This window comes from Muscardinus avellanarius (genome assembly GCF_963383645.1).
Source record: "Muscardinus avellanarius genome assembly, chromosome: 10".
NCBI lineage: Eukaryota > Metazoa > Chordata > Mammalia > Rodentia > Gliridae > Muscardinus > Muscardinus avellanarius.
This window is the reverse complement of record NC_137796.1, coordinates 68,943,614-69,005,068: the sequence shown is the minus strand read 5'-3', so window position 1 is coordinate 69,005,068 and position 61,455 is coordinate 68,943,614. Positions and strand designations below refer to the sequence as shown.

Below are 61,455 nucleotides of genomic sequence, written 5' to 3'. Positions count from 1 at the left end.
CTCTGAAATCCACTAGGCAGTCCCTGGGACCCACTTCAGCAGTTTCTGAGACCCACTAGGCAGCCTCAGAATCTGCTAGGCAGTCCCCAGCTGGGGCCCACTAGGCAGCCCCCCAAAGCAGTTACTCTCAAACACCGGTTCCACAGTTTCAGAGATAAACCTTAACAGCAACAGAACAAGAACGACAGACAAGACGAACAAGACAGCTCGAGCATATCTTAACCTCCGAAGTCTGCGTGTGGGATTCGGGGGAGTGCGGCTGAGCTTCCCGGCCAACACACCAAATGTTGGACCTGTCGGCCCCCAGGAAGCACGCACCCCTTCCAGAAATCACTCACAGGCAGAAGTCGATGCAATTTGCAAGAGGTTTTATTATGTCCAGCGCTGGGGTCGCCTCTCAAGTTGAGGAATCGACCCTTAGCAACAGATATGGGCAGTTTTTATACACTTTAATTACAGAGGCGCGGTTACCATTAGGTGTTTTATTATCATTGGTTCTTATTTTTAACCTGTCTCAGGATTGGGTGGTTTGGCCAGAGATATCATTTTTTAGCTCTAATGACAGTTTGTGGTAACCAAGGTCCTGTTATTCTGGTGAGTGGAAAGTCCCTGAATTGTTACTTTTGTCTTCTAACAACGGTTGATGGGGAGTTAGTTCCTGGAACACAGGGAAGTAAAGTCCTAGTAACAGCAAGTCCCAGTACCTGCAAACAGGGGCACTGGGGCAGAAAGTTCTGAATGCCGAGGTGGTTGGGGTACCGGGGTCCTACAATTACAAGCGTGCACCACCACACCTGGCTCTATTTTATTTTTATTTTTAAATCTGGAAACAGGGTCTCGATAAGTTGCTGACAGCCTAAGTTGCTGAGGCTACCTTTGAACTTGTGATCCTCTTGCCTCAGCCTTCCAAGTACTGGGATTACAGGCATGTGCCACCACCTACAGCATCCGGCCATATACATATATTTAATATAAGTATGTGTGTGTGTGTGTGTGTGTGTGTGTGTGTGTGTGTGTGTGTGTGTTGTGTCTGGTACTGGTAATTGAACCCAGGGACCTTCTATCTCTGAGCTACACCCATAGCCCTATTTATTTATTTTGAAACAAGTCTTGCTAAATGCATATGCTAGCCTGGAACCTGGGCTCCTTCTGTCTCAGCCTCCCAAATACTGGGACTAGAAACATGTGCCACTATAGTTAGCATAAATTTTTTTCAATAAAATATATCTACAATATAAGTATGTGCCAGAATAGGGTTGCCAGATTTAGCAAGTAAAATTACAGGAAAATGCCTTGTTAAATTTGAGTTTCAGTATGTAGTATATAGTATTGGAATATATTTATATTGAATTTTAAATACTTTAAAATACTTATGGTATATATTAAGTACATTCCAATAGTGCATTTGGAACATATACTATGTATGTGTGAACTGGAGATTGAATGGAGGGGCATTCTTTCTAGCTCTGAACTAAATCCCTAGCACTATTTTTTTGTGTGTATGTGGTACTGGAGGTGGAACCCAGAGGCTTTCTACCTCCAGGCTATACTCCCAGACCTATTTTATACTTTATTTGGAAACAGGGTCTCACTATGTTGCTGAGAGCCTCACTAAGTAGCTGAGCCTGGCTTCGAACCTGTGCGATCCTCCTGTCTCAGCCTCCCAAGCGCGGGGATTACAAGCGTGCGCCACCACGCCCAGCTCCCTAGCACTATTTTATTTTTATTTTGAAACAGGGTCTTGCTAAATTTCTGAGGCTGGACTTGAACCTGCAAACCTCCTGTCTCAGTTTCCCAATTACTACTGGAGCTGAGACAGGAGAATTGCTTTCATCGACTTAATGAAACCCTGTTTCAAAAATATTAAATATAGGTATGGAGGTGTATCTCTAAGATATAACTCCCCTGGGTTCATTCCCTAGTATAAAAAATAATAAAATATAATTTAGATGGGGGCTGAGTAAATGATCCAAGAGCCTCCATCCATGGCTCTGAGACTGCACTTAAGATTTTTTTTTTTTTTTTTTTTGGGTGGTTCCTGGAAACCCTTCTGGTCTACACTCCCAGACATATTTTTTTTCATATTTTTATTTGGAAACAGGGTCTCTTAAGCCAGAGTGGCTGGTTTCGAACCTGCGCAATCCTCCTGTCTCCGACTCCCAAGGGCAGGGATTACAAGTGTGCGCCACCATGTTTTGAGCTGCCCACTGTGGAGAAGAGGAAGCAGGAGGTGTGAATTAGGGAGGGAGCTGAGGGCACCACCTACAGGGGCTGGGACTGAACACCACGCAGCCACTGGGCAGTGGTTGGTGACTGCCCATGCATCGCAGGCACCGTGGGCACTGAGAGAGAGCACACCAGTGAGTGGACTGACCCAGTTCTGACCCTTGTGAGCTGCAGTGCAGCAGGACCCATGAGTGAACAGAGAAGTCATTTGCAGGGAGTGTAAACACCTACTTTCTATTCCATGGGCCTGGAGGTAGAAAGTCCCTGGAGAGCAGAAGCGGCTCTCTTTTGGGGCGGTCAGGACAGTGCCCCGTGTCACCTCTTGCTGCTCCCTGGAGGGTGGCATTTGAGCGTTCCCTGCCAGAGCCGCAGGTGGGAAAGCAAAGTGAGGTGTGTGGGCTTGTTATTCTTCCTGTAAACCAGCACTTGTAATGGCAGGGCCCCCTGGTTCGATATTTTTTTGTATTTAAAATTGCCTTGGGCCTTCAGGACAGTGATGGCTCATTTGTTCATTTATAACTCTGTTACCTACTTGGGAAATCTCCCTTGAGACCACATCGACTTCACTTCGGCTGTCTCTAGAGTTGGACTGATGACACCAACTGTCAACAGTTGTCAGTGTTGAGGCCACCTGAACTCTAGATCCATTGGGAATCAGCCTGGAGCCAGGCAGAGGTTTCCAAACTTTTTGTAAGCAGCAGAAAACTTTGTCCCAAAGTAGATAAAGATCTAATTAAAAACTTCAGGCTGGTTTTGTGTGTGTGTGTGTGTGTGTGTGTGTGTGTGTGTGTGTGTGTGAGTGTGTGTGTGTATGTGTTATTGGGGATGTAACCCAGGGGCATTCTACCTCCAAGCTACACTCTTAGCCCTATTTTTTTATTCTTTATTTTTTTAAACAAGGTCTCACTAAGTTGCAGAGGGCCTAAGTAGCTAAGGCTGTCTGTGAACTTAGATCCTCCTGTCTCCTCCTCCCTAGTACTGTGATAACAAGTATGTGCCACCCCGCTCAGCTTAAAATTTCAATTTTAGCTGGGTTAGGTGGCTCGTGTTTGTCATCCCAGTACTTGGAAGGCTGAGACTAGAGGATTTCAGGTTCAAGGCCATCCTCAGCAACAGAGCAAGAGGCTCAGCAACCAAATGAGACCCTGTTTCAAAACAAAACTAAAAAGAGCCGGGAGTGTAGCTCAGGTAGAATGCCCTGCGTTCAATCCCAATACCACAAAACAAAACAAAACAAAAAAAACAACAACCCAGTTTCAAAGTGAATCAGCAAGCTGGGTGTGGTGGTGCACACATGTAATCTCAGTACTAGGGAGGCTGAGACATGAGTATCACAAGTTTGAGACCAGCCTCAGCAACTTAACAAAACTATCAGCAACCTAGTGAGATCCTGTTTCAAAATAAAAGAATGAAAAGGGCTGAGGATGTATCTCAGAGGTAGAATGTTCCTAAATTCGATCCCCAGTACCAAAGTAAGTAAATAAATCAGCAAGTTGAGCATGGTGGTGTACACCTGTGATCGTGGTACTTGGGAGGCTGAGGCATGAGGATCATAGGTGGTGTGTGTGTGTGTGTGTGTGTGTGTGTGTGTGTGTGTGTGTGTGTGACACTAAGGATTGAACCAGAGACATTCTACCTGTGAGCTACACCCAACAGCCCTACTTTTTTTTTGTGTGTGTGTGGTACTGGGGATGAAGTCCAGAGGCTTTCTACCTCTGAGCTACACTCCTAGGTCTATTTTTTAAAAATATATTTTATTTGGAAACAGGGTCTCACTAAGTTGCTGAGAGCCTCACTAAGTAGCTGAGACTGTCTTCGAACCTGTGCGATCCATCCTGTCTCAGTCTCCCAAGTACTGGGATTACATGCATGCACCACCACACCTAGCTATTTTTTGTTATTTTGAAACAGGGTCTCTCTAAGTCGCAGAGGGCCTCACTAAGTAGCTAAGGCTGGCCACAAACCTGTGATCCTTCTGTCTCAGCCTCCCAGTACCAGGATTACAGGCTTGAGCCACCATGTCCGGCTAGGATTACAGTTTTAAAGCCAGCCTCAGCAACTTAGTGAGACCTTGTTTCAAAATAAAAATAAGCCGGGCGTGGTGGCGCACACTTGTAATCCCCGCACTTGGGAGGCAGAGACAGGAGGATCGCGCAGGTTCGAAGCCAGCCGCGTGCGCTGGCTTAGGAGACCCTGTTTCCAAATAAAAATGTAAAAATAGGTCTGGGAGTGTAGCCCAGAGGTAGAAGGGCTTCCAGGAACCCCAGTACCACACAAAAAATAAAATAAAATAAAATAAAATAAATAAAAATAAAATAATAAAGCCAAGCATGGTGGCGCATGCCTGTAATCCCACTTCTTGGGAAGCTGAGATAGGAGGATATGTGTATTATTATTTTTGTGTGTGTGTGGGTCTGGGGGATGGAACCAAGGGGCTTTTGACCTCTGAGCTATACCCCCTGTTCTGTTTTTTTAGTCTTTTTTTTTTTTTTTGAAATGAGGCTTCACTAAGTTTTAGGAGGCCTCACTAAGTTGCTGGGACTGTCTGTGAACCGTGATCCTCTGGTCTCAGTCTCCTGAATGCTGGGATTACAAGTGTGCGTCATCACGCCCAGCGAGGATATGTGTATTATATTCAACAAAAAGCAGAACTGTAGTTTTCTGGGTCTGGGAGGACAAGAAGTGAGTGGGGTTCTGTTGGGGGTGATGAGTTTGTTCTGGAATTGTGGTGATAGCGGGAACATACTAAAAACTACATAACTGGTAAGAAACAGCTGCAGCAGTCCCGAATCCATGCTCAGATGAGTGGATTCTAGCCAGCAGGATCTTTGGAACTGCAGAAGCTAGAAACCTGGGTTCCCTAATGCTGTGGTTCTCATTCGGGGCCAATACTCTTCCTCCCCCCATGGAACATTTGGTGCTGTCTGCAGATGTTTTTCATTGTCACAAAATGTTTGGAGATGTTTTTAGTTGGAGATAGGCATTGCCCCGTTTCAAGAGGCCAAGGATCCTACTAGACATGCTAGAGTGCACCAAACAGCCCATGACAACAAAGAAATTTCTGGTGCAAAATGTCAACAGTACCAAGGTCAGCATACCCTGCTCTCTCATGTCACATTTCTCAATTGTAAACAATAATCCTATGGCCACAGCAAGTACCTCTGTGGGTCCCATTTGCTACATCTGGGGTGGACAGCTCCGTTGTCCTCACATACTAATGAAGGGGCCAGAGGAATGGGCAAAGAGACGCTTAGCAAGCCCCATAGGCACTTCCCTGGTGGCCGGCTCTAGCTGAGGCCATTTTTCTAGTGATGTTTTCTCCAAAATGATAAGCTTTCCTTTTTCAGTCTGATTCGTCTCCTCTCTCTATAGACATAGGTATACTAGGAATTGAACCCAAGGCTTTCTGCCTCAGAAATACTCTCCCAACCATTTTATTTTATTTTATTTTATTTTATTTTTAAAACAGAGTTAAAGCCGGGCGTGGTGGCGCACGCCTGTAATCCCCGCGCTTGGGAGGCAGAGACAGGAGGATCGCGCAGGTTCGAAGCCAGCCGCGCGCACTGGCTTAGGAGACCCCGTTTCCACATAAAAAAGTATAAAGTAGGTCTGGGAGTGTAGCCCGGAGGTAGAAGGGCTTCCAGGAGCCCCAGTACCACCCAAATAAATGAATAAATAAATAAATAAATAAATAAAACAGTTAAAACAGAGTTTAATTTTAAAACAGAGTTAAAACAGTGACCCTCACTGAGTTGCTGAGGGTCTCTCTAATTTGCTGAGGCCAGCCACGAACCAGTGATCCTCCTGTCTCAGCCTCCCAAGTACTGGAATTACAGGTGTGCACCACCCCACACAGCTGTATTGGCTTTACTGAGACATAATTCACTTATTATTCTTTTGTATTGTAAAATATACACAGATCTTTAATTTTTTTTAACAACTTGAAAAATTTCTCAAAGATGGACTCCATAGTCTAGAAATAATGAAGAAATCAAGAAAAAGGTAAACTATGTCATGAATGTAATATATATATATATATATATATATATATATATATATATATATATATATATAAAAATCGGGTGTGGCTGCAGATACCTGTAATCCAAGTACTTAGGAGACTGGGATAGTAGGATCACATGTTCAAAGGCAGCTTCACAAATGTGCACCCATAATGTGCATCCTCAGCACACTTACTCTCTTTTTGTAAAGAAAAATTGTAAAAATTATAGCCTAATTCTAGGAGGTGTAGGAGGTGTAAAGAGTATCTACCTCAATGTGTGTGTATGTGTATGTCTGTGTATGTGTGTGTGTTTCTGGTACTGGAGACTGAATTTAGGGCTGCTTTACCACTGCACAACATCCCCAGCCCTTTTAAGACAGGGTCTCACTAACTTACCATGCACTGTTTTTTTTTTTTGTTGTTTTGTTTTTTTGGTGGTACTGGTTCCTGGAAACCTTTCTACCTCTGGGCTACACTCCCAGACCTATTTATTTATTTATTTATTTATTTATTTATTTATTTATTTATTTATTTATTTAATTTTTTAAGGTGTGCACTCTATTGAACTGGTCTCAAGTCATTGTAACAGGTAAGCCCTGGCTGCCTCCACACCTCAGCCCACTCCCAGGGAGACCAAAAGCCTTCATACATCTCAAGTTGGGGGGCAAAATATTGGGGGGCCTTGATGTCTGACCATTCAAAATAAAACAAAATAAAAAAGTATTAAGGTGAAGATTTAAAAATTTTTCATTACATAATTTACACAAAAGCAATGCTGTCACCTCCCCTGTGTGGACTCAGGTGAGGACTGGGCCATCTTCCTTGAAGAGGAGTGGGGCGGCTTTGGGGAGGGCGAGGGACTTCCTGTAACAATGCATCTCAGTATTATTTGGAATGACTATTAAAAAAAAGAAGAATGTACAAAGTCCTGGGCCACATTGTTGAACTTTGGGGATGTTCGTTCCAACCGACTGCTGTCACCTTTACTGTTCCAGTTTTTAAATCCTGAGTCAAAAGCGCCAAAACAAAACAAAACAAAACAAAAAAGGAAACAAATAAAGCCATGCCAATCTGATCTCGTTTTTCTGCGCATTAGGTTTTGTCAAGAAAGGGTGTAACACAGCTAAGTAACAGTCCGCCTAGAAGCATTTGCGGTGGACGATGGAGGGGCCGGATTCGTCGTACTCTTGCTTGCTGATCCACATCTGCTGGAAGGTGGACAGCGAGGCCAGGATGGAGCCGCCGATCCACACAGAGTACTTGCGCTCAGGGGGAGCGATGATCTTGATCTTCATCGTGCTGGGGGCCAGGGCTGGGATCTCCTCCTGCATCCGGTCGGCGATACCTGGGTACATGGTGGTACCACCAGACAGCACTGTGTTGGCACAGAGGTCCTTGTGGATGTCAACATCACACTTCATGATGTAATTGAAGGTAGTCTCATGGATGCCACAGGATTCCATGCCCAGGAAAGAAGGCTGGAAGAGTGCTTTGGGGCAGCGGAATTGCTCATTGCCAATGGTGATCACCTGGCTGTCAGGCAGCTCGTAGCTCTTCTCCAGGGAGGAGCTGGAGGCTGCGGTGGCCATCTCATGCTTGAAGTCCAGGGCAACATAGCACAGCTTCTCCTTCATGTCACGTACAATTTCCCTCTCCGCTGTGGTGGTGAAGCTGTAGCCTCGCCCAGTCAGAATCTTCATGAGGTAGTCTGTCAGGTCCCGGCCAGCCAGGTCCAGATGCAGATTGGCATGGGGAAGGGAGAACCCACGTAGATGGGCACAGTGTGGGTGACCCCGTCACCGGAGTCCATCACAATGCCAGTGGTACGGCCAGAGGCGTACAGGGACAGCATAGCCTGGATGGCCACATACATGGCTGGAGTGTTAAAGGTCTCAAACATGATCTGGGTCATCTTTTCATGGTTGGCCTTGGGGTTCAGTGGAGCCTCAGTCAGCAGCACCGGGTGCTCCTCAGGGGCCACACGCAGCTCGTTGTAGAAGGTGTGATGCCAGATCTTCTCCATGTCGTCCCAGTTGGTGACAATGCCGTGCTCGATGGGGTACTTGAGCGTCAGGATGCCTCTCCTGCTCTGGGCCTCGTCACCCACATAGGAGCCCTTCTGGATCATGCCCACCATCACACCCTAGTGCCGTGGGTGCCCCACGATGGACGGGAAGACGGCCCGGGGGGCATCGTCACCGGCGAAGCCGGCCTTGCACATGCCGGAGCCGTTGTCAACGAGGAGTGCAGCGATATCATCATCCATGGTGAGCTGGGTGGCGGGCGTGGACCGGCAGCGGAGGAGCGGTAAGGGGACTGTGCTCCCGGGGTGGACGCGATCTCGGTAGTCTTGATATATTTTTTTTTATTTGGAAACAGGGTCTCAAGCCAGCGCGGCTGGCTTCGAACCTGCGTGATCCTCCTGTCTCTGCCTCCCAAGCATGGGATTACAAGCGTGCGCCACCACCACGCCTGGCCACGCAAAGGTTTTAAATTTGAAATCCTCTTTTCTCTTTCTCCGATGCATTAGGATTACAGGATGTGTCATCACACCTGGCTTACTTTTTTATTTTGAAACACTAAATTGCCATGGGTCTTGCTAAGTTGCTGAGATTGGTCTTGAACTCATGATTCCCCTGTCTCGGCCTCCCAGGTACTGGGACTACAGGCATGTGCCATTGACCTTGACTCATTGCTTTAATTTGCATGTCCTTCATGGCTAAGGATGTTGAGCATCATTCCTTTTTGCACACATCTGCAGCCACCTCTTGTGGTGTTATGGGCACTGCCTTTCCTGCTCTGTGCTGGGGAGTCACTCACATCACAGCCTCCCTGGACCTGGCCTCACTGTCTCAGCCTGGGCTGCTGGCTGTGACTGAACATGCCTTGTCCCTGCCTGTGACCTTTTGCTTGGTGACCTTGGGCCCCCTGCATATCTGGGGACATCCCCATTTCCAGGTGCTGCCAGGTGGGGGATGAGGGGTGAGGGACTCTTTACCTCTTGTACCTTCCTGGAGCCATTCCAAACCAGAGCTCTGAGGATCCTGAGCACAGCTACTCCTGGGCTTGCAGGTCCCATAGAATGCTGTGCAAACCTGCTCGCTGTGCTCCCTGAAGTCTACAGAAGACACCTAGAGCCATGCCCCTGGCTGTGGTAAAGCAAGGAAGCCAGGGGGTAGGTAAAACTTTTAATGACACTGGGATAATGTGGCCACACAGTCCCAGCTCAGGACCTTTGCTCTCCCCAAGGCCCATAAGCCCAGAGTTCCAGCTGTGTCCCCAGCCACCTGGTCCCTGATCGAAGCCAACTCCCAGGTTAAAAAGCCCCTGTCACAGCCCCACACAGGGTGCCATGTCACTGGCTGTTCCCTCCCCTTGCAGGCATGTGGCTGAGCACCCTGCTTCCTGCCCTCGTGCTCTCTCTCTCTGGGGCCTCCCTTTCTGGGCCCATAGGCTGGCGGCCCCCAGGAAAGGCCCCTCGCTTTGACCGTCCTGGGGACGTGGTGGTGGGGGGCAGCTTCTTCATCCTTCACTTCTACAATGTCACCCTGTTCGATTTCACAACTATGCCGGCTGGGCTGCCGTCTTCAAGGTAAGTGCCTGGGTTAGGAGGGAGCCCTGAAGACCAAGGGCTCCCCAGGAGGCGTCCCTAGAGTCCGAGGCAGGAGCTCTGTGGCCAGGGTCATCCCGGTGGGTCTGTTGCCCAGAACTGTTCTCAACATCTCTCTCCATCTTTCCTTTGTACTCAACCCAGGGTCATCCCGATGCGTCTTGTCTCAATCACTTTCTCTATCTTTGCTTTCTTCTTTGTACTCAACTCTGAAATGTAGGTGGCTCTGTCTCCCTGCAGCCTGGATGCCCCAGGTCAGGAAGGGATTCTTGTCTTTTTGGTGTAACTGCATTGCTTAGAACAGGGCCTTCCACATGGCATAGGTGTGTTTGTTGAGTGAGTAAATGTGGAATAGATAAGTCTCTTCATGAGGTAGCTCCTGGGATTCTTTTCTCTTTTGGTGTGTGTTTGGTGTGTGTGTGTGTGTGTGTGTGTGTGTGTGTGTGTGTGTGTGTGTAGGGAAAGGTGTGGAGGGAGGGGGAGAGATAGATACATACTGGGGATTGAGACCAGGGCCATTATACCACTGAAATAGACCCCCAGCCCTATTTTATTTTTTATTTTAAACAGTTTTTTTTAAGTTTATGGAAGGCCAGCTGGCCACAAACCTGTAATTCACATATTTTAGCCTCCCAAGTACTGGGATTAGAGGTGTTTGCTTCTCTACCCAGCTCCAGTTCCTCTTAAATTTTTTTTGTTGTTGCTTTAAAACAGGCTTCTATTAGGTTACTGAGGCTGTTCTTGAACCTGAAATCCTTTTATCTCAGCCTCCCAAGTACTGGGATTACAGGCATACATGCACTACCATGCTAGACCCTCTGGGGTTCCTTTCTACCTGTATTCCCTTTGCCCATTTCTGAACTGGAAATGTCTGACCCCAGTCTGTCTTTGCAGACAGGATTTTCCAACACAGTACTTTGAGATATTCTTTCCTCTCTCTCTTTTTAAATGTACATGTTTAGCTATATTAAAAAATTGTAGCTGGGTGTGGCAGCATACACTTGAAATCTTAGTACTTGGGAAGTCAGTACAGGAAGATCACAGGTTTTAGACCAGCTTCAGTAACTTAATGAGACCTTCAGTAATTTAGCAAGACCCTGTTTCAAAAAAAAATTAAAGGGCTGGAGTGTAGTTTTGGATAGAATACCTCTGGGTTCAATACTCAGTACCAATAAAATAAAATAAAGATAAATGAAGGGCTAGAGGTTTGTTCGGAGGTAGAGTGCCCCTGGGTTCAATCCCTAATATATATAAAAAAGATTAAGTGAATCTAATCAACATACTCATCACTTCATATATTTTTTGGTGATGTGAACACAATAAATTTAAAATATTTTCTAGCTGGGCGTGGTGGTGTACACCTATAATCGTAGTACTTGGGAAGCTGAGACAGGAGGTTTGAAGGTTCCAGGAAAGCCTCAGTAAGCAGTGAGATTCTCATCAACCTATTGAGACCCTGTTTCAAAATAAGAATTAAAAAAAAAAAAAGGCTAGGGGATGTAGCTCAGAGGTAGAATACCCCTGGGTTCAATCCCCTGGCCTTTTTTTTTTTTTCAGTACATATGTGTATATACCTAGAAGCCACTGAGCGAGTTCACTCCTGCTGTCTGCTCCCTTAGTAAGTGGTAACGGGGGCTTCTCTCTCCCTCAGTGTATCCATGAGGGGCTACCAGGTGGCCCAAAGCTTTGTCTTTGCCATCGAGGACATCAACAGGAACGTCCACCTGTTGCCCAACCTGACACTGGGCTTCTCCATTCGCAACTCTGGGGATTCGGTGCAAGGAGCCCTCCACGAGACAGCGAGCTTCCTCACAGGGCAGGAGGAGCCCATCCCCAACTACGTGTGTGGACTCGGTGTGCCCCGGGTTGCCGTGGTGGGGGACACGCGGTCAGCCCTGTCTGTCGCCATGGCCCGGCTTCTGGGGCTCTATAAGTTCCCCCAGGTGAGTCTGCACAAAGCCTTTCCCTTTCCAAGCGATAGTGAGGGTAATGAGGCCAGTGGTGACGACGGGGAGCTGAGTCCAGGCCCTGCTGGCGCTCTCTGTGTCTTTACTGTTCTCCTCCAGTTCACCTTGTCTTGAGAAAACTATGACCCGGGGCACTGAGGAGGAAGCAGGTTCAGAAAAAAAATCAGTGACAGGTCCGGTCTCATTGAGTGCAGAGGTGCCGGAGCAGGAACTTGGGTCCAGTGTCATTCTTGCCTTGTTGGTGTTCCCAGTCTCCTCCCAGGGTCACTCCCATGGCAGCAGCATATCCAATGCCACCTTTCTTTTCTCTCTCTTTCTCCCGCCCCCCTTCTCTCTTACTGGTACTGGATATTAAGCCCAGGAGCATTCTACCTCTGAGGTATACCCCAGAACTTTTACCTTTTTTTTTTAAATTTTGAAACACTCTTTGCTAAGTTGTTGAGAGTCTGGCAAAGCTGCCTTGAACCTGTAATCCTCCTGTCTCAACATCCCAATTACTGAGATTACAGGTGTGTGCCACCTTCCCAGATAGTATTCATTATTTATGTGAAATCAAGATTCTGTATTTTTATTTGCAAACTCTGGCAGTCCTATCTATATGAGATAGGGTCAACTTGGTCTGTGTGAATGAACCATATTGGAATACCTTTAAGACAGTCTACCCTTTACCTAATCTATTTAATCACTGTCCTCTGATGATAGGATAATGTTTTGCACTAGATAAGAAGAGGTAAAGACATTTATTATTCTAGAAACCTCAGCCACTGGCCAATAGCAAACACAGACAAACCCTGCTGGCCCACATCTCAAAGTTCTCTTCTCTCTTCTGGGCACATGATATGGTCTCCTCCTTGACAAATCAGCAAACAAATGAAAGTGGGAAAACACTGTTGTTTATCATTCCACGAAGATCATAAAGTGACGGGATGACAAGATCTCATTCAAATTGTCACCATCAAGGAATGGCTTGACGGCTCTGTGTAGACCAGAGTCAGACTCCAACCTGCCTAAGAATCAGGAACAGGGAACCGTATAGGCGGCAAGAGAGGGGATTGACAGAATGTGGGTAGCAGGTGGCTTCCTGGGCTCCTCAGGAGCCCAGAGGGGCTGTGTCTGGCTTGATCAGGGTGGGCACTGCAGCTGGGAGTCTTGGGGGGGTCCTATAAGACTGAGGGCACTATGTCCAGTCTAGAGTCCATGCTCTACCAAAACTAACCTACACGAGGGACTGGACACCTGGCAGAGATCAGACTTGTGAACTAGAAATTGGTGGGAAGAGATGTTGTTTCAAGCTTTGGTACTTTAAAAATGTTATTTGTAGCTGGGTATGAGGGCACACACTTGTAATCACCGTATTTGGGAGGCTGGGACAGGAGAATGGTAGATTTAAGATCAGCCTCAGCAACTTAATGAGATCCTTAGCAATTTAGCAAGACCTTGTTTCAAAATAAAAAATAAAAATGGTGGTGCCCATCAAATCCCAGTACATGGGAGACTGAGAAAGGAGGATTGCAAGCTTGAGGATAGCCTTAGCAATTTAGCAAGGCTGTTAGCAACTAGCCAGACACTGTTTCCAAATAAAAAATGATGTAGGGCAGCCGGGCATGGTGGCGCACGCTTGTAATCCCCGCGCTTGGGAGGCTGAGACAGGAGGATCACGCAGGTTCGAAGCCAGCTGCGCTGTCATAAGAGACCCTGTTTCAAAAATATAAAATAGGTCTGGGAGTGTAGCCCGGAGGTAGAAGGGCTTCCAGGAACCCCAGTACCACCAAAAAAAAAAAAAAATAGCTGAGGTTGTAGCTAAGAGGTAGAATGCCCCTGGGCTCGATGATGCAAACAAACAAACAAACAAACAAAAAAACAAACAAAACCAAATAAGGGCTGGAGGTACAGCTCATGGGGTAGAACACTCCCAGGTTCAATCCCCAATATCAAAACCAAAACAAAGTGCAGACTAAGAATCCTAATTAGTTTGGAGATAGAGGTGCTGATTCACCTCCTTCTCAACCAACACCAAACCTTCACAAGGACCACATGAACATAAGAGATTCATGGGTCTGGGTGGCCCAATACCAGTAACTTGCAGTTCTCAAAGATGGTTAAGTCCCAACTCTGCTCCAGCTTGGGTGACCAGCCCTGTCTTCCCATGACCATGTGATGTAGGACTTCCTGGGACAAATCTGGGAAGACTGTCCAGGGCCACTGGGTGAACCAGCTCCCCTCATTCTGTCCTCGCACTCGTGTGCCCACTGCCTCTTATTTGAGCCTGGTGATCCTGCGTGCCCAGTCCAGGCTCTCACCCTTCTCCTTATTGCCCCGGCCCTTCCCTGGCAGATCAGCTACGCATCCACACTGCCCATCCTCAGTGACAAGACCCAGTTCCCGTCCTTCCTTCGAACTCATGTCAGTGACCTCACATCCTCCCACATGGTGACCCAGCTGGTGCTCCATTTTGGGTGGTCCTGGGTGGGCCTTCTAGCCCAGGACGACGACTTTGGGCAGGAGGCCAGCTCTCTGGCTGCCCGGGAGCTGGGCCAGGCAGGTGTGTGCATCGAGTTCCTGCTCCACATCCCCTCTCAGAAGTCCCTGGAGAAGATCGAAGCCATCGTGCAGAGGATGCAGGGCGGCACTGCCACAGGGGTTCTGATTTTTGTGAGCGACTCGAATTTCCTGCTGATCCTTCAGGGTTTGCTGGGTCTCCGTGTCTCAGGCCAGGTGTGGGTCAGCAACGACCTCCTTTACTTGGCGCGAGCCCTCACCATGCCTGGGGTCTCCCAGGTCCTGCAAGGTGCCTTTGGCCTCAGGCACCACAAAAGTCATGTGCCTGGGTTCTATGAGTTCTTTGCTCGACTGCACCCCAGCCGGACCCCAGAAGACATGTTCTTGGAGAAGTTCTGGGAGGCCACCTTTGGGTGCACGTGGCCACGCAGGAACAGCACAGTGGCAGGGGATGTTCAGTTCTGCTCAGGGAATGAAAGTCTGAGAGGACAGGAGTACCCTTTCCAGGAAGTGAATAAAATGGACCTTGCATACACAGCCGTCTATAGCATCGCCCATGCCCTGCATAACCTGCTGGCCTGCGAGCAGGGAGACGGGACGTGTGCAGACCCTCGGCACCTGCAGCCCTGGCAGGTGAGCGGGAACGTGTGGAGTGGGTGACTCAGGGCAGGGTGGGGAATGGGACACATGGTTAACACAGAGTCTCTGACCCAGCAGCTCCTGGTGGACTGGGAGACAGGCAGCTGCAAGAGGACTTCTCTCCAAGTCTACCAGATGGGGTGAAGGTGGAGTCCCAGGTCCTGAGGTGAAGAGGGATCCCTTGGGGGCATGCTGCTGAGGAGACAGTGGAGGGCTAGGACCAAGGAAGGGGTGTTTTCATGCCCTTCGCTCAGATTAACTGGGCCTCTACCATAGGACAGGCACTATTGCAAGGGCCAGAGACACATAGGTTGTAAGCCAGAAGGACAATGATGGTCATTGGCTTTTTGGCAGGTGAGACAGATTTTTATTTTTTAATTTTTGTGCTGTGGACTAAGCCGAGGGACACACTAACTCTGAGCTACACCCCTAGACTTTTTATTTATTTATTTATTTATTTATTTATTTATTTATTTATTTTTGCAGGTCTGAGGATAGAACCTAGGGGCATTCAACCTCCGAGCCACTCCCCCCTGCCCTATTTTTTATTATTTATTTAGAAACAGAGTCTCACTAAGTTGTGGAGTCCTCACTAAGTAGCTGAGGCTGTCCGCGAACCGCAATCCTCCAGTCTCAGCCTCCCGAATGCTGGAATTACAAGTGTGGGCCACCACACCCAGCTCCCAGCCTTATTTATTTATTAAACAAGATCTCACTAAGTTGCTGAGGGTTTCATTAAGTTGCTGAGGCTTGAATCTGCCTGAGGGGTCTGGGTGTCTTCTGGTGCCTGGAGAGGATGGAGCAGTCTGTGGAAGCTCTGCTGGCATTTTGCCTCTCCTCTGAATGTGATGGAGGGCAAGGACTCAGTCATTGCCAGAGGAAGCCCTGCAAACTGAACTGCGTTTTACCATTCCTGAGTTTGTTCCTTCATAAAAAAAAAAAAATACAGGAATTTGGGAGGTAATTATAGGTTATAATGGTAAAGCTGTATGTATTTACTGGAACTTCCAAAGCATTAAAAGATTCCCAAAGGAATGTTTTTCTGTAGAAAATTAATTTTTTTTGCCTTTTGGGAATTCTACCTCTGAGCTACACCCTCAGCCATATATTTTATTCATTATTTTGAAACAAGGTCTCACTAAGTTATGGGAGGGCCTTACAGAGAAGCTGAGGCTGTCGGCAAACTGTGATCCAACCCTTTCAGCCTCCCAAGTACTGGGATTACAAGTGTGCACCACTATGCCCGGCTCTGTGTAGAAAAGTTATGAGTCCATTATGGTTAAAAAAAAATATTTGGCCAAGCGTGGTGGCGCACACTTGTAATCCCAACCCTTGGGTGGCTGAGACAGGAGGATCACGTAGGTTTGAAGCCAGCCTCAGCTACTTAGTGAGGCTCTCAGCAACTTAGACTCTGTTTCCAAATAAAGTATACAATAGGTCTGGAAGTAGAGCCCAGTGGTAGAAAAGCCCCTGTGTTCCACCCCCATTTTCACAAAAAATATTTCTTGTGTTTATGTATTTTTCAGCAACCTTGACTGAAAATATTTTTTGATTTATAAAATTAAACTAGATGATAAAGCTAAAACCATATGGCTATTAAACACACACACACAGATATCACAGCTGGGTGGAAAAGGGAAACAGAGTTTTTTCAGATAGATTTTCTTGAGTGTTTTAGTTTACCCATTATTTGTTATGATCTTAATTGTTTCAGGTAAGAGACTGAATAATGTGTGTGTGTGTGTATGTGTGTGTGTGTGTGTGTGTGTGTGTATGTGTGTGTGTGTGTGTGTGTGTGTGCATGTGTGTTACTGGGGATTAAACCCAGGGGCATTCTATGTGCCAGCTCTACCCAAGTTCTATTTTTTTATTCTTTATTTTGAGACATGGTCTCACTAAGTTGCAGAGGGCCTCACTAAGTAGCAGAGTCTGGCTGTGAACTTGTGATCCTCCTGTCTCAGCCTCCCAAATAGCGGAGTTACAAGCATGTGCCATCACACCCAGCTTAACAGTGTGTGTGTGTGTGTGTGTGTGTGTGTGTGTGTGTGTGTGTGTTATTAGGGACTGAACCCAGGGACATTCTACCTCTGAGCTATACCCCCACCTTATTTTTTATTGTTTATTTTGAAACACCACACCTGGCTAAAAGTTTTGTTTTTTATTTGAAATAATAGGTTTTAGATGTTAATGTCTTTTACTCTGCTCTTGGTCATTGAACTATTTCTTTCCTTCTTTTTTCTGTGGTACTGGGAATTAAACCCAGAGGCATTCTACCTTTAAGCTATACCCTCAGCTCAATTTTATTTCTTATTTGGAAACAGGATCTCACTAGGTTGATGGGCAGGCATCTCACTACTTGCTGAGGTTGGTCTCGAACATGTGATCCTCCTGTCTCAGTCTCCCTAATACTGGAATTACAAGCATGGGCTACCATACCTGGCTCAAAGCCAGCCTTGGCAACTTAGAGAGGCTCTCAGCAACTTAGTGAGATCCTGACTTTAATGAGAAATAAAATTGGGCTGGGGGTGTAGCTTGGAGGGCGAATGCCTCTGGGTTCAATCCTCCATACCAAGTGAGAAATAAATAAATTTGAAAACTGTTTTTGAAAACTATGATTATCCTTTTATTCAACATGGTTGTGCATTGGAGAACACATATTGAAGTACATAAGAGAAAAATACCTTACTTTATTAATATTATGCATACTTGAAAAAAGGTTCATTTAGAACCCTAGTTCTTAGCTGGGTGTGGTGGCACATTCTTGTAATCCCAGCATTTGAGAGGCTGAGACAGGAGGATTATGGTTCATGGACAGCCTCAGCTACTTAGTGAGGCCCTTTGCAACTCAGTGAGACCCTGTTTCAGAATAAAAAATGGAAAATAGGGCTAAGGGTGTAGTTTGGAGGTAGAATGCCCCTGGGTTCCATCCTCAGTACTACAAAAAGTAAGTAAGTAAGTAAGTAAGTAAGTAAGTAAGTAAGTAAGTAACCTAGTTCTGAGCTAATTTGTAGGTTGCCTCTGTAATAAATGGTATTGTTCTCAGAGGATGTATTTTAAAATTCTGCAGTACATTATGAAGATGCCACTTTACTTTCAAGTTTTTTTTTTTTTTTTTTTTTTTTTGGTGGTACTGGAGATGGAACCCTTCTACCTCTGAGCTACACTCCCAGAATAAATATATATATTGAGGTATTCTACCTTCGAGCTGCACCCCCCAGCCCGAATTTTTTTTTTAAAGTTTTGAAACAGGGTTTCACTAGATTGATGGGAATCTCATTACTTGCTGAGGCTGTCCTTGAACCTGAGATCCTCCTGTCTCAGCTTCCCATGTACTGGAATTACAAGCATGTGCCACCACTCCCAGCTTTCTTCTGAAACAGGGTCTCACTCAATTGCAGAAGGCCTCACTCCCTTGCTGAGGCTTTGGCCAAACTTCAATCTTTCTGTCTCAGCCTCCCAAGTACTGGGAGTACAAGTTTATGCCACCAGGACTGGCTTATAATGATTTAAAAAAACCATATCTCTGGAACAAATAAGAACTGGCAACAATAATTGCTACTGACCCTTAGCTACACTTAATGGCTTAACATGTGGAATGCCCATACAGTATATTACTGTTAAGTGATGATTGGCTTTGCAAGCAATTTGATATTGAAGGACTTTGATTCTCAAATTGACCTGAGACAAGTTTGTTGTTTTCTGCTCCCTGAACAGGTTTGTTTTTATTTTGTGGTACTGGGATTGAACCCAGAGGCATTCTACCTCCAAGCTACACCCCCAGCCCTATTTAAGTTGCGGAGGGCCTCATAAGTTGCTGAGGCTGGTGGCAAACCTGCGATCCTGGCAGCAAACCTACCATTCTCCTGTCTCAGATTCCCAAGTCCTGGAATTAAGTGAGTGTCACCATGTCTGGCCTCCACACAGAAATTTGTAATCAACATACTATTTTTTAAAACTGTTTGTAAGAATTTCATTTCTTGGGGAGTGGCCATCCATCAGTAAATATTATACCTGCTACTTTGTTATGAATAAAATACTTAAATTGAACTTTGGTGGTATAATCAATATATATATGTATATGTGTGTGTGTGTATATATATATATATATATATATATATATATATATATATATATATATATATTTGGTGGTACTGGGGTTCCTGGAAACCCTTCTACCTCCAGGCCACACTCTCAGAACTATTTTATATTTTCTTATTTGGAAACAGGATTTCTTAAGCCAGCAAGGCTGGCTTCAAACCTGCGTGATCCTCCTGTCTCTGCCTCCCAAGTGCGGGGATTACAAGCGTGCGCCACCATGCCCAGCTATAATCAATATGTTTAAAGAAATTTTCAGTATTATTTTTATCATGGAAACCTTGGAATCAGCTTAAACTCTAGGTTTTTTTGTTTGTTTGATTTTAGTGCTCGGGTTGAACGCAGGGGTATCCCAGCCGCCGCCGCCTCCTCCTCTTCCTCCTCCTCCTCCTCCTCCTCCTCCTCCTCCTCCTCCTCCTCCTTCTTCTTCTTCTTCTTCTTCTTCTTCTTCTTCTTCTAGTAATAATAATAATAATAATAATTATTATTATTATTATTTTTGGTACTGGGTCTGGAACCCAGGGACATTGTACCTCCTAGCTATACCCCTAGCCCTAATTTTTAGTTAGTTAGTTTATTTATTTATTTATTTGTTGTGGTACTCGTGGAACACAGGGGTTTTACTACCTTTGGGCTATCCTTCCAGACATGTTTTTTAAATTTATTTGGAACCAGGGCCTCACTAAGTTTCTGAGAGCCTCACAAGTAGGTGAGGCTGGCTTCAAACCTGTGCGATCCTCCTGTCTCAGCCTCCCAAGTGCTGGAACTACAAGCATGCACCACCATGCCTGGCTCCAAGGTATAGATTTTACAAAAAAGGACAACTTTGATCAGAGTATTTGGTAACAGAAATTGTTTATAATTTCTTGTTACTGTTCAAATATTTGATTCTCTCATTTAAGCTTTTGCAGTTAAATATTTTGATTTGTGCTTTCTGGATTAAATTATATCAGGATTTTTTGGACATTATATCAGGATGTTTAAATAATGGTATGATAATTATTCAAGATGGAAATAAAAGTTATTCTTTCCACACAAAATATTAAAAATTTAAGTTCATGACCACCATGTTATAAATGTGTGATACTGGGGATTGAATCAAGGGGCATTCTACTTCCAAGCTACACCGTCAGCCACCTATCTATCTATGTATCTCTCTGTATATATATATATATATATATATATATATATATATATATATATATATATATATATACAGGTCTCGCTAGGTTTCTGAGAGTTTCACTACATTGCTCAGGCTGAACCTCAAACCTGCGATCCTCCTGTCTCAGCCTCCCAAGTACTAGGATTACAGGCATCCATCACTACACCCAACTATATATTCACTATTACTGCATTACATTTTCTTTCTTTCCAGGCACCGTGGCACATGCCTGGTACTCGGAAGGCTGAGACAGGAGGATCAGAGGTTAGCAACCAGCCTCAGTAACTTACTAAGGCCCTGTGCAACTTAGTGAGGGCAAAATAAAAAATAAAAAGGGCTGGAGAAGCAGCTCAGAGGTAGAATGACCCCTCTACACACAACACACACACACACACACACACACACACACACACACACACACACACACGAAGTTAACATGATGGTCTGGGTGTCCCCTGTTACTGTGGGCAAGTCAGCCTAAACCAGAGCTTCACCTGCTCAATACAGAGGTCCCAGGTGACAGCACAGGCCCTAGGAACGGGCCTCGGAAGGCAACGGAGTCACTCTTCTTTCCTCAGCTTCTTCGTCCCCTCAGGAAGGTGCAATTCAGGACCCCTGATGGAAGCGAGATTAGGTTTGATGCCAAGGGGGATTTGGTTTCCAAATTTGACATTCTCCAAGGGCAGAAGATTCCTGAAGGCCTGTTCCGCTTGACCCCCATCGGCACGATTGATCCTCATAAGAATTTGGGGAGTAGAATGACCATCCACCTGAAGGAGGATCTCCAGGTGAGTGGCCTGGGTGCAAGGAGCACCCCAGTCCTGGAGCATTAGATTGGAGGGACACTCAGTGGCCAGGGTCCTTGTTCCTATCAATGCACAAGATGAATGTGGTCAGGGAGGATAGCAGGTTAGAAGCCAGTCTGGGCACTTGAGCAAGACTTTGTCTAAAAATGAAAAATAAAAAGGGTTGAGGGTATATCTCAGTGGTAGAGTGCTTACCTAGCATAAGGGACCCAGGGTTCAAGAGGTGAATGGTTTTCTGGGGGTGACGGTGCATGTGTGTATTCCCAGTACTTGGCTGGCTGAGACAGGAATATCCCAGGTTCTTAGCCAGCCACAGCAATTTAGCGGGGACCTCCGCAACTTAGTGAGAATGTTTTTAAAAAATGGGGTGTGGTGGTGCCTGCTTGCAGTCTCAGCATTTGGGAGGGTGAGACAGGAGGATCTTGGTTTGTAGCTAGCTTCAGCTACTTAATGAGCCCTTTTGCAACTCAGTGAGACCCTGTTTTAAAATAAAGAATAAAAAAATTGAGATGGGGGTGTCTCTCAGTGGTAGAATGCCCCTGGGGTACATCCCCAGTACTGCAAAATAAATAAATAATAAAAAGAAATAAATATAAATAAAAAATAAAATGGGCTGGGAGTGTACCTCAGAGTTAGAATGGCCCTGGACCCAGTCTCCAGTAGTGTACACACACACACACACACACACACACACACACACACACAAGGTGAATGGAAAGGCGGCTTTACACTATGCCAAACATGGCCTCATGAAGTACCTAGGAGGTGGGCAGAATAGGTGTTCTTATTTTATTTATTAAGAAATGTAATTGTTTCCTTGGGATGGATGTGTCTCAGTGTCTACTCTGGGCCTCAGAAAACATCCCAGCTCTCTGGCTGTCATTAGGACCACGGCCTGGCCCAGCTCTTCTCGGCAGCAGCACCAGTCCACGGTGGCCTTAGGAGTGTCCATGTGGGGGCCAGGCTCCATTCCCAGATGCCTCCAACCAGGGGGCAGGAGCTTAGAGTTCAGAGGATGAACTGAATTCCCTTCCAGGGGGCTCGAGCGGGGGTGGGTTTGCTGTACTCTCCTGAAGAGAGGGGAACCCAGCATTCTCCTGAAGGCCCTCTCACCCCACTTCCCTTTCAGTAATGCTTTCCTGGAGGGGAGCGGGGCTGGGAGGGAAGGCAGAACCATCCCTTTGCAGGCCCTGTGTAGATGGAGGCCACTGGCCATTCAGCAGTCCAAGTCTGTGTGTGTGTGTGTGTGTGTGTGTGTGTGTGTGTGTGTGTTCAGCACCTGTGACTTGCTGCGGGAGCCCCAGAGAGACTAGAAAGGCACCAGTTCACAGTGTTTTCTTAGCTTTGCCACCACCAGCCAGGTGAGCCAGGTGGAGCCTCCTGGGGTGTGCTCACTCACACCTTCATGGGGGCCTCTCCAGTCTGGCTTCTGATGTGACAGAGGTGATGTTTCCCCCAAAGGTGCCTCCTCACATGGGTAGAAAGGACCCTGCTCTGCCTCGGCCAGCACCTTTGACCCGGGCCCTGGACAGTCACTGATGATACCTGTTCATGCTCCCTAGGAGCCCGAGGCCCCAGTCCTTGGTGACACCTGCTCTCTGTCCCCAGGCCCCCAGTGCCCCAGATGGTCACTGATAACACCTCCTCATCCTCCCTAGGATTCTGGTGCTCAGTCTGTCCCTTGTGTGTGTGTGTGTGTGTGTGTGTTACTGGGGTTCCTGGAAACCCTTCTACTTCCAGGCTACACTCCTATTTTTTATGTTTTAAATTTGAAAACAGGGTCTTCTAAGCCATCAGAGCTGGCTTCAAACCTGTGCTGAGATCATCCCATCTCAGCCTCCAAAGCGCCGGTATTACAAGTGTGCACCACCACGCCCCGCTTGGTCGGTCCTTAATGACGTGTGCTCATGTCCCCCTGTGCATGGTTCTCTGGATGGCCAGTGTGACACCTGCTCCTCCTCCTCAGGTGCCCAGCTCTGTTTGCAGTGAGAGTTGTGCTCCAGGGTTCAGCCAGACACCCCGACAGGGAGCCCCCCACTGCTGTTTCGAGTGCAGACCCTGCCCCGAGGGACAGTTTGCAGACCAAAGAGGTGAGCATGCATGAGGCGGAGTCTGAGGGGCCACTGGGCACCACTAGCCTCTCGATTCCCCGCCCAACAGCTGTTGCACCAAATCCAGTTTTCTGAGGGCTTCACTGGCCAGGATGCACTTAAATCAATTTTAGGTACCTCTTGGTTGAATTTCCCCCTACACACAGATCATGGGCCAGCACTGCATGGCTCAGTGAGCTCCCAGCTCCTGAGTACTCTGTGTCCCTAGCTTCTGATCAAGAGGCAGAGCATGAGCTGCCCCCCAGGCCTCTTATGACCTCCTGGTTATGGCCCATGCCAAGTAGCACTATCGTAGCTTCTACTGACTTTGATGGGCTTTGCCTGTTTGTTTATTTGGGTAATACTTAGAATCAAACTCAGGGGCATTCTACCTCTGAGATACACTGCCAGTCATTTTTACTTTGAAATAGGGTCTTGCTAAGTTGCTGAGGGTCTCACTAAGTGGCTGATGCCTGCCTCCAACCTGTGATGCTCCTGTCTTTGCTTCCTAAGGTCTGGGATGACAGGCAGCACCACCACTCCTGTCCTTGTGTTTTTTAACCTTATACACGTGTGAATGTTCTTTTGCATCCCACATTTTCCTCTGTATTATCTCTATGAGAGTCATCCCAGGGCATGTTTCATAGAAAAATACTTCCATCTGGGCAACTTGAGCAACAGAAATTATTTATCACAGTTTTGGAGGCTGGAAGTCTAAGGCTTAGTATGGGCAGGACTGGTTTCCTTGGAGGTCTCCCCTTCAGGGGGTTGGCCACTTTCTCCCTAGGTGCCTGCTTCTTCATCTAGTGGTGTGTGTCCCAATTCCCTTTCCCATATTTTTTTCTTTTCCTTTTTTTTTTTTTTCAACTAGAGTTGAGCCCAAGGGAATTCTGCCTCCATGCTACACCTCTAGCCTTTTTTATTTCTTGTTTTTAATCAGGGTCTCACTTTTTTTAAACAAGTCTCTCTATGTTGCTGAAGCTGGCCTCAAAACTGTGATCCTTCTTTTTTTTTAATTTTTGCAGTACTTGGGATTGAGCCTTGGACATTCTATCTATGAGTTACACCTCCAGCCCTGTATTTTTTATTATTGTTTTGAAACAGGAATTGCACTCACTGAGTTGCAAAGGGCCTCACTAAGTAGCTGAGGCTATCCTCAAACCACAATCCTTCTGTCTCAGCCCCCCAAATGCTGAGATTACAAGTGTGTACCACCATGCCTGGCTTTGAACCTGTGATCCTTCACTCTCAGCTTCCTAAGTACAAGGATTATAGGTGTGAGCCACCATGCTCAGCACAAGATCCTGTTTCAAAAAAAATAAAAATAAAAAATAGGACTGGGTTTTGGATGTAGATTAGAGGTGGCATACTTTTGGGTATCTAAACCCATTACTAGCTGGGTGTCGTGGCCCACGCTTGTAATCCCCATGCTTGGGAGGTGGAGATGGGAGGACTGCCCAGCTTAGAAGCCAGGCACGCTGGCTTAAGAGACCCTGTTTCCAAAAATAAAATAAAATAGGTCTGGAAGTGTAGTCCAGGGGAAGAAGGGCTTCCAGGAAATCCAGTACCACAAAAAAAAAAAAAAAAAAAAATTAAACCCAATACTAAAAAAAAAAAAAAAAGTAAAAGAAAGAAAAAAGAAAAACAAAAGGTCCCTAAAAAAAATATATATATGTGTGTGTGTGTATTATGTATGTGTGTGTGTGTGTGTGTGTGTGTGTGTGTGTGTGTGTATATAGCAGGTGCTCTTCTTGTGCCTCGGGTTTTGATATCACCCATCCCCACACTGGTAACTCAAGAGTGATGCTCAACTACACTGATGGCTGAGAAACTCCTTAAGAGCCTTGGGCAGAGGGAGTTCCCCTCTTGGCGCCGGTGTTGTCACGCACATGGCAGACACCATCCCTGTGTCTCCCGCAGACATGAAACAGTGTCTCCAGTGCCCTGAGGAGCAGCACCCGAGTCAGAGGAGAGACAGCTGCCTGCCCCGGACAGAGAGCTTCCTGGCCTTCGAGGAGCCCCTGGGCCTCACGCTGGCCTTGGTGGCCGTCATGCTGGCCGGCCTGGCGGCGCTGGTGCTCGGGGTGTTCCTGAGGCATCGGGACACCCCCGTGGTCAAGGCCAACAACAGAGGTCTCAGTTACATGCTCCTGGCCACCCTGTGCCTGTGCGCCCTCTGTCCCTTGCTCTTCCTGGGCCGTCCCACTGCCGCCACCTGCCTCCTGCGCCAGACAACCTTTGCAGTGGTGTTCACCATGGCGGTCTCCTCCATCTGGCCAAGACCCTGACCGTGGTCCTGGCCTTCAGGGTCAGCAGGCCAGGGGACAGGGCCCGGGTGTGCCTGGGAGCCCGCACTTCCACCTCGCTGGTCCTGGTGGCCTCGTTGGTTCAGGTGGTTCTCTGTGGGGTCTGGCTGGGCACCTCCCCGCCTTTTCCTGCCAGGGACCTGGACTCTGCACTCAGCTACATCATCCTCCAGTGCCAGGAGGGCTCTGGCGTGGCCTTCTCCTGCGTGCTGGGCTACCTGGGCCTCCTGGCGGGGGGCACCTTCTGTGTGGCCTTCCTGGCCAGGGGTCTGCCGGACGCCTTCAACGAGACCAAGTTCATCACCTTCAGCATGCTGCTGTTCTGCAGTGTCTGGGTGGCCTTCCTGCCCCTGTACTATAGTGCCCGCGGCACGGCCACCGTGGCCGTGGAGATCTTCTCCATCCTGGCCTCCACGGCAGGGCTGCTGGGTGGCATCTTCCTCCCCAAGTGCTACATCATCTTGCTGAAGCCTGAGCAGAACACGTTGACCTGGGTAAGGCAAGGGCACCAGGGTCAGCAGGAGAGACGGGGAGAGGTGCCGCCAGGCAGGCGTCTACGCAGATCTACGCCAAAAGCCTCCTGAGCCCATCCTCACCGAAAACCTAAGGGCCATGGGTTTGGGCTCTTTGTTGCTGTGTGGATTAAAGGAGACTTAGAAGACAAGGCAAGAGAAAAGGAGACTCACAGAACAAGACAGGCTATTGTCTTTATATGCTCTTCTGAAATGTTCACGATTAAAAAGTTGGAGCCAGGCATTGTGGCACATGTCTTTGTCCTCAGTACATGGGAGAGAGGACGATCATGGATCCAAGGCTACGTAGACCCAGAATCAATATTAGAAATAAGGGGTGGTGTGTGTGTGTGTGTGTGTGTGTGTGTGTGTGTGTGTGCGTTTGTGTGTGTGTGCGCGTGTGTTGTAGCTGAGGTAGAATGTTCTGATTTCAATCATTGTACCAAAAACCAAGAAACCAGCAAATAAGCTAGACAAGGGCAATGAGGTAATATAATAATAATAGTAATAATAATGATAATGATAATAATGACAAGTGTCAGGAGGATGTGTGGAATTGAAACCCTCACCCATGGCTGGCAGGTATGTAAAATGGAAGACTGTCATTTTCTTGAAAGGTTAAACATAGACATGCCATGTGATTTAGTAAATTCACTCCAATATATATATATATATATATATATATATATATATATGAAAAATGAAACAATGTCTACAGAAAGTATAAATAAATATTCAGAGAGCCTTTCAACACACAAAAAGAGGGAACTATCTAAATGTGAATCAACTAATGAATGGATAAACAAAATTTGACATATCCATCAAAGAAATGTTATATGCAATGAAAAGGATGAAAGCAGTAGAGTGTGCTGGTTGTACACACCTGTAATCCCACTACTTAGGCAGCTAAAACAGGAAGATCACAGGTTTAAATCCAGCCTCAGCATCTTAGTGACACCCTAAGCAACCCATCAAGACTCTGTTTCCAAATAAGAAATAAAATTGGGCTTGGGGTGTAGCTCAGAGGTAGAATGCGTCTGGTTCAATCGTCAGTACCACGGGTGGGGGATAAGAAGGAAAAGGATGAAGTACGAATGCTCTGCAATATGGATCAGTTTTGAAAGCTTGGTGAGAGAAGGAAGCCAGACACAGAATACCACATATTGTTGAGTCCATTTAAACTGGATGTGGTTGTGCAAACCTGTAATCCCAGTACTTGGGAGGCTGAGACAGGAGGATCACAGGTTCTTGGCCAGCCTCAGCAGTTTAGTGAGGCCCCCTGCCACATTGTGAAACCCTGTTTGAAATAATAGAATAAAATAGAGATGGGGGTGTAGCTAAGAGGTAGAATGCCCTTGGGTTCCATCACCAGAAACACACACATACTCACACACATGTATGCAGGTGCAGTACACACAACCATTTATATGTAATATCCCAAACAGTCAAATTCACAGGGACAGAATATAAATTAGAGTTTCCTGAATTGCAAAGAGGAGGAATTGGAGTTTGGGAGTGATGACTGAGGGATGCAATATTTATTTCTGGGGTGCTGAGGATTTTGCAGCCAGGCATAGTGGTGCACATCTGAAATCCTAGTATTTGGATATTTGAGACAGGAGGATCCAGGCCAGCCTCAGCAATTTAGTGAGATTTAAAATAAAAATAGCCATGGGTGTTGCTAAGAGGTAGAATATTCCTTGGTTCTATCCCAACCAAAATAATAAAATAAATAAATAGATTTTGGCAATGCGTGTGCAACTTTGTGAATGTACTAAAAACATTAAATTGCACACTTTAAAGTGAGTTGTATTGCCGGGCGTGGTGGCACACACTTGTAATCCCTGCGCTTGGGAGGTGGAGACAGGAGAATCACGCAGGTTCAGAGCCAGCCTCAGCTGGCTTAAGAGACCCTGTTTCCAAATAAAATATAAAATAGGTCTGGGAGTATAGCCTGGTGGTAGAAGGTCCCTGGGTTCCATCCCCAGTACCACACATACACACACACAAAAGTTGAGTTGTTTGGTATGTAAATTATATCTCAATGTTAGCACTAAAAAAAAGATTATCGATCAATTACCAAGGGTGAATTTTCTTTTTTTTTTTCTTTTTTGTGGCATTGGTGATTGAACCCAGGGGCATTGTACATCTGAGCTAAACCCCCAGCTCATTTAATTTTTATTTTGTTTCTTACCTTGCTGAGGCTGGCCTTGAACCTTTGATCCTCCTGTCTTATCTTCTCACATACTGTGATTCCAGGTGTGCACCACCATGCCCTGCTGTGGATTTTCATTATCTTCTTCTTATTAAAAACTATTAAGTCGGGCATGGTGGTGCATTCTTAAATCCCAGTACTTGGGAGCAACTTGGTGAAACCCTGTTTCCAAATAAATTGGGCTGGGGGGGTGTAGCTTGGAGACAGAATTCCTCTGGGTTCCATACTTAGTGCCAAAATAAAACAAAACAAAGCACAAAAAATATTAAAACGAGTTAATTACATGTTGGAATACCAGATAGTCAATGATGTAAAGAAGTCATTGCTATTTCTTTTCAGTGTCAGTAATGGGATGATGGTTATGTTAGAAATTGGCCCTTATCTTTTTTTTTTTTTTTTTTTAAACATTTTTTTGGCAGTACTGGGGATGGAACTCAAGGGCATTGTACCTCTGAACTACACCCCCAGCCCTAGTTTTTAGTCTTTTTTTTCTTTCTTTTTCTTTTCTTTTATTTTTTTGGTGGTACTGGGGTGGAACTCAGAGGCTTTCTTCCTAGCCCTATTTATATTTTTTAATTTAGAAACAGGGTCTCACTCAGTTGCTGAGAGCCTCACTAAGTAGCTGAGGCTGGCTTTGAACCTGTGCGATCCTCCCGTCTCAGCCTCCCAAGAGCAGGGATTACAAGCGTGCACCACCACGCCCGGCACGCCCTTATCTTTTGAAAATGCACTCAGTGGGTATAGATTTGGGAAATTCTTTTCACATGATGCAAAAGAGCAAAGTACTCTGGGAAGGTTGGCCATGAATCGACGGGGACATGGAGGCTTGCTATCCTTTGTTTTCTTATTTTGTGTTTGTCCAAAATTCTCCATAATGAAAAGTTTCCTAAAAATTCCTTGAAGAACTGCAAAGCCCATAGAAACTATGACTGGTAAATCCACATTATAGAGAAAGACGGCAGAACACTGCAGGGGTACACAGTCATGCAGAGTGGGAAGTGTGGGGAAAAATACCCCACTGTAAGTACTCAGAGCTCTGAGAGCCAAGTTTCCAGTGGGAAGGAAAGCTCACCTTTGGGAGCCTCAAGAAAACAGGTGTCAAAGTTTATTCAAGGCTGTACATCCAAGTCCTGTTTTGCTTTCAGAGTTTTCAGAATTGACAATTCTAGTTTCCAGCACGGAAAGTTCTATAGTCAGGATAACTATAAATAATAACAAACTAAGAAAAAATGGCCCAAACAAGTTTACTAATTTTAAATTACGGTCAATAGAAGCAGGTGCTGTGAGGATCTTCATTATGACACAGTAATTTGCGAGTTTGCTGAACAAGGCAGACAAGCTTTAAACTTTATCGAATAAATATTTATTCTACAAGTGGTGCCTCTTTTCTAAATTTATTTTATTGGTGCATTGTAATCATATATCACATTGGAATACAAGACTTTAGAGGATATACAAGCACACATCATCCAATTAGCCCTCATCCACTCCCCATCCCATTCCCTCCCCCTCCCTCGATCCCATGCTTGTTTGGTGATTAACTTTGATACATTTGTTTATGTACCTCCTTGTTTTAAAGAGGCTCCATCCTCCCCTATTCCATACCCTCTCATTGGTCCCCTTAATTGCTTCACTATAGGGCCCTTTCTATAACTCGACCTCTTCCTGTTGTCCCTTTCCTCCTAGTTATTGCTGATTAGGGGAAGCATCTGGTTTTTATTTTCTGTGATATTTCTCCGTGCATGCCACGTTGCAAGTAACGATTCCACTCTTGACGGGCCCCAGTAGTGGCCTGGCTACCCGGTGGAAAGATCCAGACCTTGCTGGCTCAAGCAGCGGCCTTGCCTCATGGGAGGCCCTGATTCTAGCCTTGCTGGCCCCCACACTGGCCTAACCCCTCGGCAGGCTCTGATCCCGGCCTTGATAGCCCCAGCACCAGCCTTGTCTCACAGCAGGCTCCGTTGCTGGCCATTGGCCCGGGCACCGGCCTACTAAACCCTCGGCACGCTCCGATCCTGGCCTCGGAGGCCCCAGCACTGGCCTTGCCTCACAGCAGGCTCCGATTCCAGCTTGCTCGCCCCGGTACCAGCCTAACCCCTCAGCAGGCTCCAAACCCGGCCTTGGGGGCCACAGTAACGGCCTTCCCTCAGGGCAGGCTCCGATGCTGGTCGTTGACCCCGGCCAAGTAGTGCTTCTTTATCATGCATCCAGGGAAACAGAAACATACAGATAAGGGCATCACTTTTTTTATTTTTTTGTGGGTCTGGGGATGGACCCAGGGGCATTTGACCTCTGAGCTACACCTCCTGCTCTATTTTTTATTCTTTATATTCAAACAGGGTCTCACTAAGTAACAGGGGGGCATCACTAAGTAGCTGAGGCTGTCCGCGAACCGCAATCCTCTGGTCTCAGCCTCCCGAATGCTGGGATTACAAGTGTGGGCCACCAAGCCTGGTTTAGGGCATCACTTATAAACACAAGTCTTTCTAGCCCTTGGCCAGTTGGTGTTTATTTGGTTGACAGAAGGACTCTGTGCCAGCAGGGGGCAGACAGGCACGCTGGCCAGGAAAGCTGGTCTTGCCTGCTTCAAACACCACTCTGGGTCTCAGACTGCACCTGCTGCCGCCGCTCCTTCTGGGAGATGTAGTCCAGCGCTGCCTCCTGTAGCCTGGGAGCATGCTCTAAATTAGAGACCAGGACTTCGGACTACAACTCCCGGCAGGTCGCGCGCCCGGAAATGGTCTTCAGTATTTAGAGAGTGATCGGAACCGCAGCGCCCCCTGGGAAACGTAGTACAAGGCTCTGGGCATCCCAGGAACAGGCGGAATTTCTATGCCTGAGCTTCCTGGACTCTCCGAATCGGCGACAGCCTGATTTTGGAGATCTGGACGCCGGGATTTTACTGGGACACATCTTTCCTTTCATCAAATAGGCCTTGCTAGGGGGTCACACGTCCCTGAGGACCCAGCCTCCGCAAGGCCCGTTGTGCGCTCCCATGAGGTGGTCCTCCTCATGGCCTCGTCTTCCAGGAATTGTAGTGTCTGCGGCCCGCAGGCAGGTTGACAGCGGGGCAGAAGGACTGCAGCTCCTGAATCCTCTCTGCGTCTGCGAGTCGATGCCCCGGAGTCCCCGGGCCCCACTCATTTTGGCCCTTTGAGCACGGGCGCTTCTGGTCCTGGTAGTCCTTCCCGTAGGGGGCAGCAGTCCAGTGCAGACTGCCTGCTGGGCAGTGGGCCTGGGGGTCCTGCCTGAGTGTCGCCTGTCAGAGCCCACGCCAGGCCACCGAGGGACGCTCAGCCTGTCCGCCCAGCTCTTCCTGCTGGGGAGCAAGGCGGCGCCGGCCGTTGGGGTGACATGGCTGTCGTGGCCCCATGGGCGAGAGCAGGCGCAGAGGTTTGTGTAGAGGCCTCGGTCCTGGCTGCAGTGACTTCAGCACCTTCTCTCAGGCTTTTGTCAGCTCAGACTGGGGCGAGTAGCAGCTTCCCCTCCTCCTGACCGGCTGCGCCTGGACTCTGCCTGGCTCATCCCTTCGCTTCCCCAAGGCTGGGAGTGCCTCCCCAGCTTGTGAGCCCACAGCCCTGCCTGTCCTGCTCACTTCCAGTTAAATATGTGGTGACTGCAGCCATCTGGATGTGGAGTTTTCTTGCTGGGAGGTTTTGTGACTAGATCGTAAATGGCTTGACCTTTTAAAGCATATTTTACCAGGATGTAAAAACTAGCATTTCCCCTTCACCTTTAAAACTCTCTTGTTTTCTTGCCTTCATTGTTTTCTGAAGGAAGTTAGCTGCCTTTCTAATTATTCTCTGAATGTATTCTGAGACAGGAGAATCACACGGGTTCGAAGCCAGCCTTGCTACTAGTGAGGCTCTCAGCACCTTAGTGAGACCCTGTTTTCAAATAAAAATATAAAATAGGTCTCGGAGTGTAGTCCGGAGGTAGAAGGCCCCTGGGTTCCATCCCCCAGTACCACACACACACACACACACACACACACACACACACAGAACCCATTCTAAGCCAGGCATGGTGGAGCACATTTGTAATCCCAAAATTTGGAGGCTGATATAAGAAGATTTCAGGTTCGAGGACAGCCGCAGCAACCTAGAGAAAGCCTATTGCAAAACAACAACAACAACAACAACAAAAAATAAAACGGCTTAGGGGTGCAGCTCAGAGGTAGAATATCTCTGGTATAATTTCCGGTAAACACACACACACACACACACACACACACACACACACACGTAGCAGTATTGGAAAGAGGCTTCAAAATGTATTAATGTACCAGTATTGGGAAAGATTTTCAAATTTCAAAATATATCTTTGGTAGTAAAAAAAAAAAAGCCAGGAGCTTGAAGGAGAGGGCTGCAGATTTCTAGGCACCAAAGGTAATTAAAGGAGAATGGGAGCCCAAAAGCCTAGGTCTTTACATTTCTAAGAGAAGGGAACTTCCTCAAGGTTGTGGGGGAATCCCAGATTCCTAATAAGCAACTTAATACATTTTGGAGCATAACAAAAGGTGTAGGGGTCTGTTGCAGAGACAGAGCTGGTCTATCAAAAGACCTGTCCCCTGCCTTGGATAAAGGGCAGATGTAGTCGGGTCAGAAGACTGGATATAAAAGTACTCTCTGTCCAGGAATCTTTGGTGACCTTGTTTCGGGCCATCCCCCCATACTATTCGGAGATGGTATAGGGCTGTCACTATCTTCTGTATTTCTATCGTGTGTGTGTGTGTGTGTGTGTGTGTGTGTGTGTGTGTGTGTACTGGGGATGGAACCCAGGAGCCTTCTACCTCTGGGCTACACTCCCAGACCTATTTTATATTTGATTGGAAACAGGATCTCGCTAAGTTGCCGAGAGCCTCACTAAGTAGCTGGGGCTGGCTTTGAACCTTCATGATCCTCCTGTCTCAGCCTCCCAAGCGCAGGGATTACAAGCGTGCACCACCACACCCGGCTTTATATTTCCATTTTTTAAATAATAAACTCAGTTAAGTCTTCAGCAAGAGTCTAGACTAGTGTATATCCATCCTCATTCTGGACAAGGACCCGCAGTTAAGGGAACAGTTTCCAGGAGCCTAACAGAGATCCCCGGGAACAGTTCCCCAAACCATAACAGTCTAAACCGTAATAGCACACACACTAGTAATCTTGGGATAAAGCCTGAAAGCTTTTGAGTGGGGTAAATGTGAGGAAGCCTTGTCGGGCGTGGTGGTGCATGCTTGTAATCCCTGCGCTTGGGAGGCAGAGCCAGGAGGATTGGACAGGTTGAAGCCCACCTTGCTTTCTTAAGTGACCCTGTTTCCAAATAAAAAAATATAAAATATAGGTCTGGGAGTATAGCCTGGAGGTTCCATCCCCCAGTACCAAAAAAAAAAAAAAAGGTGTGAGAAGCCACAGGGGAGTGAACGCCATGCACGCAGTCAATGTGGGAAATGTTTCTGTCAGAGCTGTCACCTCACTTTGCACCAGAGAACTCACAGTGCTGAGAAGGCTTATGAATGTAATAAATGTAGAAAATCCTTCAGCTGAAATTCTTACCTAATGGACATCAATGAACTCATCCTGGAGAGAAACCTGATTGTTGTGATGAATATGGGAAAAAAAAACTCTTTAGTGGAAATTCTGATCTTAATGTGCTCAAGAGAACACATACTGGATAGAAACCTTACAAATGTGATGAGCATGAAATGGCCTTTAGTGGCCCCTCATCTTTGACACAAAAGGACACACTGGAGAGAACTCTTACAATTGTAACACATGCTGGAAAGCCCTTAGCCACAGCTCCCTCCTCACAGTGCATGGGAGAACCCATGAGGTGTAAACCACACCAGTGTGGGAAGGCTGAGCTTTCCCTGGCTCTTCACTCAGCATTGCTGAGCACACCTGGAGAGGGACAGCCCAAATGTCATCAGTGTAAGACAGCTTTCAGCCAAGGTACTAACTTCATTATGCACCAAAGGCCTTCATCAGAGGGAAAGAACAAAACATTTGATTTTAAAGGATAAAAGCTTACAGGCACACTTAGGTGTTTGTGAGTACGGAATACTCTGATTTCCAACTCCCTTCATTACTATTAGTTAAACTGGACATGGTGGCACAGGCCTGTAATCCCAGATCTTGAGATGAGAGGATAGTAGGTTCAAGGATAGCCTCAGCAACTTAGCGAGACTATTTAAAAATAAGCCAAGCATGGTGGTGCATGCTTGTAATCCCAGGGCTTGGGAGGCTGATATAGGAGGATTACATGTTCCTGGCCAACATCAGCAACTTAGTGAGGTCATATGCTACTTAATGAGACCCTTTTTCAAAATAAAGGAATAAAATAGGGCTAGGGGTATAGCCTTTTGTTAGAATGCTCCTGGGTTCTATTCCCAGTCACACACACACACACATGCTAGGGGTGTAGCTAGGAGAGAGAACTCCCTGGATTCAATGCCCAATACAATAATATTAATAATAATGATGATGATATATCAATCGGTGTGGGAACAAGCTACTACCTATAAGTCAAAACAGGTTGATGATGTTTAAATTGTTCAACATACGATTGCAAAGGGCCAGGATGCCTCCATTGTTCCCTCAGTGATGGAAAGTTTGCCCACTTTGAATTAGTCTCTGGAAGTCAAAATAAATGCTAGTCAAGAACACTGTAGAAACAAAGACAGTGCCTATGCTGTGTAATGAAATGTGCAGAGCCTATATACCAAAAGTCTAGTCATAGTGGCACATGCCTGTTATCCCAGATTGCTGGGTGTGGTGGTGCATGCTTGTAATCCCAGCATTCGGGAGATTGAAACTGAAAGATCGTGGTCTAGGACATGCTCAGGTACTTATGGCCTTTGCAACTCAGTGAGACCTTGTTTCCAAATAAAGAATACAAAAATATGCCGGGTGTGGTGGTGCACGCTTGTAATCCCCGCGCTTGGGAGGCAGAGACAGGAGGATCTTACAGTTCGAAGCCAGCCTTGCTGGCTTAAGAGACCCTGTTTCCAAATAAAAATATAAAGAATAGGTCTGGGAGTATAGCCCGTAAGTAGAAGGGTTTCAAGGAACCCCAGTACCACCAAAAAATTAAAAAAAATAGGTCAAGGGGTGTAGCTCGGAGGTCAGATGCCCTGGGTTCCATTCCCAGACCCACACACACACAAAAAATTGGGCTGGGGGTGTAGCTCAGAGGTAGAATGTCCCTGGGTTCCATCTCTGGTACCACAAAAAATAAGTAAGTAAGTAAGTAAGTAGTAAATAAATAAATAAATAAAAATAAAATAACTAAACAAAGTATTAGGATATAGAGTTGTTTTAACAAAAATCAAACAGTACTACTTTATTATCAAGCCAAAAGTTAAACCCATATGGTTAAGCATTCAGAACTAATTTGTCAAGATACCTTACCCATGCCTGCTAGGGGAAAATACCAAACCAAACAAACAAAACTTCTCATTCAGCTCAGACTAGGAGAAAGCCACCTTTAAAGAACCTACAGGTAACAACATATTTAATGGTGAAAAATGGAATGCTCTGCCCTTAGACCAGAACAAGGCATGGATGTCTGATCTCACCACTCGAATTCGATATTGTAGTGGAGGTTCTAGCCTGGACAGTCAGAAAAATGGAGTAAAAGGGATCCAGATTGGAAAGGAAGTAGAAACCATTGTTATTCACGGGTTACATAATACTCAGTGTAGAAAACGATAGAATTTTGAATGCCAGTAGAATTAATAAATGAAACCAGGCGTGGTGGCACATGCTTGGAATCTCAGTAATTAGGAGGCTGAAACAGGAGGAACACGCAGTTTCAAAGCAAGCCTCAGGCAGGCAGGAACACCCCGAGGGGGTGCATTGTGACACACTGAGCTTGCGGGCCAATGGGAAGCTGACTGAGACAGGTTCCTTTGCCCCCTCCAAGCCTTATGTGGCCAGAAACCTGGGATTAGGTTGCCCTGGCAATGCGCCTGGTCCTGTAGGAGACTGCAAGATGCAAGCGGAGTGTAGGGCCCTGTCCAAGCGCACCCAGAACCACGCAGCCGCTACAATGCTGAAATCCAGATGCACCGCACACTGCTTTGTTTTTCTTTCTTTCCCTTTCTTTCTCTTTCTTTCTTTCTTTCTTTCTTTCTTTCTTTCTTTCTTTCTTTCTGTGGTAGTGGGGATGGAACCCATGGGCAACTACCTCTAGCTACTCCCCCAGCCCTACTTTTTATTATTTATTTTGAAACCGGGTCTCCCTGAGATGCAAAGGGCCTCACTAAGTAGCTGAGGCTGGCCTTGAACCACGATCATCCGGTCTCAGCCTTCCAATTTCTTTTAAGTGTGCCCCTTACTCGTGTGTTCATTTTTTTATGTATATATATCTGTTACAAGTATGTTCCAATGTAGGCTAGCCAAACTTGAGAAATTAAAAACTACACGATTCTCAGGCTTGAATTTCAAATAACAATGATCTTTTTCAGTATGAGTGTGCTTCAGATTTAGTATGCTTAAAAATAATTTTAAAATATAGCTGGTCGTGGCGGAACGTGCCTGTAATCCCCACGCTTGGGAGGCGGAGACAAGAGAATGACACAAGTTCAAAGCCAGCCATGCTGGCTTAAGAGACCCTGTTTCCAAATTTAAAAATGTATAAAAATAGGTCTGGGAGTGTAGCCTGGAGATAGAAGGGTTTCCAGGAACCCCAGTAACACACACACACACACACACACACACGCATTACCTAGGCATGGTAGTGCACGCTGTAATCCCAGCATTCAGGAAGCTGAGAACAAAGGATTGCCTTTCGCAGGCAGCCTCAGCTACTACTTAGGTCCTTCACAACTCAGTGAGACCCTGTTTCAAAAATGAAAAGACTAAAAAAAGGGCTGGGGGTTGTAGCTTAGAAGTAGACTTCTCCTGGGTCCTGTTCAGTACCGCAAAAAAAAAAATTTATATATATATGCATATATATATATGCATTAGTTTAATTTTTAGTGGAATTTCTGTCCCATAGTAGTGCTGCTAAATTTAGTAAATAAAAATGGAGAATGATCTGTTAAATTTAAATTCCAAACAGTGAATACTTTTCAGGTATGTATCACTGTTTCCTATATTTAGTGTATTTAAATTTTGTGTGTGTCTGTGTGTGTGTGTGTGTGTGTGTGTGTGTGTGTGTGTGTGTGTTTTCAGGCCTTCTACCTCTGAACTACACCCACAGCCCTATTTATTTATTTTCAAACAGAGACTCATAGGTTAGCATATGCTATTCTGGAATCTGTACAGTATCTCTCTCAGCCTTCCAAATACTGGGATTATAGGCATGTGCCAACATGCCTAGCATAAGTCACTTTTAATGTAAATATATTTATAATATGTGTCAGGATAGGGTTGCCAAATTAAGCAAGTAAAAATATAAGAATGCTTGGTTAAGTTTGAGTTTCAGACAAATATGATTTTAGCATAAATATGTCTCAGTATAGTTGAGGTATGTTTATGTTAAGTACCAATACTAAATATATTAAGTACTAATAATGTATCTTATAATTACATCCCAACATATATTTGGAATATACTTACATCAAATTCTAACACCAAATCATCTTTTAGATAAAGTATAAGCACATTACAATAGTATACTTGAGACATATTACTAAATAGTGTGTGTGTGTGTGTGTGTGTGTGTGTGTGTGTGTGTATGTGTGTGAGAAAGACTGGAAATCGAATCCAGGGGCATTCTACCTCTGAGCTTCACCCCCACACTGTTTTCGTTTTTAATTGGACACAGGGTCTCACTAAGCTGCTGCGGCTGTCCTTGACCCTGAAATCCTCTTGTTTTATTCTCCCAAGGACTGGAATTATAGGTTTGTGCCACCATTCCCAGCTTAAATAATTTTTTTTTTTGGTGGTACTAGGGTTCCTGGAAGCCCTTCTCCCTCCAGGCTACACTCCCAGACCTATTTTATACTTTTTAAAATTTGAAAACAGGGTCTCTTAAGCCAGTGTGGCTGGCTTTGAACTTGCGCGATCCTCCAGTCTCCACCACCCAAGCGCGGGGATTACAAGCTTGCGCCACCACGCCCGGCTAAAATAATTTATTTTTAAAATATAATTTAGACAAGGCTGAGAAAATGTTCAGAGAGGGTCCACGACGCTGAGACTGAATTCAGGATGGTGGGCACTGCGCAGAGTGGAGAAGAGGAAGCAGGAGGTGTGAATTGGGGAGGGAGATGAGGGCACCACTTACAGGGGCTGGGATTGAACACCACGCAGCCATTGGGCAGTGGTTGGTGACTGCCCATGCATCACAGGCACCGTGGGCACTGAGAGAGAGCACATCAGTGAGTGGACTGACCCAGTTCTGACCCTTGTGAGCTGCAGTGCAGCAGGACCCATGAGTGAACAGAGAAGTCATTTGCAGGGAGTGTAAACACCTACTTTCTATTCCATGGGCCTGGAGGTAGAAAGTCCCTGGAGAGCAGAAGCGGCTCTCTTTTGGGGCGGTCAGGACAGTGCCCCGTGTCACCTCTTGCTGCTCCCTGGAGGGTGGCATTTGAGCGTTCACTGCCAGAGCCGCAGGTGGGAAAGCAAAGTGAGGGTGTGTGGGGCTTGTTATTCTTCCTGTAAACCAGCACTTGTAATGGCAGGGTCCCCTGGTTCGATATTTTTTTGTATTTAAAATTGCCTTGGGATCCACTTGGGAAATCTCCCTTGAGACCACATCGACTTCACTTCGGCTGTCTCTAGAGTTGGACTGATGACACCAACTGTCAACAGTTGTCAGTGTTGAGGCCACCTGAACTCTAGATCCATTGGGAATCAGCCTGGAGCCAGGCAGAGGTTTCCAAACTTTTGTAAGCAGCAGACAACTTTGTCCCAAAGGAGATCTAACTCAAAATCCCACTTTCAAAAATAATCAGCAAGCCAGGGATGGTGGCACGCACCTATTCCAGTACTTGGGAAGCTGAGACAGGAGGATGGCAGGTTCTTAAGCCAGCCGCAGCAACTTACCAAGCTCCGCAGGAACTTAATGAGACCCTGTTTCAAAATAAAAAATAGGGTGGGCATGGCGGCACATGCCTATAATCTCAATACTTGGGAGGCTGAGACAGGAGGATTGCATGTTCCAAGCCAGTCTCAGCAACTTAGTGAGGCCCTCAGAAACCTAGTGAAAGCCGGTTTTCAAATAAAAAATAAAATAGGGCTGAAGGTATAGCTCAGAGGTAGAATGCCTCCTGGGTTTAATCCTCAGTAGCACCACACACACAAAACAAATCAAAATGCAGAACTACTATGCTTTTCTGGGAGGACAAGAAGTAGGACTCCTTTGGCTGGCGTGTGTACCTGTTCTGAAATTAAACTGTGGTGATGGTAAGAACATCCTAAAAACGACATCACTGGTAAGGGCCAGCTGCAGCTCAGTCCCTAGTCCACGCTCAGCTGAGTGGATTCCAGCCGGCAGGATCTTTGGAACTGCAGAAGCTAGAAGCCTGGGTTCGCTAATGCCATGGTTCTCATTTGAGGCCAGCTCTCTCCCTCCTTTCGTGGAACTTTTGACACTATCTGGAGGTGATTTTCATAGTCACAAATGTCTGTAGATGTTTTTATTTGGAAATAGGTATCACCTGGTAGATAACTGGGATCCCTCTAGACATTCTGTAATGCACTGCATAGCTACTGACCAAAAGACGTTTTTGGTGTAAAATGTCAATAGTGAGGCCCGGTTTCAAAATAAAGAATAAAAAAAAGGGCAGAGGGTGTAGCTTGGAGGTCAAATGTCCCTGGGTTCCATCCCCAAACCCGCCAAAAAAAAAAAAAGAAATGAAAAATAAAATGTCAGTAGTGCCAAGGTCTGGAACCCTGATCTCATGGGACATTTCTCAGTTGTAAACAGAACCACCTTCTTCAAAGAAAGCACCTCCTTAGTTCCATCTGGGGTGGACATCAGAGTTATCCTCACATACTAAGGTGGGGCCAGAGAAATGGGCAGAGATGCTTAGCAAGCTATAGGTGCTGCATAACAATCGTTAGTCTCCCCCCACCCCCAGGGGCATTCTACTTCTGAGCTACACCCCAGCCCCTATTTTTTATTCCTTATTTTGAAACAGGGTATCACTAAGTTGTGGAAGGCCTCACTAAATCCGGGAACCATAATCTTCCTGTCTAAGCCTCCCTAATGCTAGGATTACAAGTGTGTGTCACCACACCCTGCTCTGAGATAATTTTAATAGCGATGTTTTCTCCAAAGTGATAAGTTTTCTTCCCTCAGTTTGATTTATGGGCATAAATCCTTTATATGGCTTTTGCTGGGCGGGGGAGATACTGGGTTGAGCCCAGGGGCATTCTACTTCAGCTATTTTGTAAGAGGATCTCACTAAAAGGCTAAGGGTCTTGCTAAGTTGCTGAGGTTGGCCTCAAACCTGTCGCCCTCCTCCCCTTGCCTCCCAAGTGCTGGGCTTACAGGCATGTGCCACCATGCCTGGCTATTTCTGATTTTGGTTAATTATCTTGTTAATTAATTAAAAAATTTTGTGGTACTGGATACTGAAGCAAGAAGCATTTTACCTTTTAGCTATATCCCCAGTCCTTTTTATTTATTTATTTTTTGTTTTGAAACAGGGTCTTGCTAAATTGCTGGCGCTGTTGTGGAACCTATGATCCTCTTGTCTCCCAAGTTCTAGGATAACAGGGGTGTGCCACTGCGCCCAGCTTGTGGTGTTTTTTTTTTTTTTTTGTGTGTGTGTGTGTGAGACACTGGAGATTGAACCCTGAGCCATTCCACCTCTGAGTTAAATCCCCAACACCTTTATATTTTTACTTTTTTGTTTTGAAACATGATCTCACTAGGTAGCTGAGAGTCTCACTACACTGCTGAGGCTGTCCTTGAACCTGTGATCCTCCAGTTTCAGCCTCTCAAGTACTGGGATTACAGGCATGTGCCATCCTGCTGGGCCCGATATTCTTGTTTTACTTTGCATGTCTTTCATAGTTAAGGATGTTGAGCATCTTTTCTCTTGCATGGAGCCCCCGCCACACCTCTTGGGGTTGTGAGGGCTAGCTTTCCTGCTCTGTGCTGGGGAGTTGCTCAGAGCCCAGCCTTCCTGCTGGATCTGGCCTCACTCTCTCAGCTTGTGCTGCCTGCTGGGGCTGAACATGTCCTGTTCTTGCCTGTGACCTTTTCTTGGTAACCTTGGGCCACCTGCAGTTTTGGTGAAAGCCCCATCTCTGGTGCTGCCAGATGGGGCTGAGGGGTGAGGGACTCTTTGCCTCTTGTGCCCTCCTGGGGCCTCTCTCCAACCCAGAGCCCTGAGGATCCTGAGCACAGCTGCTCCTGGGATGTGGGTCCCTCAGAGCACAGTATAGACCCTCTGTCTACCCTCCCCAAAGTCGATAGGTGATGCCCAGAGCCATGCCCCTGGCTGCAGGGCGGTCAGGATGCCAGGGGGAATATAGTAAAACTTTTAATGGAGTTGGGATCATGTGGCCACACAGCCCCAGCTCAGAACCCCACTCTCCCTAAGGCCCATAAGCCCAGCGTTTGAGCCACCTGGTCCCCGGGTTGAGGCCGACACTCACGTAAAAGGCCCTGTGACTGTCCGGCACGGCCCCACACAGGGTGCCATGTCACTGGCTGTTCCCTCCCCTTGCAGGCATGTGGCTGAGCACCCTGCTTCCTGCCCTCGTGCTCTCTCTCTCTGGGGCCTCCCTTTCTTGGCCCATAGGCTGGCGGCCCCCAGGAAAGGCCCCTCGCTTTGACCGTCCTGGGGACGTGGTGGTGGGGGGCAGCTTCTGCATCCTTCACTTCTACAATGTCACCCTGTTCGATTTCACAACTATGCCGGCTGGGCTGCCGTCTTCAAGGTAAGTGCCTGGGTTAGGAGGGAGCCCTGAAGACCAAGGGCTCCCCAGGAGGCGTCCCTAGAGCCCGAGGCAGGAGCTCTGTGGCCAGGGTCATCCCGGTGGGTCTGTTGCCCAGAACTGTTCTCAACAACTCTCTCCATCTTTGCTTTGTACTCAACCCTGAAATGTGGGTGGCCCTGTCTTCTCTGCAGCCTGGATGCCCCAGGTCAGGAAAGGATTCCTATCTCTCTGATATACCATCAGTGTGTAGAACCGGGCTTGCAAATAGCATAACTCTGTTTGTTGAGTGAATACATGCAGAATGGACAAATCTCTTCATGAGTTAGCCCCTGGGGTTCTTGTGTGTGTGTGTGTGTGTGTGTGTGTGTGTGTGTGTGTGTGTGTGATTAGGTATTGAACCTAGAGGTATTCTACCTCTAAGCTATATCCTAGCCGTTTAAAAAACATTTTTTGTTTAGAAACAGCATCTTGCTAGGTTGGTGAAGCTGTCCTTGACCCAGCAGTCCCTCTGTCTTGACCTCCCAAGTACTGAGATACAGGTACCCCACCACACTCAGCCCACTGGAGTTCCTTTCTATCTGTATTCCCTTGGTCCTTTTCTCTTTTCTTCCCTTCCCTTTCTCCTTCCTTCCTTCCTTGCTGCTTGCGTGCTTGCTAATCCTCCTACTCCTTCACCTCCTCCTAACTTCCTCTCCTCTCTCTCTCTCTCTCTCTCTCTCTCTCTCTCTCTCTCTCTCTCTCTCTCTGTCGGTCTCTGTCTCTGTCTCTCTGTCTCTCATGTAGTACTGGGATTGAGTTCACAGGAATTCTACCCCCGAGATAATCCCCAGTCCTGTTTCATGACTTAATTTGAAATAGGTTCTTATTAAGTTGCTGAGGGCATTGCTAATAATGCTAATTGTTGGGCTGGCTTCAAACCATCAACTCCTGTCTCAGCCTCCCAAGTTTTGGGATTACAGGTGTGCACCACCATGATCAGCTCCTTGGTTCATTTCAGATTTGGACATGTCTGCCCCAGCCTGTCTTTACTTTCCAGACAGGATTTTCTGACACAGTACTCTGAGCTATTCTTTCTTTTAAGGTATATGTTTAGCTGTATTAAAAATTGTAGCCAAGCATGGTGGCACACACCTGTAATCCCAGTACTTGGGAGTCTGAGACAGGATGATCCCAGGTTCCAGGCCAGCCTCAGTAACTTAGTGAGACCTTTAGCTCCCTAGCAAGACTCTGTTTCAAAACAAAAACTTAAAAAAGAGCTGAGGGTGTAGCTTAAAGTAGGATGTTTCTGGCTACAATCCCCAGTACTAAAAAATAAAAATAAAATATAAATAAAATTTGTAAAGGGCTAGTGGTGTTGTTTGGAGGTAGACTGTCCCTGGATTTAATCCCCAGTACCACCACCAACCACCACCACCACCAACAACAACAACAAAGATTAAGTCAAGTTAATCAACATATTCAACATTTCATATACTTAAATATTTTTGTGATATGAAAATTCAAAATATATTCTCCTAGCTATTTTGAAACATACATGAATTTTATTAACTATAAATACCCAGATGTACAGTTGGTCTTAAAACTTATCTCTACCATCTGACTGAACCTTGTGCTCTTTGAGGAACATCTCTCATCTCCTGCTGACTTTGGTTGTGCTGATTGATGCTGCCAGGTTCCTCTGAGTACAAGTATTTGTGGAATGCGTGTTGTTGTTCTTCGTAGCACATATGTGTGTATACCTAGGAGCCACTGAGCGAGTTCACTCCTGCTGTCTGCTCCCTTAGTAAGTGGTAACGGGGGCTTCTCTCTCCCTCAGTGTATCCATGTGGGGTTACCGGGTGGCCCAAAGCTTTGTCTTTGCCATCGAGGAGATCAACAGGAACGTCCACCTGTTGCCCAACCTGACGCTGGGCTTCTCCATCCGCAACTCTGGGGACTCGGTGCAGGGAGCCCTCCACGAGACAGCGAGCTTCCTCACAGGGCGGGAGGAGCCCATCCCCAACTATGCGTGTGGACTCGGTGTGCCCCGGGTTGCCGTGGTGGGGGAAACGCGGTCAGCCCTGTCTGTCGCCATGGCCCGGCTTCTGGGGCTCTATAAGTTCCCCCAGGTGAGTCTGCACAAAGACTTTCCCTTCCCAAGCGATAATGAGGGTAATGAGGCCAGTGGTGATGGGGAGCTGAGTCCAGGCCCTGCTGGCGCTTTGTGTCTACACTATTCTCCTCCAGTTCACCTTGTCTTGCGAAAACTATGACCCGGTGCACTGAGGAGGAAGCAAGAAGGGCTGGAGCAGGAACTTGAGTATAGTGTCACCTCTGCCTTGTTGGTGTTTCTGAACCCCTATAGTGTTCAGTGTCAGTCCCAACACAGGGGCCATATCCAAACCACCTTCTCTCTACTGGCTGGCTGGCTGGCCTGCCTTCCTTTCCTTTCCTTTTTTTTTTTTTTTTTTTTTTTTGGGCCACTGGGGATGGAACCCAGGGGCATTCTACTGAGCTACACCCCCAGATCTATTTTTTAGTCTTTTAAAAGTTATTTTATTTTATTTTTAATTTTTATTTTTTTTTGTTTTTGGTGGTATTGGGGTTCCTGGAAACCCTTCTACCTCTGGGCTACACTCCCAGATTTATTTTACATTTTTATTGATTTTTAATTTATTTTTATTTTTATTTTTGGAAACAGGGTATCTTAAGCATGCGGGGCTGGCTTCAAACCTGTGCGATCCTCCTTTCTCAGCCTCCCACGTGTGAGGATTACAAGCATGCGCCATCACACCCGGCCATTTCTTTATTTTTAATGAGGATTGAACCCACGGGTGCTCTACTACTGAGCTGCACTCCCAGCCCTTTTTAACCTTGAAGTAGGTTTTTTTCCCTAAGATGTTGAGGGTCTTGCTAAGTTGCCAAGGCTGTCCTTAAACCTGTCATCCTCCTGTCTCAGCCGTCTCAGCCTCCCAAGCACTGGGATCACAGGTGTGCATCACTGGCCCCAGCTCTCCCTTTTGTTTTCAAGTCATATTTTGAACAGGTAGATTGAGATATAATTCCTACAGCACACAATTCACTCATTCAAGTCAAACATTCAGTGGCACTTGATCAGAGTTGTGAAACCATCACTACAATCAACTTGAGAATGTTTTCATCACTCTGGAAGGCAACTCCAAATTCATTAATTGCTACTCCCCATCATCTACAGTCAACACCCCAGTGCAACTGCTAACCTACTTTCTCTGTGTGTGGATTTGCCTTTGCTGGACAATTCATGTGAATGTATGTACTCAGTGGGTGGTCTCCTCTGACTCAGCCTATCTTCAGGCTTCACCCATGCTGTTGCATTGGTCAATAATCCATTCGTGTGTGTGTGTGTGTGTGTGTGTGTGTGTGTGTGTGTGTGTTACTGGGGATAAAACCCAGGGGCATTCTACCTCCAGTTATATCTCTAGCCCCTCCCCCCCTTTTTGTTGGTACTGGGGATGGAACCCAGGAGCCTTCTACCTCCAGGCTACACTCCCAGACCTACTTTATAATTTTTTTAAAAAAATTGTAAACAGGGTCTCTTAAGCCAGCAGAAGTTGGCTTTGAACCTGTGCGATCCTCCTGTCTCAGCCTCCCAAGCAGGGGATTATAAGCGTGTGCCACCATGCCCAGTTTCCTTATCTCCTTTTTTAGTTTCTGTTTTGAAACAGAGTCTCACTAGGTTGCTAAAAGTCTCATTAAATTGCTGTCTGACATGACATGCTCTTGTTTCAACCTTCCAAGTGCTGGTATGTGCCAGCACATCCGGCTATGATGGAATATTAATTGTCAAGAAGGAGTGGGATGCCCGGTATGGCAGAAGATTGAGATAAGAGATTTGCAGGGTTGAGACCAGCTGTAGAAAATTAGCAAGTTTCTCTGTGACTTAGCGAGAACCTGTTTAAGAAAAAAAAAAAAAGGCTGAGGGTGTAGCTTGGAGGTAGAATGCTCCTGGGTTCTGGGTTCAATCCCCAGTATCCATATCCTCTCTCCCCAATATTAAAACTATTATCTAAGCCAGGTACGGTGGTATACTCCTGTAATCCTTGGGAGACTGAGAGAATGATTGCTGGTTCAAGGTTAATGCACAATAATTTAGCGAGACCTTGTTTCAAAATAAAAAAAAAAAAAGAACTGGGTATAGCTTGGAGGTGAATATCCCTGGGTACAACTGGCAGTACCAAACCCCCGACCCCCCAAAAAACACCCCCAAAAGGTTATCTAGATGGTTCTGTGGTTGGCTGTCTAGGACCTCACTGTTCAAAAGTGCAGCCTGAGCCAGGCTTGTTGGCCCACATTTGTAGTCCCAGTACTTAGGAGGCTGAGACAGGAGGATCACAGGTTCACAGCCAGCCTCAGCTACTTAGTGAGATGCTGTTTTTAAAAAAATCAAATAGGGGTGGCGGTAGAGCTCAGAAGTAGACTGCCTCTGGGTTCCAATACAGTAACACACACACAAACACACACACACACACACACACACACACACACACACACACTTGCAGACAGAGCAGGGCATGGTCACACATGCCTAAAACCCCACCTACTAGGGAAGCTGAGGCAGGAGGATCACATGTTCTAAGGCAGCCTGGGAAACTTAGTGAGACCCTGTGTCAAAAGAACAAATAAAAAGGGTTGGGAGTGTTGTTCAGTGTTTCAGTGGGAGTCTTGTTCAATGCCCCTGGGTGCAATCACTTGTACCAAAAACAAAAGGAAAATACAAAAACACGTAGATTGAGAATCCTCATCAACTTGGAAGGAGAGGTGCAGATGCTGGGACCTCTTGCCAAGCCAGCATCAACCCGTCACAGGGACCACATGGACAGAGAGATGCCTGGGGCTGGGTGGCCCAAGGATGCACATAGGATGTAGGACTTCCTGGGACAAATCTGGGAAGCCTGTCCAGGGCCACTGGGTGAACCAGCTCCCCTCATTCTATCCTCTCACTTGTGTGCCCACTGCTTCTTATTTGAGCCTGGTGATCCTGCGTGCCCAGTCCAGGCTCTCACCCTTCTCCTTATTGCCCCGGCCCTTCCCTGGCAGATCTCCGTCTCAGCCTCCGGAATGCCGGGATTACAAGTGTGGGCCACCACGCCTGACTCCCAGCCTTATTTATTTATTAGAGAAAACCTCACTAAGTTGCTGAGGGTTTCATTAAGTTGCTGAGGCTTGAATCTGCCTGAGGGGTCTGGGTGTCTTCTGGTGCCTGGGGAGGAGGGAGCAGTCTGTGGAGGCCCTGCTGGCGTTTGGCCTCCCCTCTGAATGTGATGGAGGGCAAGTACTCAGTCATTGCCAGAGGAAGCCCTGCAAACTGAGCTGCGTTTTACCATTATTGAGTTTGTTCCTTGATTAAAAAAAATACAGGAATTTGGGAGGTAATTATAGGTTATAATGGTAAAGCTGTTTGTATTTACTGGAACTTCCAAAGCATTAAAAGATTCCCAAAGGAATGTTTTTCTGTAGAAAATTTATTTATTTTTTGCTGTTTGTGCATTCTACCTCTGAGCTACACCCTCAGCAATATATTTTACTCTTTATTTTGAAACAAGGTCTCACTAAATTGTGGAGGACCTTACAAAGTAGCTGAGGTTGTCTGCAAACTGTGATCCACCTGTCTCAGCCTCCCAAGTACTGGGATTACAGGTGTGCACCACTACGCCCAGCTCTGTGTAGAAAAGTTTTGAGTCCATTTTCGTTAAAAAGAAATTTGGGCCGAGCGTTGTGGCACACGCTTGTAATCCCAACGCTTGGGAAGCTGAGACAAGAGGATCATGCATGTTTGAAGCCAGCGTCAGCTACTTAGTGAGGCTCTCAGCAACTTAGACTCTGTTTCCAAATAAAGTATACAATAGGTCTGGAAGTAGAGCCCCTGTGGTAGAAAAGTCCCTGTGTTCCACCCCCATTATCACAAAAAAATTTCTTGTGTTTATTTATTTCTCAGCAACCTTGACTGAAAATATCTTTTGATTTATAAGATTAAACTAGATGATAAAGCTAAAACCATATGGCTATTAAATATATATATATGTATACTTTAAAAGTATATATATATATATATATATATATATATATATATATATACTTAAAAATTTTTTTCAGATAGGTTTTCTTGAGTGTTTTATTTTACCCATTATTTATTATGATCTTAATTGTTTCAGGTAAGAGACTGAATAATTTTTGTGTGTGTGTGGTACAGGGGATTGAACCCAGGGGCATTCTGTGTGCCAGCTATATCCCAAGCTCTATTTTTTTATTCTTTATTGGTCTCAAAATAAAGTTGCAGAGGGCCTCACTAAGTAGCAGAGTCTGGCTGTGAACTTGTGATCCTCCTGTCTCAGCCTCCCAAATAGTGGGGTTACAAGCATGCGCCACCACACCCAGCTTAACATGTGTTTGTGAGTGAGTGTGTGTGTGTGTGTGTGTGTGTGTGTGTGTGTGTGATTAGAGTTTGAACCCAGGGACATTCTACCTCTGAACTACACCCCCACCTTATTTTTTATTGTTTATTTTGAAACACCACACCTGGCTAAAAGTTTTGTTTTTTATTTGAAATAATAGGCTTTAGATGTTAATGTCTTTACTCTGCTCTTGGTCATTGGAGTATTTCCTTCTTTCTTTTTTTATGTGGTACTGAGAATTAAACCCAGAGGCATTCTACCTTTAAGCTATACCCTCAGCTCAATTTTATTTCTTATTTGGAAACAGGATCTCACTAGGTTGATGGGCATCTCACTACTTGCTGAGGTTGGTCTCGAACATATGATCCTCCTGTCTCAGTCTCCCTAATACTGGGATTACAAGCATGGGCTACCATACCTGGCTCAAAGCCAGCCTTGGCAACTTAGAGAGGCTCTCAGCAACTTAGTGAGATCCTGACTTTAATGAGAAATAAAATCGGGCTGGGGGTGTAGCTTGGAGGTCGAACGCCTTGGGTTCAATCCTCCATACCAAGTGAGAAATAAATACATTTGAAAACTGTTTTTGAAAACTATGATTATCCTTTTATTCAACATGGTTGTGCATTGGAGAATACATATTGAAGTACATAAGAGAAAAATACCTTACTTTATTAATGTTATGCATACTTGAAAAAAGGTTCATTTAGAACCCTAGTTCTTAGCTGGGTGTGGTGGCACATTCTTGTAATCCCAGCATTTGAGAGGCTGAGACAGGAGGATTATGGTTTGTGGACAGCCTCAGCTACTTAGTGAGGCCCTTTGCAACTCAGTGAGACCCTGTTTCAAAATAAAAAAAAATGGAAAATAGGGCTGAGGGTGTAGTTTGGAGGTAGAATGCCCCTGGGTTCCATCCTCAGTACTGCAAAAAAGTAAGTAAGTAAGTAAGTAAGTAAGTAAGTAAGTAAGTAAGACAGTAACCTAGTTCTGAGCTAATATGTAGGTTGCCTCTGTAATAAATGGTATTGTTCTCAGAAGATGTATTTTAAAATTCTCCATCACATTATGAAGATGCCACTTTACTTTTAAGTTTTTGTTTTGTTTTGTTTTGTTTTTGTGGTACTGGGGTTCCTGGAAACCCTTCTACCTCCGGGCTACACTCTGAGACCTATTTTATACTTTTTTATTTGGAAACAGGGTGTCTTAAGCCAGCGTGGCTGGCTTTGAACCTGCGTGATCCTCCTGTCTCTGCCTCCCAAGTGCGGGGATTACAAGTGTGCGCCACCACGCCCGCCTATAATCAATATTTTAATAGAAAATTTTCAGTATTATTTTTATCATGGAAACCTTGGAATCCGCTTAAACTAGGGTTTTTTGTTTGTTTGATTTTAGTGCTCGGGTTGAATGCAGGGGTATTCCAGCCTTATCATTATTATTATTATTATTATTAGTAGTAGTAGTAGTAGTAGTAGTACTAGGTCAGGAACCCAGAGCATTGTACCTCCAAGTACACCCCTAGCCGTAGTTTTTAATTAATTAATTAATTAATTAATTGTGATACTGGTGTGTAACACAGGGGCTTTACTAGCTTTGGCTATACTCCCAGACCAGTATTTAAAATTTTTTTGGAAACAGGGCCTCACTAGGTGAGGTGAGGCTGGCTTCAAACCTGTCTCAGCCTCCCAAGTGCTGGGATTACAAGCATGCACCACCATGCCTGGCTCCAAGCTATAGATTTTATAAGAAAAGACTATGGTCTTTGAGCAGACTATTTGGTAACAGAAATTGTTCATAATTTCTTGTTACTGTTCAAATATTTGATTCTTTCATTTAAGCTTTTTTTTTTTTTTTTGGTGGTACTGAGGTTCCTGGAAGCCCTTCTACCTCCGGGCTACACTCCCAGACCTATTTTTACATTTTTATTTGGAAACAGGGTCTCTTAAGCCAGCGTGTGCGGCTGGCTTCAAACCCGCGTGATCCTCCTGTCTCTGCCTCCCAAGCACGGGGATTACAAGAGTGCGCCACCACGCCCGGCTCATTTAAGCTTTTACAGCTAAATATTTTGATTTGTGCCTTCTGGCTTAAATTAGTTCAGGATTTTGGGGACATGTTTAAATAATGGCATGATAATTATTCAAGATGGAAAAAAAGTTATTCTTTTCACACAGAATATTAAAAATTTAAGATCATGACCACCTTGTTATAAAATAAAAGTGGTGATGGGGATTGAATCTAGGGGCATTCTACCTCCAAGCTACACCATCAGCTATCTATCTATCTACATATATATTTATATTTATTTATTTACAGGGCTCACTAGGTTTCTGAGAGTTTCACTACATTGCTCAGGCTGAACCTCAAACCTGTGATCCTCCTGTCTCTGCCTCCCAAGTACTAGGATTACAGGCATCCATCACTACCCCCAACTATATATTCACTACTACTGCATTAATTTTCTTTCTTTCCAGGAACATGCCTGGTACTCAGAAGGCTGAGACAGGAGGACCAAAGGTTAGCAGCCAGCCTCAGCAACTTACTAAGGCCCTGTGCAACTTAGTGAGGGCAAAATAAAAAATAAAAAGAGCTGGAGGTGCAGCTTAGAGGTAGAATGACCCCCCTACACACATACACAAACAACTTACTTTTTTTCTTAGTTTAAAAGAAGTTAAAAGCCGGGTGTGGTGGCCCACGCTTGTAATCCCTGCGCTTGGGAGGCTGAGACAGGAGGATCGCACAGGTTCGAAGCCAGCCTCGGCTACTTGGTGAAACCCTGTTTCCAAATAAAATATAAAATACGTCTGGGAGTATAGCCCGGAGGTAGAAAGTCTCTCGGTTCCACCCTTAGTACCACACACACACACACACACACACACACACACACACGCACAAGATGAATGTGGTCAGGGTGAGCTGAGCAATGCTATTTAGCTGCAGTAAAGCCTTCTTTGAGGGGTAAAGGCATTTACTCAGCTCACAGTGAAACTATTGCTGGATGTGGTGGTGCACGTCTGTAATCTCACTACTTGGGAGGCCAAGACTGTAGGATCTCAGGTTCAAGGCCAGCCTCGTCAACATGGTGAGATCTCAGCAACCTAGAGAGATCCTGTTTCTCAACTAAAAGCAAAAGGCTGGGGATATTACTCAGAGGATTAATCCCCACATCCCCAGTAGCAAAAGAAAAAAAAAAAAAGGAAATATCAGCTGGCCTTGGTGGCACATGCTATAATCACAGCAATTTGGGATTCTGAGACAGGAGGATAGCAGGTTTGAAGCCAGTCTGAGCAATTTAGCAAGACTTTGTCTCAAAATGAAAAATAAAAAGGGTTGAGGGTATATCTCAGTGGTAGAGTGCTTACCTAGCATACAGGAGTCCCAGGATTCAAGAGGTGAATGGTTTTCTGGGTGTGATGGTGCATGTTTGTAGTCCCAGTACTTGGCAGGCTGAGACAGGAATATCCCAGGTTCTTAGCCAACTTCAGCAATTTAGCGGGGACCTCTGCAACTTAGTGACTGTTGTAAAAAAAAACTGGGGTGTGGTGGTGCACTTGCAATCTCAGCATTTGGGAGGGTGAGACAGGAGGATCTTGGTTTGTAGGTAGCTTCAGCTACTTAGTGAGCCCTTTGCAACTCAGTGAGACCCTGTTTTAAAATAAATTATAAAAAAATTTGAGATGGGGGTGTCTCTCAGTGGTAGAATGCCCCTGGGTTCCATTCCCAGTACTGCAAAGTAAATAAATAATAAAAAGAAATAAATATAAATAAAAAATAAAATGGGCTGGGAGTGTACCTCAGAGTTAGAATGGCCCTGGACTCAGTCTCCAGTAGTGTGTACACACACACACACACACACACACACACACACACACACACACACGAGGTGAATGGAAAGGCAGCTTTACACTATGCCAAACATGGCCTCATGAAGTACCTAGGAGGTGGGCAGAATAGGTGTTCTTATTTTATTTATTAAGAAATGTAGTTGTCTTGGAATGCATGTGTCTCAGTGTCTACTCTGGGCCTCAGAAAACATCCCAGCTCTCTGGCTGTCATTAGGACCACAGCCTTGCCCAGCTCTTCTCGGCAGCAGCACCAGTCCACGGTGGCCTTAGGAGTGTCCATGTGGGGGCCAGGCTCCATTCCCAGATGCCTCAAACCAGGGGGCAGGAGCTTAGAGTTCAGAGGATGAACTGAATTCCCTTCCAGGGGGCTCGAGCGGGGCTGGGTTTCCTGTGCTCTCCCGAAGAGAGGGGAACCCAGCATTCTCCTGAAGGCCCTCTCACCCCACTTCCCTTTCAGTAATGCTTTCCTGGAGGGGAGCGGGGCTGGGGAGGGAAGCCAGAACCATCCCTTTGCAGGCCCTGTGTAGATGGAGGCCACTGGCCATTCAGCAGTCCAAGTCTGTGTGTGTGTGTGTGTGTGTGTGTGTGTGTGTGTGTGTGTGTGTGTGTGTTCAGCACCTGTGACTTGCTGCGGGAGCCCCAGAGAGACTAGAAAGGCACCAGTTCACACCAGTTCACAGTGTTTTCTTAGCTTTGCCACCACCAGCCAGGTGAGCCAGGTGGAGCCTCCTGGGGTGTGCTCACTCACACCTTCATGGGGGCCTCTCCAGTCTGGCTTCTGATGTGACAGAGGTGATGTTTCCCCCAAAGGTGCCTCCTCACATGGGTAGAAAGGACCCTGCTCTGCCTCGGCCAGCACCTTTGACCCGGGCCCTGGACAGTCACTGATGATACCTGTTCATGCTCCCTAGGAGCCCGAGGCCCCAGTCCTTGGTGACACCTGCTCTCTGCCCCCAGGCCCCCAGTGCCCCAGATGGTCACTGATAACACCTCCTCATCCTCCCTAGGATTCTGGTGCTCAGTCTGTCCTGTGTGTGTGTGTGTGTGTGTGTGTGTGTGTGTGTGTGTGTTACTGGGGTTCCTGGAAACCCTTCTACTTCCAGGCTACACTCCTATTTCTTATATGTTTTAAATTTGAAAACAGGGTCTCCTAAGCCATCAGAGCTGGCTTCAAACCTGTGCTGAGATCATCCCATCTCAGCCTCCAAAGCGCCGGTATTACAAGTGTGCACCACCACGCCCCGCTTGGTCGGTCCTTAATGACGTGTGCTCATGTCCCCCTGTGTATGGTTCTCTGGATGGCCAGTGTGACACCCGCTCCTCCTCCCCAGGTGCCCAGCTCTGTCTGCAGTGAGAGTTGTGCTCCAGGGTTCAGCCAGACACCCCGACAGGGAGCCCCCCACTGCTGTTTCGAGTGCAGACCCTGCCCTGAGGGACAGTTTGCAGATCAAAGAGGTGAGCATGCGTGAGGCGGAGTCTGAGGGGCCACTGGGCACCACTAGCCTCTCGATTCCCTGCCCAACAGCTGTTGCACCAAATCCAGTTTTCTGTGGGCTTCACTGGTCAGGATGCACTTAAATCAATTTTAGGTACCTCTTGGTTGAATTTCCCCTACACACAGATGCATGGGCCAGCACTGCGAGTCTCAGTGAGCTCACAGCTCCTGAGCGCTCTGTGTCCCTGGCCTCACATGTGAGTGCTCTTTCGTGTCCCACAGTTTCCTCTATATTATGTCTGTGAGAGTCATCCCAGTGCGTGTTCCATCCCAGTGCGTGTTCCATAGGAAAATACTCTTATCTTGGTAACTTGAGCAACAGAAATTATTTATCACAGTTTTGGAGGCTGGAAGTCAGAGGCAGGGCTGGTTTTCTTGGAGCTCTCCCCTTCAAGGGGATGATCACCTTCTCCCTGGGTGCCTGCTTCTTCATCCAGTGGGGTGTGTCTGTGTCCCAATCCCTTCCCCATATTTTTTTTCCTACTGGGGCGAGCCCAGTGCATTATAGCTTCAAGGTACACATTCAACCCTTTCTATCTTTATTTTTTGTAGTACTGGGGTGGAACCAAGTAGCATTCTACCTTTGAGCTACACCCTCAGTCCTATTTTATTTTTTATTCTTTTTTAAAAAACAGGGTCTCACTGAATTGCAAAGGGCCACACTAAGTAGTAATTGAGGCTGTTCGCAAACCGCGATCCTCTTGTCTCACGCTCCCAAGTGCTTGGATTTCAAGCCTATGCCACCATTACTGGCCCTTTTCATTTCTTTTTTTGAAACAGGTTCTCATTAAGTTGTTGTTGTCTCAGTATGTTACTGAGCCTGGTCTTGAACCTGTGATCCTTCTGTCTCAGCTTCCCAAGTACTGGGATTATAGGTAAGAGCCACCATGCTCAGCACAAGATCCTGTTTCAAAATAAAAAAATAAAAAATAGGACTGGGTTGTGGATGTAGATCAGAGGTGGAATAGGAATACCTCTGAGTTCTACCCCCAATACTAAAAGAAAAAGAAAAAGAAAAGAAAGAAGAAAAACAAAAAGTCCCTAAATATATGTATATGGAGCAGGTGCTCTTCTTGTGCCTCGGGTTCTGATATCACCCATCCCCACACTGGTAACTCAAGAGTGATGCTCAACTACACTGATGGCTGAGAAACTCCTTAAGAGCCTTGGGCAGAGGGAGTTCCCCTCTTGGCGCCGGTGTTGTCACGCGCATGGCAGACACCATCCCTGTGTCTCCCGCAGACATGAAACAGTGCCTCCAGTGCCCTGAGGAGCAGCACCCGAGTCAGAGCAGAGACCGCTGCCTGCCCCGGACAGAGAGCTTCCTGGCCTTCGAGGAGCCCCTGGGCCTCACGCTGGCCTTGGTGGCCGTCATGCTGGCCGGCCTGGCGGCGCTGGTGCTCGGGGTGTTCCTGAGGCATCGGGACACCCCCGTGGTCAAGGCCAACAACAGAGGTCTCAGTTACATGCTCCTGGCCACCCTGTGCCTGTGCGCCCTCTGTCCCTTGCTCTTCCTGGGCCGTCCCACTGCCGCCACCTGCCTCCTGCGCCAGACAACCTTTGCAGTGGTGTTCACTATGGCGGTCTCCTCCATCCTGGCCAAGACCCTGACCGTGGTCCTGGCCTTCAGGGTCAGCAGGCCAGGGGACAGGGCACGGGTGTGCCTGGGAGCCCGCACTTCCACCTCACTGGTCCTGGTGGCCTCGTTGGTTCAGGTGGTTCTCTGTGGGGTCTGGCTGGGCACCTCCCCGCCTTTTCCTGCCAGGGACCTGGGCTCTTCGCCCAGCTACATCAACCTCCAGTGCCAGGAGGGCTCTGGCGTGGCCTTCTCCTGCGTGCTGGGCTACCTGGGCCTCCTGGCGGGGGGCACCTTCTGTGTGGCCTTCCTGGCCAGGGGTCTGCCGGACGCCTTCAAGGAGACCAAGTTCATCACCTTCAGCATGCTGCTGTTCTGCAGTGTCTGGGTGGCCTTCCTGCCCCTGTACTATAGTGCCTGCAGCACGGCCACCGTGGCCGTGGAGATCTTCTCCATCCTGGCCTCCACGGCAGGGCTGTTGGGTGGCATCTTCCTCCCCAAGTGCTACATCATCTTGCTGAAGCCTGAGCAGAACACGTTGGCCTGGGTAAGGCAAGGGTGCCAGGGTCAGCAGGAGAGACGGGGAGAGGTGCCGCCAGGCAGGCGTCTACGCAGATCTACGCCAAAAGCCTCCTGAGCCCATCCTCACTGAAAACCTAAGGGCCATGGGTTTGGGCTCTTTGTTGCTGTGTGGATTAAAGGAGACTTAGAAGACAAGGCAAGAGAAAAGGAGACTCACAGAACAAGACAGGCTATTGTCTTTGTATGCTCTTCTGAAATGTTCACGATTAAAAAGTTGGAGCCAGGCATGGTGGCACATGTGTTTGTCCTCAGTACATGGGAGAGAGGACGATCATGGATCCAAGGCTACGTAGACCCACAATCAATATAAGAAATAAGGGGTGGTGTGTGTGTGTGTGTGTGTGTGTGTGTGTGTGCGTGTGTGTTGTAGCTGAGGTAGAATGTTCTGATTTCAATCCTTGTACCAAAAACCAAGAAACCAGCAAATAAGCTAGACAAGGGCAATGAGGTAATATAATAATAATAATAATTATAATAATGATGATTATGATGATGATAATAATAATGTTGATAATGACAAGTGTCAGGGAGGATGTGTAGAATTGAAACCCTCATCCATGGCTGGCAGTTATGTAAAATGGAAGACTGTCATTTTTTTGAAAGGTTAAACATAGACTTGTCATGTGATTTAGTAAATTCACTCATATATATATATATATATCCACAGAAACAATGTCCACAGAAAGTATAAATAAATATTCAGAGAGTCTTTCAACACACAAAAAGAGGGACCAATCCAAATGTGAATCAACTAATGAATGGATAAACAAAATGTGACATATCCATCAAAGAAATGTTATTTGCAATGAACAGGACGATAGCAGTAGAGTATGTTGGCTGTACACGCCTGTAATCCCACTACTTGGGCAGCTGAAACAGGAAGACCACAGGTTGAAATCCAACCTCAGCATCTTAGTGACACCCTCAGCAACCCATCAAGACTCTGTTTCCAAATAAGAAATAAAATTGGGCTTGGGGTGTAGCTCAGAGGTAGAATGCGTCTGGTTCAATCGTCAGTACCACATTTGGGGGGGGGGGTTGGTGGGATAAGAAGGAAAAGGATGAAGTACGAATGCTCTGCAATATGGATCAGTTTTGAAAGCTTGGTGAGAGAAGGAAGCCAGACACAGAATACCACATATTGTTGAGTCCATTTAAACTGGATGTGGTTGTGCAAACCTGTAATCCCAGTACTTGGGAGGCTGAGACAGGAGCATCGCAGGTTCTTGGCCAGCCTCAGAAATTTAGTGAGGCCCCCTGCCACATTGTGAAACCCTGTTTGAAATAAAAGAATAAAATAGAGATGGGGGTGTAGCTAAGAGGTAGAATGCCCTTGGGTTCCATCACCAGAAACACACACACACACTCTCACACACATGTATGCAGGTGCAGTACACACAACCATTTATATGTAATATCCCAAATAGTCAAATTCACAGGGACAGAATATAAATTAGGGTTTCCTGATTACAAAGAGGAGGAATTTGAGATTGGGAGTGATAACTGAGGGATGCAATATTTATTTCTGGGGTGCTGAGGATTTTGCAGCCAGGCACAGTGGTGCACATCTGAAATCCTAATATTTGGGTGTTTGAGATAGGAGGATCCAGGCCAGCCTCAGCAATTTAGTGAGATTTAAAATAAAAATAGCCATGGGTGTTGCTAAGAGGTAGAATATTCCTTGGTTCTATCCCAACCAAAATAATAAAATAAATAAATAGATTTTGGCAATGCGTGTGCAACTTTGTGAATGTACTAAAAACATTAAATTGCACACTTTAAGGGTGAGTTGTATTGCCAGGCGTGGTGGCACACACTTGTAATCCCTGCGCTTGGGAGGTGGAGACAGGAGGATCACGCAGGTTCGGAGCCAGCCTCAGCTGGCTTAAGAGACCCTGTTTCCAAATAAAATATAAAATAGGTCTGGGAGTATAGCCTGGTGGTAGAAGGTCCCTGGGTTCCATCCCCAGTACCACACATACACACACACAAAAGTTGAGTTGTATGGTATGTAAATTATATCTCAATGTTAGCACTAAAAAAAAGATTATCGATCAATTACCAAGGGTGAATTTTCTTTTTTTTCTTCTTTTTTGTGGCATTGGTGATTGAACCCAGGGGCATTGTACATCTGAGCTAAACCCCCAGCTCATTTAATTTTTTTTTGTTTCTTACCTTGCTGAGGCTGGCCTTGAACCTTTGATCCTCCTGTCTTATCTTCTCACATACTGTGATTACAGGTGTGCACCACCATGCCCAGCTGTGGATTTTCATTATCTTCTTCTTATTAAAAACTATTAAGCCGGGCATGGTGGTGCATTCTTAAATGCCAGTACTTGGGAGCAACTTGGTGAAACCCTGTTTCCAAATATTTTGGGCTGGGGGGGTGTAGCTTGGAGACAGAATTCCTCTGGGTTCCATACCTAGTGCCAAAATAAAACAAAACAAAGCACAACAAAAATATCAAAACCGAGTTAATTACATGTTGGAACACCAAATAGTCAATTATGTAAAAAAGTCATTGCTATTTCTTTTTAGTGTCAGTAACGGGATGATGGTTATGTTAGAAAATGGCCCTTATCTTTTGTTTTTTTTTTTAAACATTTTTTTTTTGCAGTACTGGGGATGGAACTCAAGGGCATTGTACCTCTGAACTACACCCCCAGCCCTAGTTTTTAGTCTTTTTTTTCTTTCTTTTTCTTTTCTTTTATTTTTTTGGTGGTACTGGGGTGGAACTCAGAGGCTTTCTTCCCAGCCCTATTTTATATTTTTAAATTTAGAAACAGGGTCTCACTCAGTTGCTGAGAGCCTCACTAAGTAGCTGAGGCTGGCTTTGAACCTGTGCGATCCTCCTGTCTCAGCCTCCCAAGAGCAGGGATTACAAGCGTGCACCACCACGCCCGGCACGCCCTTATCTTTTGAAAATGCACTCAGTGGGTATATATTTGGGAAATTCTTTTCACATGATGCAAAAGAGCAAAGTACTCTGAGAGGGTTGGCCATGAATCGATGGGGACATGGAGGCTTGCTATCCTTTGTTTTCTTATTTTGTGTTTGTCCAAAATTCTCCATAATGAAAAGTTTCCTAAAAATTCCTTGAAGAACTGCAAAGCCCATAGAAACTATGACTGGTAAATCCACATTATAGAGAAAGACGGCAGAACAGTGCAGGGGTACACAGTCATGCAGAGTGGGAAGTGTGGGGAAAAATACCCCACTGTAAGTACTCAGAGCTCTGAGAGCCAAGTTTCCAGTGGGAAGGAAAGCTCACCTTTGGGAGCCTCAAGAAAACAGGTGTCTAAGTTTATTCAAGGCTGTACATCCAAGTCCTGTTTTGCTTTCAGAGTTTTCAGAATTGACAATTCTAGTTTCCAGCACGGAAAGTTCTAGAGTCTGGATAACTATAAATAATAACAAACTAAGAAAAAATGGCCCAAACAAGTTTACTAATTTTAAATTACGGTGAATAGAAGCAGGTGCTGTGAGGATCTTCATTATGACACAGTGATTTGCGAGTTGGCTGACAAGGCAGACAAGCTTTAAACTATGGATAAATATTTATTCTACAAGTGGTGCCTCTTTTCTAAATTTATTTTATTGGTGCATTGTAATCATATATCACATTGGAATTCAAGACTTGAGAGGATATACAAGCGCACATCATCCAATTAGCCCTCATCCAGCCCCCATCCCATTCCCTCCCCCTCCCTTGATCCCATGCTTGTTTGGTGATTAACTTTGATACATTTGTTTATGTACCTCCTTGTTTTAAAGAGGCTCCATCCTCCCCTATTCCATACCCTCTCATTGGTCCCCTTAATTGCTTCACTATAGGGCCCTTTCTATAACTCGACCTCTTCCTGTTGTCCCTTTCCTCCTAGTTATTGCTGATTAGGGGAAGCATCTGGTTTTTATTTTCTGTGATATTTCTCCGTGCATGCCGCGTTGCAAGTACCAATTCCACTCTTGACGGCCCCAGTAGTGGCCTGGCTACCCGGTGGAAAGATCCAGACCTTGCTGGCTCAAGCAGCGGCCTTGCCTCATGGGAGGCCCTGATTCTAGCCTTGCAGGCCCCCACACTGGCCTAACCCTCGGCAGGCTCCCATCCTGGCCTCGATAGTCGCAGCACCAGCCTTGCCTCACAGCAGGCTCCGATGCTGGCCATTGGCCCCGGCACCGGCCTACTAAACCCTCGGCACGCTCCGATCCCGGCCTCGGAGGCCCCAGCACTGGCCTTGCCTCACAGCAGGCTCCGATTCCAGCCTTGCTCGCCCCGGTACCAGCCTAACCCCTCAGCAGGCTCCAAACCAGGCCTCGGGGGCCACAGTAAAGGCCTTCCCTCACGGCTGGCTCCGATGCTGGTCGTTGACCCTGGCCAAGTAGTGCTTCTTTATCATGCATCCAGGGAAACAGAAACATACAGATAAGGGCATCACTTTTTTTATTTTTTTGTGGGTCTGGTGATGGACCCAGGGGCATTTGACCTCTGAGCTAAAACTCCTGCTCTATTTTTTATTCTTTATATTCAAACAGGGTCTCACTAAGTTACAGGGGAGCCTCACTAAGTAGCTGAGGCTGTCCGCGAACCGCAATCCTCTGGTCTCAGCCTCCCGAATGCTGGGATTACAAGTGTGGGCCACCAAGCCTGGTTTAGGGCATCACTTATAAACACAAGTCTTTCTAGCCCTTGGCCAGTTGGTATTTATTTGGTTGACAGAAGGACTCTGTGCCAGCAGGGGGCAGACAGGCACGCTGGCCAGGAAAGCTGGTCTTGCCTGCTTCAAACACCACTCTGGGGCTCAGACTGTACCTGCTGCCGCCGCTCCTTCAGGGAGATATAGTCTGGTGCTGCCTCCCGTAGCCTGGGAGCGCGCTCTAAATTAGAGACCGGAACTTCGGACTACAACTCCCGGCAGGTCGCGCGCCCGGAAATGGTCTTCAGTAGTTAGAGAGTGATCGGAACCGCAGCGCCCCCTGGGAAATGTAGTACAAGGCTCTGGGCATCCCAGGAACAGGCGGAATTTTTATGCCTGAGCTTCCTGGACTTTCCGAATCCGGGACAGCCTGGTTTTGGAGGTCTGGACGCCGGGATTTTACTGGGACACATCTTTCCTTTCATCAAATAGGCCTTGCTAGGGGATCACACGTCCCTGAGGACCCAGCATCCACAAGGCCCTTTGTGCGCTCCCATGAGGTGGCCCTCCACACTGCCTCCTCTTCCAGGAATTGTAGTCTGCGGCCCCGCCCGCAGGCAGGTTGACAGCCGGGCAGAAGGACTGCAGCTCCTGAATCCTCTCTGCGTCTGCGAGTCTATGCGCCGGAGTTCCCGGGCCCCACTCATTTTGGCCCTTTGAGCACGGGCGCTTCTGGTCCTGGTAGTCCTTCCCTTAGGGGGCAGCAATCCTGTGCAGAAGGCCTGCGGGGCAGGGGCCCTGGGGGTCCTGCCTGAGTGCCGCCTGTCAGAGCCCACGCCAGGCCACCGAGGGACGCTCAGCCTGTCCGCCCAGCTCTTCCTGTTGGGGAGCAAGGTGGCGCCGGCCGTTGGGGTGACATGGCTGTTGTGGCCCCATGGGCGAGAGCAGGCGCAGAGGTTT

At 46.5% G+C, this 61,455-nt stretch overlaps 2 pseudogenes across 2 annotated transcripts; one reads left to right on the top strand and one right to left on the bottom strand.

The window, feature by feature from the left end:
• Nucleotides 1-7,368: 7,368 nt before the first annotated feature.
• Nucleotides 7,369-8,522, bottom strand: LOC308269006 (actin, cytoplasmic 1-like; annotated as a pseudogene). Its single transcript has one exon. The product of its transcript is annotated as an actin, cytoplasmic 1-like (transcript).
• Nucleotides 8,523-9,711: 1,189 nt separating this feature from the next.
• LOC308268690 (vomeronasal type-2 receptor 26-like) lies at nt 9,712-25,990 on the top strand (annotated as a pseudogene). The gene is made up of 6 exons: nt 9,712-9,821; nt 11,491-11,782; nt 14,141-14,938; nt 20,783-20,992; nt 22,977-23,100; nt 25,021-25,990. The product of its transcript is annotated as a vomeronasal type-2 receptor 26-like (transcript).
• Nucleotides 25,991-61,455: the final 35,465 nt, after the last annotated feature.